The sequence below is a fragment of the Lytechinus variegatus genome, chromosome 5 (assembly GCF_018143015.1).
Source record: "Lytechinus variegatus isolate NC3 chromosome 5, Lvar_3.0, whole genome shotgun sequence".
NCBI classification, from domain to species: Eukaryota; Metazoa; Echinodermata; class Echinoidea; order Temnopleuroida; family Toxopneustidae; genus Lytechinus; species Lytechinus variegatus.
The window spans coordinates 35080920-35153008 of NC_054744.1; the positions used below are offsets into that span (position 1 = coordinate 35080920).

The 72089-nt window shown below is 35.8% G+C and overlaps 4 protein-coding genes and 1 long non-coding RNA gene across 6 annotated transcripts in view; 2 read left to right on the forward strand and 3 right to left on the reverse strand.

Moving 5' to 3' along the window:
• Positions 1-9140, forward strand: part of LOC121416008 (galactose-1-phosphate uridylyltransferase-like) — a 9982-nt gene extending 842 nt beyond the window's left edge. Inside the window, exons 2-10 of the mRNA XM_041609435.1 lie at positions 192-270; positions 1148-1196; positions 1897-2026; positions 2584-2640; positions 3620-3742; positions 4499-4631; positions 4862-4945; positions 6974-7128; positions 8733-9140. Coding sequence (XP_041465369.1) covers positions 192-270; positions 1148-1196; positions 1897-2026; positions 2584-2640; positions 3620-3742; positions 4499-4631; positions 4862-4945; positions 6974-7128; positions 8733-8810 — 888 coding nt within the window. The 3' untranslated portion in view covers positions 8811-9140. The remainder of the gene's footprint in view (positions 1-191; positions 271-1147; positions 1197-1896; positions 2027-2583; positions 2641-3619; positions 3743-4498; positions 4632-4861; positions 4946-6973; positions 7129-8732) is intronic.
• Positions 9141-16320: 7180 nt separating this feature from the next.
• On the reverse strand, positions 16321-21011 carry LOC121416010. The gene is made up of 2 exons (XR_005970085.1): positions 19675-21011; positions 16321-19616 (listed from the first exon to the last, which is right to left on the reverse strand). It is a non-coding gene; the product is annotated as an uncharacterized LOC121416010 (long non-coding RNA).
• A 553-nt stretch (positions 21012-21564) lies between these two features.
• LOC121416009 (ubiquitin-conjugating enzyme E2 R2-like) lies at positions 21565-39376 on the reverse strand. The gene is made up of 5 exons (XM_041609436.1): positions 38938-39376; positions 37249-37335; positions 31461-31561; positions 25244-25378; positions 21565-23211 (listed from the first exon to the last, which is right to left on the reverse strand). Exons 1-5 carry the CDS (start codon positions 39118-39120, stop codon positions 22980-22982), a joined length of 738 nt encoding a protein of 245 aa, XP_041465370.1. The 5' UTR covers positions 39121-39376; the 3' UTR covers positions 21565-22979.
• Positions 39377-50956: 11580 nt separating this feature from the next.
• LOC121416011 lies at positions 50957-61202 on the forward strand. 2 transcript variants are annotated; one of them, XM_041609439.1, is made up of 3 exons: positions 50957-51113; positions 58856-59038; positions 60744-61202. In XM_041609439.1, exons 1-3 carry the CDS (start codon positions 51110-51112, stop codon positions 61031-61033), a joined length of 477 nt encoding a protein of 158 aa, XP_041465373.1. In that variant the 5' UTR covers positions 50957-51109; the 3' UTR covers positions 61034-61202. The 2 variants fall into 2 exon arrangements, with proteins under 2 accessions (XP_041465373.1, XP_041465372.1); XM_041609438.1 differs by lacking the exon at positions 50957-51113 and adding an exon at positions 53326-53352.
• Positions 61203-67024: 5822 nt separating this feature from the next.
• The window catches only part of LOC121416012 (calcium-activated chloride channel regulator 1-like), a 19943-nt gene continuing 14878 nt past the window's right edge, over positions 67025-72089 (reverse strand). The window contains exons 11-13 of the mRNA XM_041609440.1: positions 71970-72089; positions 69499-69720; positions 67025-69331 (exon numbers count right to left, since the gene is read on the reverse strand). The exon at positions 71970-72089 is cut by the window's right edge and continues 12 nt beyond it. Of these exons, the coding sequence (XP_041465374.1) occupies positions 67539-69331; positions 69499-69720; positions 71970-72089 (2135 nt within the window). The 3' untranslated portion in view covers positions 67025-67538. The remainder of the gene's footprint in view (positions 69332-69498; positions 69721-71969) is intronic.

Consider the following 72089-nt stretch of genomic DNA (forward strand, 5'->3'; position numbering starts at 1 on the left):
ATCATATAGATCAATGAGTTTTGAATTAATAAAACACTAATATAAACTAAAGAAATGAAAAAAAATGTATCAAGTTGAACTTCTATTATTTCATACTTGTATGTAATATACTGTTGTAGATCTGGCAAATTGTATATGATATTTCTCTGCATACCTCAATCTGAACTCTCTTTTCTACGTGTTTTTTACAGGTTAATCCAGACTATCAGAGCACCTTTTTGTTTGAGAATGACTTTCCTGCTCTTCTACAAGAAGGAGCCCCAACACCTGGTAGGTAGAGATCAGGTCCTAGATTCCATTCAACACTTTGACTAAGTAAAACTGTTTTGCTCAGATTACTTAAATCAGAATAATTTCAGGAGGCTACTTATCATAAACCAAGTTCAAGCCAGAATTCTCAAATTTTGACTTCACATTTTTGATGAAAAATGATGTGCATGTGTCTCATCAAATATTCTATGACAGTTCTAAAGATCCGCGGGTAAAAAAAGCCATACCTTCTAATCCAAACTCCAATATGAATTTTGGGTGAGCGGTGTCATAAATTTTAGGCAAAATACACAGTCAAATTCTTGAATTAAAGACCAAGCAATTGACATAAAATCTTGGTGTAATATTATAATTCTTACATCATTTTTTAAATTGCATACTTGCCCAAGTCTTGAAATATCATTTCATTGAGCACACTTTAAATCCTGAACACTATAGTTATGATCTAGATGCATATGGCTCGTTCCATAGGGTGAAATTCATGTACCAGAACTATTAAAAAAACTTTCTCATTTAAATCAGGCAGATATTTGCCAATGATCTCTCTATCAAACAATTTGTGTCTGACCAAGATTTATTACTATTTATCAGAAATCATGATGTATTGCGATTCGAGACATGAGAGTCTATTGCCAATGTTATAAAATGTTATGTCAATGAACTGTTACATACCAGGTGAGGTGAATGGGTACCTGGCATGAATTCCTTGAAATGTCCCAGCGCTGTAAAAGGCTGCGGGCTAAAGCCAGGGTAATAATATCCAAGTCCTTTGGAAGCGCATAGAGACGTTATTTATTATGTGTTATGCGCTATACAGGAACTGTCTATCATTATTTTAAAAAAAATGTTCTTTGGTCTTTTACATTTTTCATACCAGGTACAAATGAGCATCATCTCTTGAAATGTGCTCCTGCAGTTGGAACATGGTAAGCATAATTCTTAGAAAAATCAAATATTTAAAAACAAGTAGTTTATCTTAATTTTCACCATCCTGAGGTGTTGTGGCTCAATGGGTAAGTCGCTCTTCTTTGAACCACAAGGTCAGGGGTCCATATCCAAGGTGTTATAAATGACTACCATTTGTTAAATGCTTGTGCACCTGATCAGTAGCCATCATGCTTAATGATATTTTTATAAAAGCGCTTTACAAATAAAGTATTAAGTAACATACATTGATATAACTGAACATTTCAAAAACAAGAATGAAAATGTACTGTGTGTAGTATTGTCATATGACAAATATGGTAACCAACCTACCAAAGTTGGAAACTAAAAAATAACAATAATAATAAAAGCAATTAAGTTTACTGATTTAACAGCTGGAATACTTACGGGAAATATATAATAAATTTACAATAAATACAATGACATACATTAAATATTTGAACAACAGCAGTACAATTGCTATACATACACACACACACAAAAAAGGAATATTCATTTGACTAGATTTAACTTTATGACAGAGTATGGTAGAGCTACTATGGCTAAAGCCAGGGTAAAGCCGAATAATATCATTCAACACTTAAAAAGACTGTATTAAACGGTATACAGATGTTCCTGTAGATTATTAACCATTTGTTAAGATTCCTCTTCAGCCTCTGTTTATTTTTTTTCTCATTGTAGTCAGGTGATGTGTTTTCATCCTTGGTCAGACATCACTCTCCCTCTCATGTCATTGGACCAAATCAGGACGGTGATTGACAAGTGGGCGGAGCTTATCACAGATTTTGGTGCTAAATACAAATGGGTTCAGGTAAGTGTCCTTTTCATTTCTTGGTATTGCACGCTCCAAAATATATTCAAATTTCACCAACCAAGAAATAAGGTAATTGATAACTTTCACTGGTTTCCAGGTTCCAAATGAAAAAGAAAAAAAAAATTGATTTTTTTCTTTGGCATCACAGCGTAACAGGCTTCCTCGGGTAAAGGGCTGCTGATGGTATTAACACAATTGTGTGTCTGTGAAATGTAAAAATTGATGTTTTTTAGAAAATGTACTTAAAATGCAAAAAAAGTATTGTTTTGGGTTAATTTGTACCTTCTTCCATATAAAAAGAGGAAAAAACAAAGTACTTCAAACCCCACAAAAACCCATATTTTTCACTTGAGGAGTGATCATGCATTACGCCTATGAATAGGAAGTGACACCACAATTTTTTGTTTTTGTCTCTTTTTCTTTGACTCTTCTCTGTTCATCCATCTCCCATTTTCTCTCTTTTTTTGGTTCTTTGCTGCATTTATCCCCCCTTCTTCCACCCTCTCTGTCTCCATCACTGTCTATCTGTTTTACTTTAATCTGTCTATCTACAGATCTTTGAAAACAAAGGAGCTGTGATGGGATGCTCTAATCCTCACCCTCATTGTCAGGTATGTTGTGTTACTGTAAGACGGCTTCATAGAAATATAGTTTTCATTTCATCTAAACATTTTTTTTCTTCCATCTCAGGCTTAATTTTTGTAAACAGTACAAATAGATATGAAATAAAAACAATTTCATTTGACATTATGATGCATAAGCTGGCAGTAGTCCATCCATGTCCACCAAATTGAGGAGAGTACAGAATGCAGACCAATCACATTGACGGCAGTTTTCATAAGAATCTGAAGTAAATTCTAATGTTCAAATGTGTTTGCTCACTTGGTGTTCCAAAATTAAGACACCTGAACTTTTATATTTCATAAAAACAGTGTTTTTTAGTTATTTTGTTTTTCATTTGCTTCATTTTTTTTAAATTCATTTTTTAATTTTTTATTTATTTCATGTTTTAATATTTTTTTGGAGGGGTGGGTGCTCTTATTTTCATTTTTTGGTTTTATTGTTGTTTGCAGGGGGAGAGGGTGGGGTAGTGCAGGAACATATAAAGGGGTAAGGGTGTTCCACATTTTAATAGCTAGGATAGCATTAGGATAGTTCTGTCCAATATAGCTGTTTTAACAAGTGCAATGGTGATAGTATTTTCAGGAAGTTTTTCTACAGATTTCGCTCATACTTCTTTGCACATAGCAGAGATGGTCTCATAGCAGACCATTCAATCAAGGCATAGAGCCGCACATTGTGCCTTTAATAGCATAATGAGAAACGTCATGCAAATAAAAAGCAAAATGAACAAAAACTGTTCATGCAGTAACCATAGATTTAAAGTAAAGAATTTTAAACTGACATCATGACTCCATACCGAGTCGCATCTGTAAATTATGTAGAGTGACTGATGTTTATTAAAATCATGATGCATCATTTATGCAACAAGGAGAATAAAGTGAAGCTAAGTGAAATTTCCATTAGTGACCACAGTATATGCATATCTTTACATCAGTATGATTTTCTGGTGGTGTCTTTTTTATCCAGATGTGGGCGAGTAACTTCATGCCCAATGAGCCGAGGATAAAGGACGTTTATCAGAGGGATTATCTAAAGGAACATGGGACACCACTTCTGCTGGACTATGTCAAATTAGAAGCAGAAAAGAAGGTAGATATAAACATTTGACCTTTGAACTTTTGATTTCAAAATCTAATCAGGGCCCCTTTGCATTTACCATTGTGGTAATTTTACCATCCTATTGTAATTTCTAGTAGATTCCTTGATTTTGACTGGCTGTTCGACATTGCTACCTTGGTAGTTACTAATGGATGGCAAAGATACCGTATTTGTAAGTGTTTAATTATAATTGTTAATTCACCAAAATTCATATTTTTTAATTTCTCTTTCTTGTCATTTCAGGACTCAATTGATTCTTTTCTTGACAACTTTTTGCATCAGGATAAGAATGATTTTATTTGATGAATAAGTTGGCACTTCATGAAAGTATGGACTAAGTTATCCAGGTGGGTGTTTCATAAAGCTGTTTGTAAAGTTACGCACGACTGGAACATATTCTTAGGTCATAAATCAATTATACAAGGATATCATTTAGCACAGGAAAGGATCGCCAGTCTGAATTAAAGTCATTCGTATATTACGAACAGCTTTATGAAACACCTGTTCGTAAAGTTACTCACAACTTTACGCACGATTGAAACCGGTTCTTAGGCGTAAAATCAGTTACATAGGGAGATCATTTCACACAAGAAAGGGTCACTAGTCATTAGTAACTTTATACAAACAGCTTTATGAAACAGGCCCCAGGTTTAGCTAACCAATGGCTATCATAATACCAATGTATGTGTTTATTTCATTATCAAGAAGAAACAAAAAATAATTTCTTTGACTCATTTTCATTCGCAGGAGAGGATAGTAGTTGAAAACCAGACATGGATAGCTGTCGTACCTTACTGGGCCACATGGCCATATGAGACAATGCTGTTACCACGGCGACATGTCCTCCGACTGCCAGACCTGACTAATGAGGAGAGGAATGGTATGTATAAGTCCAACACAAGAAGAAGTTGATTCGACATCAGACAATCATACCACTCAGAATTTCATAAAAGTCGGATATACATATAGAATAAGAAAGTTAAAGTTTTGTCCATTTTCACAAAACAGTTACATACAAATCCTTGTTGGTATGCAAATGAAGGAACTAATGAAAGAGTCACATTTCTTTATGAGTTCTTGTACTTTTTTTTTTTTTTTTTTACATTTCAGATCTGGCGGACATCACAAAGCGTCTGCTCATCAAATATGACAATCTCTTTGAGACCAATTTCCCATACTCCATGGGCTGGCATGGTATGTAGAATGAATGCAGTATGATGATATTTCAGTGTGAGAATAATTACCAGTAGATGATTTTGATTGTCGTCTTCCTAAATTCTCTCCTGTCACTCCATTATTAAGAGAATTACACTGGCTACCTGTCCAGCAAAGAATCACATTTAAGATCTTAATGATAGTCGTAATGGTCAGGCCCCAAGTTACATTTCAGATCTCTTGAAACTGAAATCCCGATCTCATGACCATCACCTACGTAGCTCACAAGATACACTCACACAACAAGTACCCCCACACAAGACTAAAGCATCACTAGGAGATAGGTCATTTCTGATGTCAGCCCCATGACTATGGAACAAACTTGCCCTCAACATAAGGAATTCAACAAATTAACATAATTTCAAGTTAAAATTAAAAACCTATCTATTTCAATAGTATTTACAATACCTAGGAAGCTTTTGCAGTGTAATAGAATATATAGATATAGTTTTTGCGCTATATAAATGCATATTATTAGTTTTATTATTATTCACTTGGTCTGCAAGTACATGAAGTTGGCTTACTTCTCGGATTGTCTAATAATACATGAGCTAAACCCGTCTGGTGTACTATCAGTTTATGTTGCACTCTCTCAAATAAAAATTTGATTCATAAACAGGCCATTTAATCACATAGGCCCGTATTCTGAAGTCAGGTTTAACTTACACTCAGGTTTAAAGTTGTGGTTTAAGTATGGGAACCCAAAAGTATCAAGTTCTATTTTAAGTTGTACGTTTCTTATGTTTACTGTGCTCTTTCCTGATTCATCGATGGTGAAGACAATAATCTATATATACTTCCTAAACAATTATGAATGATTTTGAGAGCAAAATGAGCTTAGATATGATATCTCTATACTGTTAGTGATCTATGTAACAATTAGCTTCCCATACTTAAACCACAACTTTAAATCTGAGTTTAAGTTAAACCCGAATTCAGAATACGGGCCATAGACTATTGTAAAGACCAAGAGGATATTGAACAAAAGTGAAATTCCAATACTGAAAATTAAACAAAGAGGTTAGAACACCATTTGGTTTTAGATGTCTTAGAATTTGACCATGCGGGATGAGACCAAATGGAAATAAGATAAGTCCCTTCACGTAATCTGAGATCTTCACAGAGATATCTGCTTAAGTGTCCAGTTGTTCAGACCAAGTTATATGGGGAGAGATCATTTTGTCATGCGGCCCCTAAACTTTGGAATACAATCCCTTCTTCCATAAAGGAGTCATCTACATGCTCTGCATTCAAAAGTCGCCTTAAAACTTATTTGTTTAAGCGGTTTTATGATTGATACAGTCTACATAAATAATCCTCTCTCTTTGTCTATTTTTATATCAAGTGCATAGAGACGCCCATGGGTAGTGATATGTGCTATATAAGCAACGTCATGTTATTATTTTTATTAGGACGAAATGGGTGTGGACCAAGCAACAATTTACGAATTAGACAACGGTTCTTGGGTGGTACATGTATATTGATATTCTGCACTCAAACCATGAAAGAACAATCAATATTATATTATCAAACAACAAAATATCAAAGTTTAGCTGATATTAAAGTTAATCTGATGTCACATGAAGGGGCAACCATGAGTTGCCACTTTTTCATCGACTGCTAACTGCTACATGTCTTTGTTAGTCGATGTGGACAAACGCCGCTGCAAGTGTCTTTTACAGTGTAAGATATAGTTATATCAAAGTATGATCATTTCAGAGTTTTTTTCCCGTTTCTGAATTTCATTTCTTTTTTTCAGCATACACTTTACCCTTTAAAAAGTTACAACTTCCCAAGAAGATGAATTAAGTTACCTTCATGATTTACAATGATAATTAATGTGTTAATTTGAAACTGATAAATGTAATATATTATGTTCAAATTGCACATTGTGCTTGATGTGACATTTATCCTAAATGTCAGTTGGGATCCCCCTTGAAAATTGAATTATTTTAGGATGCAAAATGGCTAATTGTAATACCTCCTTGATTCCTAATTGCAATACAGGTGCTCCAACAGGGGAGGATGTCAGTAAAGACAACAGCCATTGGCAGCTCCATGCTCTGTACTACCCCCCTCTTCTACGTTCAGCTACAGTCAAGAAGTTCATGGTTGGATATGAGATGTTGGCCCAAGCACAGAGAGATCTCACAGCTGAACAGGTATGTTATATCATATTGGAATGTTTGAATCTTCCTTGTAATGTTAAAAAGTTCAAGAAAGGTTTACACAGGTTAATGAGAAACTCCAGCTGTAGTAATGCTCTCAAAGTGAGTTTGAACAGAATCCAATAAAAAAAAATTGTAAATAATAAAATAAAAATATATGTGTCAAATTGCTCTGGAAGAAAATATGTAATTGCTGAGAAATTAGCAAAATAAACACAGAATTCCATAGAATGTTGGGTATTTTTCCAAGCAGTATTAATACAATGTTCCACATGTGCTTCTCTGCATTTACTGGTCATGGGTGCTATGAGTTTTCAGCTAAGATTTCATGACTTCACAAATACAATGTACCAAGTAAAGATCTCTGATAATATGGTGGCAATTACCCTTGATTTCAAAGACTTTCTCATATAATTGTTTGCTGCAATTATATTGATTTACCTTTTATGCCTGCCACAAGCTTTGATAAAAGGTGTTTTATGTGATTTGAATCTAATATTCCAGTGTTTCAGAAGTGTGGGATCCATGGATTTAAAAAAAAATTATTGAAATGCAAACTGAAAATGCTTTGTTTTTACCATCTTTTGGTGCTGTTTTTATATTTCTTTAAAAAATAGGGTTAACAATTAACCTGCTTTAGAAATTTAGTACATGGATGTTATACAGCTACAGATGAACATCTTGGAATTTTCAGTCTATTCCATGCTTGAGAATTGGGGTTTATACTGTATTTACAAAAAAACCCACATATTTTATATAATATTTCAAGTGTAATCACAATGCCTACCCCAACACAACATTTTTATTTGGTATCCTTTGACTGTGTTAGTGGATACACATTAGTTAAATCTTGTAGTGAATTGGAATAGTGTCATGTACTCTTAGGGGATTTCCCAAAAATTATCAAAGATAGGCTGAAAGCTTTTACTCAGCCAAGATCAGGACCCCTATTTTATAAAAAAAAATTAATGAAAGCAACTCTTGCTATAATGTCAACTTTCATTGGAAGAACCAATCAGAAAACAGGAAATTTCTGTTGTCATGGGAGTTGGCAAGAGTTGCTATCTTGTCAATTTTTTATGAAATGGGTGTCTGAATGCCCTGCTTTAGTGCGATATGTGTGATGGTCAGTTTGGTGACTGCCCCCTCTGAAAAATTCTATTAAATTATAACCATCTGTTTTAGACTTCGATGAAAAAATGTATCTATATGCATTTACCTGAGTAAACTGAAATTTGCAGAATGTTGCTGAGGTTTGTCATATCAAGGACCCATTTCTTAAAACTTGTAACAGTTTTGCAATAAAAGTTAAAAGCTACAACTATCATCCTTCAATCTGATTGGCTGAAAGTAAATTTGTTATAGATATTGTGCATATGTTATAACATGTCGTTGTGAAACTGGACCCATATCTGGGGAACATTTCATGAAAAAAATAGTCTGTGATTTTATTATAAGCTACTGAAATCTTTGCATCTGATTGGCTCATAACCAACCAATTAGTGAAAGTTTGCTTCATGAAAACACTCCCCATGTCAGTGTTTATACCACTCAACCCTGACATCTCTTTTTTTTTCTTCTTATTTCTGCTATTCCAGGCTGCTCAGAAGTTAAGGGCACTTCCCGATGTCCATTATAAGTTAAAGGACCAATCGGTCAACAACTCAGACCAATGATAGCCATCCGAGGGACTTCTTGTGCAACTCTTCATTATCCACTTAAGCATTTTTTCAAAGCAATATGGTATTACTAACAAGTGCAATACTTATTGCAGAAAGATTATTGGCATGGCTTGAAAGGGTTCTGTAGTGTTTGGTGACATAGTGTTGAACTTAGGAAGTTGCGACCTTGCGACTATGTCTGCCTAGGTCAGTGTGCTGTATCTGCATGGGTGTTGATATGTTGCTCATCAAATAGGACATGCAGTGATAAAAGAGACAGATAATTCAATTGGAAGCTGAGTCAAACTATCAGAAAATATTAAGGCTTCAAATTGTAGTTGTCTGCATCAAAACCCCCAATGTCGGTTAAATGAAGGCTCCATTGCAATATTGCAAATTTTTTTGGTTACATGTATTTGTATTCCAAGTCAGATGAGGTTTTAGAATGAGATAAATGACACCATGTAAGACCTTTCTAAATATTGAATCAACTGTGATGTTTTATTTGAAGTCATTCTGTTAAGTGTGCGGACATAGGGCTTCCTTACATATGAATGAAATCCCGAACAATGAAAATCACTTTATTGTACAATTCCATTATGTCAGTTGATAAAAGGAGTTACGAAGCAATATTAGGGAGTTTTTACTTCAGTGACACATTACAGATTCAACAACTTGGTAAAATGCCTGTCCAATACTAATGAACAGCTGGGAGGTCTTTGTCGAAAATTGGGCAACCAGAACAGCAGTTTCGTCTTTAAATTTCTGGGATGATGAAAAATTGCAAGTATGTCGTTTTTCCAAGAATCCAGAACTTAACTGCTTTCTGATTCACCAATTTTTGACAAACAACTTCTTGGTTGTTCATGGTCATGAAGGGTAATTGACAATAGATTTTGTAAGTTTTTTTATTTATCATGCTTTCGTGGAAGTGAAAACTCCCAAGTACCTTTAATAGCATCAGGGGCCCGTTGCAGAAAGAGTTGCAATCTATCGCAACTCTAAAAATCATGCGCAACTTGATTTTCAACCAATCAACAGCGCGCATTTGGGACTTGTGGTTGATTTTTTGACTTGCGTTTAAACGCAACTCTTTCTACAACGGACCCCAGGAATGATGTTATGAGTTTCTACATGTAGGGGAAGGCGGGGTAAGTTGAGCATAGGGGCAAGTTGAGCCACCAGCCCCAGGCCAATAATGAATGAGTCAGACATTGTGGTGGTGTCATGTATTGATGACCCATAGCGTAACCCCTAACCCCACCACATTGTTTCCAACTTTGAAACAAAAAGTAGTTTTTTAGAGGGAAAAATGTGAATTTCAGCCAAAAAAGTAAAAAAGAGTGTGAAATAGATAAGTCCTTTATAAACACACACGTCTTTAAATATAATAAAGACATGATAACAACATTATTAGTCCAGGTATGGATCTTCATTCTTGTCATAGTCTTTTATATGATGGATGCATAATAAATGTGTGGATACAAAATCATCGCACTAAGTTCGGACTGGGGTAAGTTGAGCCAAACAGCATGGGGCAAGTTGAGCCATGGTAATTCCTATGGTAATGTATCTTAAAAAACAAACAAACCATAAAAGTCGATTTAAATGCAGGCTCAAAGGAGCAAATTGACATGACTGCTCTTCCTTTTACAGGATGTTATTATTTATAGACAATTAGCAAGTGAAAAGACTTTAAACAAAAAATTGACATGCTGGTTCTCCCCCATACATTTTGTACATAGTTTTTGTGGCTCAACTTACCCCAGAAGGTGGCTCAAACTTACCCCATATATGGGGCAAGTTGAGCCATTTGACATCGGTTTTTTCAAAGGTCACGATGACTTTCAGTGTTGGGGTAGAAAGTTATATATAGGTGAAAAATATTTCAGAAGAATGAAATTTCAAGGCAAGGTACTTATTTCAACAAGATTATTAATCATATCAATTCTAACATGCAAAAAGCAAAAACTGTCACAACTTACCCCGCCTTCCCCTACATGACTTTGACGGCCTATATCTGTGTATGAACTCATGTATTGCTGCAAAAGTCAAGTTTAGTTTTGATCTCAAATGACGTACTCTCATTCCAAATCTGAAAGTTTTAGAGCATATGATAATATATCCTAAAGGTGTGTTATTTGCAATGTTTTTTTAAAATATTTTTGTTAAGTTATTGTATTCACATATTAAGCTCCATATAGAACAGGTGTCCTAGTAAATAACAGTGTCAATACTGCCAAAGCTGTGCAGATATGAAACTGCTGAAACAAGTTATATTTTTGCCTTCTTTATAAGGAATATTTTCATCAGAAACCTTTTTCAAATGAATTACTCATTGTACATTCATTGACTTAGTTACATGCTATATTTTAAACATCTCTGCTCAAATGGACTTGATTTCAAGTCAACCGTTTATCCTTTAAAGTCAATCATACGTCTTACAATCAATTGGAAATTTGATTCTGGTCTATAAAAATAGACTGACGATTTTGCTGTGTTGTACATGTCCCAACCTATAACCCCTTCTAAAAAAAAAAATTAATTTAGGTATACTTTCAGAAGTTGATCTTACATTTATAGTACGTCAAATGTTTGCCAAAGTTGTCACAAGTTTTAGACAAGATTTTATGCAAAATTTGGCATATACCTCTTCAAGTTTGATTTTTCCAATAAAGTTGAATACATGTAGGTCTCTGTGATCCCAATATATTTGAATAATGCAAAGTTACCTATACACATAATATTAACCATTTACAAGAAAATGCTGCAATTATATTTTTTTCTATGAATTGTGATTTTGTACCAAATTGTATGTTTGTATCACTGAAGTGGAATTATTGGGAAATTAATCTGATGTGAATTCAATGGAATTACTTTTTGTATGTCAAGAATTACTTATCCTAGTTGAAACTCTGAAATTTGAAATCGTGGAAGCATCATGGTGCACCGGTTCCGTCTTTCTCCTTGTTATCAGAGAATCCTTTGGCGAGGCGTCAATCTTATGTAGTATGCCTAGCAATTGAATCTTGAAACCACTATCGGAATGCTCCTCAGGGAGTGGAGAAACTGCATACATTGTGTGCAGGCATGCCAAGATCCAATAATATGAAAATGATATATTTGTAAGGCGCTAAGAGACATCATTCTTATGTAAAGCACTGTATAGAAGCAAAATATTATTTACACTCAAAGAAGCATGCCGAGTGCTTATTTTTAATCACTTGATTGTGATTTTATTTTTGTTTTATATTTTTGAATGCCATTGTGTCTAGCTTTGCTATAAATTTATTGCATGTAAAAACCCTTGTAATCTGAGCAAAATGTTCTAAATTCCACAATAAAAATACCAAAAAACAAATCAAATGAACGATTCTATTTTGCCAAAGAAGAACATGCACTGCATTTGAGGGATTTTCTTCTGCTTTTAATGTTTTCTGCAGGGTTTTTAAAATTTGATATTAAATTTGATGACACTGATGTGGCTGAAGTGAATTTTTAAGGGTTTTCTCCACTAAAATCATCAAAAACCTATCTTCATCAGTTTTCCCATTGAAATGTTTCATGTGCATGTATAAACCTTATACCTAGTATTACCAGTGTATTAGCTGCATGTATGCCTTACCTTTTGTTTTTGCTTCATATTCAGAGTTAAAATATATGTATTTTTTTTGTTTTGCTGTGTTCTAGTTTTATACTTTTAGACTATCATTTCCATATAACAGTGGTGCTCAAAAGTTTGTGAAAGTATTCAAGTTCTGCCATGTTTTAGATATTTAAAATTTGAAGTCGGGTGATAATATATAACATTCAATAATGTTTGTTTCTCTTGGCTCGCTTAACATTGTAATGTTTACATTTAACACTCAGCATGAAGGAGTGTATTTTGTGATGTTCACTACTTTTGAGCACAACTGTATATAGGGTATATTACATGTTATATTCATTTACAGAGGGTGTAACAATCTAAAGATGTACTTGTATGATTCAGTACAATTTTCTATGTTTTCTATAATGTTCTTTTTCCCCAATTTTCACATGCATGCACCTTCATCATTTTAGAAGCATTTTGAAATGGAATTGGCACCTTATTAATCACATGTATTATCATATCCTTGCTTACATTATCATGACAAACATATCAAATCAACCTTGAACCCTTGCCTTGAGCCCAATCATACATTTTAAAAAACAAATTGAGTTTACTAGAGTGAGTATTCATCTCGGCTAATATATGTTTGATTTGGAGTTTGCAAGCCCTTGAATGAATGTGATCAGCTTATTTGTTTAGCATGTTGATTTGTGGAGTAACCTTGTGTTTTGTTAAGCCTTCCATATGTTTGGAAAGACTGAAAGGTGAATACCTGAAGACATTAAGGTTCTGTAGATACATGTACCTTAATGGATTGACTTGATACAAGTTTATTGGTCATGGTTTAATTCTTAAGTAAAAAAAGTCATTTTACCCCCCCCCCCCCCTTTAACATACGTTTCAATCTGTAGCAATGACCTCAAAATGAACTTGAAAAAAAGAGTAAGGTGTTAAAAAAAATAATACAAAAATATTGGTGAAGGTTTGAGGAAAATCCATCCAAGTTTAATAAAGTTATTAGAATTAGAATTTTTTAAATGCGACATCAAATACCAGCAGCTGCCCATGTTATGTCATACAAAATGCAGAAATTACAATTTGTATTGGTTCATGATTAAAAAAAAGTTTAAGTGGATGTGAAAGAATTTGCCTGTTGATAAGTATAATAAAAAGCATTTTCACTTTAAAAAAAAATGGAATTTATTGATATTTTTATGATGCAATGAGGAAGCTGCTTGCATATATGACACAAATATTCTTATAACTTTTCTAATCCTTGATTGATTTTCCTGAAACCACCAATATTTTTCGTTTTTCTGCTTTTATTGCAAAAAAAACTTTCTGTCCGGTTTAAGGGGCTTTCACATTTGGTTGTGCGATTGTTGAGATAATTTGGTCACAATATATGTCGCACAGAATCGCAACGGCTGTAAGCAGTCACACCACACTTGTGAAAGGGGCCATGTCTGAATTTTAGGAGCAATTCATCTTATTAGCTGAATATTAAGTGCACATGCCTATGACAATGGATGTGTAATAATTTGGCAGGAAAATATGGGAAGGTTTGATAATAAAGAGACTGGTTGTGCCAGTTCAGGTGCTTATGGAATAACTGGATGTAATAAATTGGTTCCATTTACTCTGAATGAGTGACTGTGTTTATTATAATGCCAATATGGTTGTGTACAATGTGGATGAGTGGGTGTTTGCATGTTTGGGGGGGGGGGGTGGGGTTGGGAGGCTGAAGGCGGTATCTCTCTTAAGCTTGAAACTGGATTGCAACTACAGATTGTGCTTGTTGCAAAGACTCTCCTGATAGTTTTTGAGTTGCCAAGTAGTTGCAAGAATTGTTTGTTTGGAGAATGGTTCCACAGACATCTCACTAGTTGCTGAGATTGTCATGCTGCAACTATTGGCAATGTCTCGGAGACGTCTCCAAGTAAATTGACTGACACCTGGCTTGGAGACATCTGAGATCGCCAGTAGTGTCCCAGAAGCTTTGCCTTGATCAGAGCATAGACCTTTTTTTGCAGAGATGTCTTGATGACTTATTTGCAAAAAAAAATAATAAGTTAGACATCACAGCAGTGTCTTTGTAGGTGAGATACTGCCTTAACCCTAAATAGACTGGGCTATTTCGACGCCTAAAAAGACTGGGGGGGGGGCTGATTCAGCCCCCCCTTATGATCTCGGCCGTTGATTGCGCGATCGCGACGAAAATTGGCACACGCGTTACCCATGGCATTATCTACAAATCTATAACATCAAATTCGGCAAAAAATCTCATGTCTCATTAATTATGCTAATTTATGCGTAAAATCGTAAGTTTGCTCTAATTAATAAAATAATGCCCCTGAAATGCTAATTTTTGTTTCACATACTCTAGATAGGCATCTGATCAAATTGATTTTTAAAAAAATTCAAAATCAAATTTATTTTCTTATGTATTCTATTGTTTTCTAAATTTCTTATGTATTTCTTTGTTTTTCGACTTTTTGTTTTTTATTGTTTTTCAATGGAAATTGTCGGGGACTTTATTTTGACCATAAACAAGATAAAATTCATTGATTTTAAGCAGTAAAAGGAAAAATAATGAAACATTTATGAATTTTGGCTAAGAACACTATTTGCATTGGATTTGTACACAAATTCACGTTTTTGAGTAATTTTGGGTCTGCATGCACTTACGAAATGTTGCGTAATTTTGGAACCGTGTACCCGGGGGTCACAATTTTGGTCTCAAAAGTTGCGCGAGACTTGAAAGTAAAAAGTCAGCGAGCGACGCGGTCAAAAAATTTCGCGCAGCGGATTTATCGCGAAAAATGTCGAGGGGGGGGCTGAATCAGCCCCCCCCCAGTCTTTGTAGGCTTAAGCCTGCTACAGTAAGCAAAAATATCCCTATTGTCGGCTGTGACATTTGAGCAGAAGATAATGCTACAAGAATAATGCTTAAAATTGGGAATCTCTTCTCTATCATTGCAATGGTATTAATAACAAGTGGAGCGCCTCTGGCTGTCTCACCTGCATCATGTGATTCAATATAGCAGCAGTGCTGAAAACTACTATATAAAATTATTCACAAAAAACACCATTCATATGATAAAATACTATGTTCATTGATAATTAATGACATCTGACCTTGATCATGCAACCTAAGACCTGTCAGTGATACTTGATTACCCTTATGTTCACATTTTATAACCTCTATCTATAAACTTTGAAAGTTATGACAGCGATCTAATAATTACCTCCAAAATGGCCAAAGTTCAATGACCTTTGACTTTCATCATGTGACCTGAAACTGTTCAGTGATACTTGATTACTCTTGTGTCCAAGATTTATGAACTAGATCCATACACTTTCAGAGTAATTATGGTTATTCAACCAATACCCCCAACATGGCCAGTCCATTGACCTTTGACCTTGGTCATGTGACCTGAAACTCGCAAATAATGTTCAGTGATACTTGATAACTCTTATGTCCAAGTTTCATGAATCGGATCCATACACTTTCAAAGTTATGATGGTAATTCAACGGATATCCCCAACATGGCCAAAGTTCATTGACCTTACATGACCTTGATCATGTGACCTGAAACTTGCACAGGATGTTCAGTAATACTTGATCAACATTATGTCCAAGTTTCATGAATTACATCCACATACTTTTTAAGTTACCGGTATGATGTCATTTCAAAATCTTAACCTGTTAAGATTTGGTGTTGACGCCGTCGGAGTCGGAAAAGCGGTACCTGTTATCTCACTCTGCTATGCAGGTGAGACAAAAATGAAATTAATACAGTATTCAGCAACAGAGTGATAAAAAAGGGATGCTATGCCTATGGATAAACTGAATCAAAACCATCCATTCTCTCATATAAAGACAAATAAAAATCTCCATAAATCAATTTCTGTTATATATTTTTGACAACAATTTACAGATTTATTATTAAATACTTGAAAAGTCCTGCATTACAAAGTGATTCTGATCCTCATCTTGTTTACATTCATTGTATTATAGACATAATGAAATATGTCACACTGCTGATATTCTATTTCTCATCTTCAATTGCAAATGAACACTTTGGTATGAGTAAAGGGACAGAGATACATAGAGATCAAGCGGGGGGTGTATTTCACAAACATAAGAACCCATAGAGGTATGTACAGTGTTTCCTTTATGGTACATATATGTACTTTTTCTTCACATTGACTCATGTGGTTAGGAGATGATGAATATAATACCAAAAATTAACACCATTTCCTGTGCAGTAAGTTGTGTTGCTTGAACATGGAGACCTTTAACTTGTGCTAATCATTACACATTTCAAATTGGCAACGAAAAAAAGTTTACTGAATCACTGACCATAAAAAATGCGAAGTGGTTATTCAATAAATTCTGGTTACTAACATTAATTTCTATCAATTTTCCATCCACATTTATTTTCGAGTTATATAATAGTGGATGACTTTTTTCTTCTTCAATTTTAACCATTTTGCGGAGCGGAAGGAGATTGAGCTTGACCTTTGCAGAGCTGTATACCTAAATGAAGTAAAATCATACGTCTGCAAATCAGGGGGAAAAATACATGGGGGCTAGATGGGAATTCACCCCCAAAATGCCCTACAGAGCCCTAGAAAATAAATAAAGGGTCCATGGAATTCCAAAAGGGTCCAATAAAACTGTAATACAATGAGGCAAAATTGGGCTAATCTATGAGCTCTAAAAGTAGCCTCAGAAAAAAAAAGATTATCCCTGATTCCAATTTGCGTGCACTACAAATGTCAATGCTGGTGTGTAAGATACTATTCTTCAAAGTACATGTAACACTTGAAAGTCAAAATTAACTCTACAAAAAATCCCTTTAATATGAAAGAAAAATATAAGATGTTTCATAAATGCTTTTTGAAGAAGTAAACATACATGTACTCATTATATGACCTATATGAAAATTAGAATTAATCAACCTTAAAGCCATACATGTAAGCAAAATAAAAATACAGATATAGAAAAATGCAATGCCATATTAAGGTCAGACTATAAGCATCACTTTTTGTGGATATAGTCCGAGACTTGATGCGGATTACGAAGACATCAATGGCTTCTTTGTTAAACGTGAAGCAACACAAAATTACTGTCTGATTTTGCAGTCACACCAACCAGTCTGACTCAAAACTGATCAAAACCATCGTATCTCATTTAAAAAAAATTTACCCTTGTCCCTTAGTATAGATTTGGAATAGGTTTCCTGCAACATTAGTGTCTTTTCAAACAGAAATGATATCTCAGTTCACCAATCTTTGTGATACATGCAGGATTAAAAACTCTATGAAAGACAGACATTGTATAGACCTGGGGATGTTTTAGAAAGATGTAAAGTCATGCCTGAAATGTCGATGCGCACATTATATAAGTGCTCACTCTCCTGGATTAATGCAGAGTAGCATGCATCCTTTGAGCATGGTCTGACAAATGCAGCGATACGTTAAACACCACACACAAATTGAATTCAAGTGTCTATGGTCCGTATTCTGAACTCAGTTTAACTAAGACTGTGTTCTAACTCTGTGCTAAAATTAACAGAAGCAAAACATGTCAAAATTACTTCACATGGTATGTTTGTTATGTTTAACTGTGCACTTTCCTAATTCATTTATGGTGAAGACAATTATCTTATCTATCCTTCCCAGACACTTGTGAATGATTTGAGAGTCAAATGAGTTGATACTATGAAAGTCTGCTGTTAGAGATTTATGTCACAATTGGCTTTCCATAGTTAAACCACAATTTTAGACCAGAGTTTAAATAAAACCCAACTTCAAAATATGGGCCTCTTTTGCGAAACCCACCCCGGGATGGGGTTGTATTGCTGTTCATATATTACAAATGACATGACGCTCTACTGGTGACCATTTCTTGTGCTACATGATATCCCAATGAAGCTGAATTGGCACCTAAGAACAAGTTCCAGTTGTGCATAAGACTGCATGTAACAGCTGTAACACCCACCAAGATCAAGGCCCCGTCTTAACAAGAGTTACTATTGATCCGATCAACTATATGGAAATCCACCAATGTCATAATTTTTTCTAAAGGAAATTTGCACAATGTTCTTTGTGAACAAAGAGGAGCATATTGAATTTTCAAGAAAATGATGAATGCATGAATATACATCGTATCTAGAAATTAATTTGAACAAACATGCATTTGAAATGCTGACGCTGCTGGCTTTCCATAGTTGTGGTTGATTGGATCACTTATCACAAATCTTTGTACAACAAGGCCCAGGTATGCATCAATAGCCACTTTGCAAAGCATACATGTACATGTTGGGTGCTTAGTATTGGTGTCAAAAGCACAATTCAGATTGCTTCGCTATCTAACCCCCAACACTTATTACCTAATAACAAAGATGTAGTTGAGGCCACACCCTGCCGACCCTGGCTATGGGCAAAGACACATGTACAAAGTCTATGGGAGGAGTTTTTTTTTCTCCAGAGGCCTTGTGACTTGGACATACATGTAGTCATGTACTGACATTGACTACATCCCTGCCTAAAAAGAGTTTACAAGAAATGATCCAAATCACATACTGATATCTCAATCTAGTAATAAAGACCAGTTTCATTTTGTGCTACGGTGGTGACTGTTATTAGGCCCACTTCCAAATACCAACCATTTAAGTGAAAGGTGTGTTGCTTTACAGAGGATTTCATCAAAAGCAAATGAACAAAATTGTAAAATGGATATTATTGTACAATAATGCCAATCTTGGGGAAGTAGAAAACCACCATGTAAATGATTCTTTTCAGCCGATGGGCAGAATGAAACTCTAAACTGGCTCATTCTAACTCAAGGGATAAAAAAAGGACATTACACTATCAAAGCAGTTAAGAATTGCATACTGTACATATAAAAGTAAACTTTGAACAGTTCCATTAGAGTACCATTAGAGTGACATCAGTTTGCTTTATGTGCATTTCAGCATTTTCAAGACCATATTTCAATAACCAAACAGCAATGACCTAGCCCAGTTTACTTTACACTCACTTCAGAAGTGCTTTAGTAGGTATTCATATGGCCATATCTTGGGTCCCTATGGACCGATTCCAACGATATTTGGGTTGTGGATGTTTCTTATCATGCTCTGCTTAGATGTGGTATAAAAATTCTAAAATGGATAAAACAAAAAATGTTTTGTGATATCAACACTTCGTACAGGAACTACCTGGGCAAATCAGCATTAAAAGCGACAAGTATACCCTTCAAACATTACAGGCACCTACTAGGGCAAAAGACAATTGCAAACCTTTCAAAATCTATGAATTCATAAAGCTTGTGATAAAACACATATATCAGTCAATAGACATCCACGCTTGGAAAGACAAAACACTCGTCATCTCCTAGAAATATACTTCAGGGGAGAGTTCATAAGTTTCTTGTCAGTGACTTCTACTGAGTAATTTGTTTTGAGTCAATTGGATACAAGGATTGATAAAGGTAGTCATGCTAAAGCCGGGCTACTAATAATATCATCTTGTCAAGCAGGGTCCTCTGGTACATGTAAGAACCATTTCGGAACTGGCTACCCTGGGTATAATAGGAGGTTATCATTGTTATTATTAGTTTTTTAATCGCATATATCAATAGCCCCTAATAATAATATTTCATGAACTACTCCCTGATCAGGCAGTTTTACCATTACAAACCTTAAGGCCCGAATTCACAGAAGTGGTTTTTAAAACCATCGGTCGAACCCATAGTTTTACAAATTTCCTGTAAAAATTATGCTTATTTACTGTGTATATTAAAAGATGTCCTATGCTGATGCGCACTTTCGTCACAGTGCGCCAAATTGGTGCCTGTTGCCATGGTTATCCGCGCTTTTTTATTAACGAGTCCATTGTTTTGAATTATGAGTACAACACACTTCAAACAGTGGACTCATGAATAAAATAGCGTACTTAGCCATGGCAACAGGCGTCAATTTGGCACACTGTGACAAAAGCCTGCATCAGCATTGGACATTTTTATGCAGTAAATCAAGCATTATTTATACACTATAATTCAAACCATGAATTCAACCGATGGTTTTAAAAACCACATTTTAAATGCAGGCCTAAGAAACCAAACATTCATTCTTGTCAGACGTCTCGTAAACTTTTAAGAAATCTTTGTTCCCTATATCTTACATTTTCCTTTCTAAAACTCAATCTGCACCGACCTTAAAAAAAATACAGGGTTTCTTTGGATTAATAAAATTTTCTCTTTTCTGTAATAACAAGAAAACATTCAACATCAGAAAAGGGAAAATGAAGTTAGAGAATTAAATGAGCAATACCCATCTACTTTGTGTACACGTATCATTAGCATGAACATAAATTTTCATAAGTCGTAACTGATTTGTGGACACAAGATTCTGAGAAGGTCAAATATCAAATAACCTGAATCACAGCCATGTTCAGTAGGCAAGTGTTTTAAATCCCAATGAATGTTTTTTTTTTTATAATAAAAGGGTGATTCTTAAAATAAAGAATTTGAATACTCAATATTTTGTGCCGTTTTTTCACAAAAAGATATAGTAGGGACCCATTACACAAAGCTTAGCAATCATCGTAGACCACTATCATAACGATTGATTCCATTGACTAAAATGTACAATCAATCAGAAAATCTGGCATATGATTAATCGCTAACCTTTGTGTTACCAAACCCTGGGGCCCGCAACACAAAGCTTAGTAATAATAGAACATTTTTTACGATTGATTGCATTGACAACAGTGTGCAATTGATTAGGGAAAAACCCTATGATTGATCGTAAACCTTTGTATTACCAAATCCTGGTGTCGTGTACAGTACGTTGGCATATTTCCATGCCTGACAGCCGCTCAATGACACTCCCTTTAATATGCACACAGCTATTATGTATACGGTACACATACACTACTTGATGAGCAGTTGAAAGAAAGCTTTATAGAAATAGAAGAAAATAGAGCAATTTTTTTGTGTTTTCGTAAAATCACCTGGTATATGTCAGGAAACCAAGGAAAAGTCTTTTGCATTATGCATTAATTTTTTTTTTTTGGGGGGGGAGGATCGAGCATCACTGTCCCTTTTCAAAGGAACAGAAACTGATTTTTTAATAACTTAAAATTGGCATCACTTTTTTTTGCAAATGTCAGCTGTTCCTGAATCACAAACATTGCTCCAAGTAATCAAGAGTAAACATTTCAAAAATATCCGTCATTAATCCTAAATGTCTAAAATTTAAGGACAAACAAGGCTATTACAAAATTGTATGCTCATTGTTCACCTAAGTGTTCACCCTCCCGGTTCTTACTAGAGTGAAAACATTAATACAAAGTCTAGACATTAAAAAGTATTAATAAAACATTAAAAAAGTTGTTCCATACATTGACACATAATTAATGTAAAAAAACAAGAGAAATAAAATAAGATATATAAAGGTTACACACACTCACATAGAGATACATTTGAATTATAACCATGATCACATATATATCTAAACCATATTCTATATCAACTTGCCAACCTTTGTACAATCTCAATCTTGCATCAATAAATAACAAACAAACAATCTCGTCTCCATGACATTGCTTTTCCCTTTCCTCCTGTCCTTATGACCAACCCTTTGAAGAAAAGAAGAGAAGTTCAGAGCAAGGGAAGGTGTGTCTTGGAAGACACCGGTAATAGATGGCTAAGGGATGAATGTGGGTGCTGTCTAGGAACATTCTAGGACAACTCTCAAGGTAACGTAGAATTCGTCTTTGAAGCAGTTGCCTCCGGGGTAACATTTATCTGTAGCCGGGAGAAGCGCAATAGAGGGACATGTCCACCACATGGCATGCTGCGTTCCGTTCCAAGAACATATTCGTAGAGGAATCGTCTCCAGGGGACAAGTCCTTCTAAATCCAGAGGTCGTGTATAACTTCTTGCATTTAATTGATGATATAAAAGGCTGCAATAATAGTGTTGTGGGAGTCATTCAAGTGTACCATGAGGCAGAGACGAAAACTCCACGGACAAATACATGTACAGGCAAACTCGTACACAATAAGACACCATAACCATGTGATTAGATAAGATGAATGAAGTGCTGAAAATATGCTTTCAAAATGAAATGCTATAGAGCTGAACAGAACACATTTCAAGTCCTTCTACCTCAATGCAAACCCCCTTCCCCCCCAAAAAAAATCAACTTGTGTATCAACAATAAATGTGCATTTGATTCTTTTATTTCTAAAGAAGGATTAATAGGGAGCAGTCATGTGGATTCCGTGGAATTACACATTTAATACACAACCGAAAAGGAGGTTCAATATTCTCACATGTTGATCAAAAGCATACTAATTTTTCTCTTTTTTTCTATCTACAGATGGTTATATCCACAAATGGCTTCTTTGTAAAATGGCAGTAAAAAGATAAACACTTCGAAGAGTACTTGCAAGATGATCATCTTTTGAGAGTTAAAATTTTTCTCTTTTTTTTGTAAATGCAGGATAATATATTTTTTTTCTTGAGAAAATGACATCATGTACAGTTGTATAAGAGTTCAGGTGCAGAGTTCTTGTCACGACTCCCCATTTCCAGAATCGTCCTCATCGTCATAGTAACAGTCGTCATCATCGTCAATATCATCGTCCTCCACGCCATAGTCGTCATCGTCATCGTAGAAGTCGGCCAGATCTACAGAGCTTTGAGATTGTGGTGTTTCTTTCGTCTTGATGCAGTATTCTTCAAGTGTGGTTGGCACGACAACTGAATCCTTTTGTGCATCCAACTCCGTTCTTTTCACTTGTTTCCTACAGAGAAGGTAAAGAAATGGAAAATACAGAATAAAATACAGCTGCAATTTAATTTCAATTCAATTGATTAATTGAAAATTGGTATTGAAAACTGGTTCATATGAACATATTGTATTTTATATGCAAATACATTGTAAACTCCTATTTAATAAACACACACTGCCCAAGTGTAACAGCTAATAACTGGATCAAATTTAATGTTAGTCTCACTGTCAGCACACCTTTTTGTAAAACTATTACACTAAACTTCAATTTGGGCCATTAATATTTTTTCGATAATATCAGAAAATCTGCAACAAAATGATTCTACATTGCAAGTTATGACAGTTGTAATTACATCCTATAATCAAGTTCTAAAGACCATTCTAGACAAACATAACTTGTATGTTTGATAAACTACATTCATGTACATGTACACAGTATGACTCCTATTCTTCCAAAAATAAAAGATAATCTCCACTGTGCAAACTTGTATGTGAATCTGTTTTATCTCCTACATGTACATGTACATGTAATTTCTTGGCAAGGAGTTTCATTCCATAATTCCCACAACTCAAAGCACAAGAATTATGGGCCGTAAGTGCTGAATAATGCCAATTGGGATCAAAGTACATGTACATGCATTTCAAATCAACAATAAAAATGCAGGGTTGTTGATAGTCATTAGTGCTACGTCCTTGAAAGAACTTACAGTGAATAAATGATGTTTACTCATAACAAGGACACTGGACAATAAAGGCCATACCCTTATTGTTCGCAATAATGTACATTAGTCACAGTGAATAAATAACTTCAGTTGAAAATACATATCTGAATGATATCGAGAAACAAAGTACAACAATGCAAATGTAGCCATAGCATGAAATCCATAAACTTTAACATAATTATTGTTACAAAAATAATGTGAAAGTGTTTCCTTCTCTCCTTTTCCTGTAAAGCACATAAACATGTGATGTTATCACTGTGATTTGTGCTAGCAAAGTTTATTATTACTACATGTACATGCATTAAAGGACAAGTCCACCCCAACAATGACTTGATTTGAATAAAAAGAGAAAACTCCAACAAGCATACATGTACATGTAGCACTGAAAATTTCATCAAAATCGGATGTAAAATAAGAAAGTTATGACATTTTAAAGTTTAATTTCTCAAAACTGTTATATGCACATCCTGGCTGGTATGCAAATGAGGAGACTCTGACGTCCTTCACTCACTATTTCTTTTGTATTTTATTAAATGAAATATTCTAATTTATCCTCATTGTCAAGTTATACAATTGATTCCTCCCTGAACATGTGGAATTAGCATTGTTTATACATGTAAGTTTTGTACATGGTTCAGTTAAGTGGGTCCTTATTGTCAAATCTATAAAAAATGAAATATTTCATAATTCGAACAATAAAAAACAAAATAAATAGTGAGTGATGGACATCATCGACTGATCCACCTACATGTACATGTTGTTGTGCATATCACCGTTTTGTGAAAAATAAGCGAAACTCTATGTCATAACCTTATTTTACATCCGATTTTGATGAAATTTTCAGCACTATGCTAGTTTGATTTTTGTCTAATTATTCAAGTCAGCATTTTCCTGGGGTGGACTTGACCTTTAAATACTATTAGTGCCTGATACCATGCCCTGAAAAACTTTGAGCACTGAATATGTTACAAATTTAGTGATAGGATGTCAGAAATTTCAAGATTATCTCATGAAATTTTAAGCCAATTCAATGCATTTGTTTTCTTTCAAAAAGAAAATATTCAGATAATTTCATTTTCATCAAGCACCTGATCAAAATGAATTTCCTTGTAAAGTCGCAAATTTATCTTGTAATATTCATTCCATATCGTAATAGGGAATACACCTAGAATTCCCTATTATTGTTTATGAAATGGAATACAGATACATGTAGACATATTTTGGGGATTCCCCAAAGCTGCAATGTCGGCCTCATTCCACACATGTACATTGTACAGTTCTGTGTATGTACGTGTGTCTCTTCTGTGTGTGTGTTAGACTCACTTGATAAGGTCCTCGTACTCTTTGTTTTTTCCTTTCGAGTCTTTCCACCGTCTGTACATTACTGAGGCATCCACATTGGCAGGGGAGTAGGTATTGGGCTCGTTGAGTAGTGAGATTACGCTCAATAAGATTGTTCTGAAAGAAAAAGATGCACATTTGATTACTACGCAATTTGCTTTTTTACATACATGTACACATACATGTATGTTCCAAGCAGTGAAGCAGAGCTACCAAGTCTCACGCATTATGCGTGAGACTCAAGCATTTTGGACTCTTGTTCATCCCCTCAAATCTCTGTCTCACGCAACTATCACAGCCTATCCCCATATACATTGTACATAATGTCTGTGATCTCACTCAGATTCACAAAAAATCTCACGCATACATGTAGCTGGTCTTTGAACTTGGCATCTCTGTCCAAGTCATGTTGTGCTTTTTTTTAATGATCACATGTACTGTATATTCACTACATGTATGATCTTTGTATTTTGAAATTGAAATTCATCTCAGTTACTTCTGATAATAAATAACATGATATTCTTTTAGAGTCCATTTCACATACTACAGTATGTAAATTGCATCATGTACAAGAGATTCTATTTTTTTTAAACAGGTAGAAAATCTTCAGAGCATTGCACCATACTGTCTATGATTTTATTTTAACCACAATTCACATGGAGGAATTACAAAAATTCACATGTAGTGAGAACTGATATAAAGTTGTAAGTTAAAATGAAGAGGAAAAGGCAAACACTGGACATACATGTAGTGGGTACATGGATTTTTTTTTACATGGAAATGAATGGAATGCAGATCTATATAAAAAGAAAAAAAAAGCCATGAGACAATATTGAATTCAACTTGCCCTCAAGGAAGTACAGATTTTTACATGCACAACAATACACAGGAATGAATACAAACATTGAGTCCCTGAATTCAATAGGAAATGTTACATGTAGGTCTAGTAAAACCATGACATGAGCAAAAATACTCTGCACAGACTTCCACAAACTACAAAATGTACCAATGTAAAAATGGTCAGGCCTTTCGTATCATACATGTGTATGTAGCCTATTCATTTGTTGTTGTTTACATGTAGCTTTAAAAAATATTGTTTTACAAAAGTAGGCCAACATCCTGTACACTGTATGTACATGTAGTTCAACAGATACTATGTACATGTACATGTACATCATGTACATGTAAATAAAATAAGATATCAAATCAAACATCATGTAATTTTAGTCATTTTTGAAATATTACATAAAAAGATGTGGACTGAACACGGAGGAGGTTGGGGGCACAGTTGAAGGGTTCAAAGGTTTCCAAAGTGCTGTATTTGATCAAGTTGTCTTTCACAGGCCCACTATGTATGTACATGTAAATGTACATGTATCATTTTAGGACTTTCTTTTCTTTGGTTTGTCATACATGTAGCGTACAGAAATGTGTGTCTGTATGTGATGTTCCACTAATGTGCACTTTCTGTACCAATTATATTTCAGAACTGCTTTAGTCTGAGGATTGTACATACATGTATATTTGTATGCCTGTAACATGAACTTCATCCGATATTAATACACTGTAAATATTTCATGTTCTTTTTAAAGAATTTTTAAAGAAATGATTCAGGACAAACACAATTTTGGTATGATTCAAACCGCCTTCCTTGTTTTCTCTCTGTTGGTACTTTTATACCGCAATCCTGTATTCATGATAAGGTCATTCAAGCCACTTGTAATTCTGACATCCTACAGAGCAGAGGTGACACACGGCTTGAGAAGGACTCGTAATGATTTGTAATGCCTAGCAGGCAGCACTCAATGAAATTGTACAGTACACTGCACTTGTTATGACTAAGCAATTACTTTTACGATACCTACATGTACATGTACATGTATGTCAGATATTGTTGGATTACATTTGGTGACTGATTTCAAGTTCAGTGTTGACCTTTTGGTGTTGGTGTTTACTTTTGTACATGTACATGTGTAGGTCATTTCTAACACGAGTACATGTACATGTAGGCCTATACATTAACACCAACCATAAAATGAAGATGGTCCTGAAAAGTCACTCACTAGTTGTTGAGATGTCAATAGTGTGATCCGGATCAGTTTTACAAACTCAGATTAGGTTTTGGAGCTACATGTACAGTAGGGGAAGCAATCAAATTTCAACAACAACACCAACGCCAACACCAAACTTGAAATCACCCATTATACTGTACTAGCCTCCATTGGATCTGGAAATACTAATGTTTGATTTTGATGTTTTCAATGAAATTCACTTGATTCAATACAGGTCTGTCGCCTCAATACACTCTATGAATGCAATGCTAAGGGAGCGCACCGTCAGGTTACCATACATGTACCTATTGGATTGGTCCAAACTCCACAGTACTGTTCACATGCAGTAAAGCTTTGAGCAGTCAGCTTGGACCAGTCTCCAGCAAAGTATGTGAAAAGGGTGATGAAATGTGTACATTTGCAAGCCTACAGTACATGTAGGCAAGGAGCTTCAAATCTTCTTGATGTAGGTCTACATGTACCTACAATGTACTTACATGTACGGTATACAACCCCAAGTCTTATCACACTTGCAACTGTGCATGAGCAGTAAAATGTCATTTGAGAAACCATAAACGTGTAATTTTATTGGCGAGTGGCTACGTGTACATTGTACATGTACCATGCGTGAACTCAAAAACATGTAAAAAGGATCTCTTTTTCAAGATAGGGCATGTTACGTATGGGAACCGTAATAAGGGTGTAAAAAACACTAAAACATGTGTTGATAGTCCAATTTGCGAGGGTATAAAAAGACTAAAATACAAATGGATGTACTTTTTGCCCAACACTACGTGTTTAGGGTCCGATTTGAGTGAGGTGCCCGTGGTACTAAACCCAATGGAAGTAAAGATAAAGCTGATGCCCGTGATCACGTCTGTGACATAAAGATATCGTTGCACTTGTTTTTATAGGGGGAGAATTGTCAAGGATACCGTTTTGTTTCCAATACTTGATAAGGGTATGGTTTCACACGCAAATACAATGTACTAAGGGGTGCATTTTCAGAACATACTAAAAAAATACTATTTTTAGGGTGCTTTTCGAAACCCATGGTCACGCATGGACCGTGTCCACTTTGTCAATGGAAGTGCCCCCCCCAAACACTGTACTACCGGTATTCTAATCACCTGATCTTTCTTTAGAATTTGAGTACCACATGGTGCTACATGTACATGTATGTATGTCTGGAAATCTTATGTAACATATCTTCATTTGAAAATGTTATCACTGTTCATTGTACTGAAAGAGCTAAATTGCCAATTCGTCTACTGCCAACTTGTCTACTCACCACATGGTCTGATATACATGTAGTCTTACATGTACAATGTATATCATTCCATCCATCAACATTTTGTCTAACAACCATTTGGTCCAATAACTATTCGGTCCAATGACTCAAATCATCATTTCGTCTATGACAATTTCGTCTCATAACCAGTTGGTCTAATCTTCACTTCATTAGGTGGTCTGTCTACGACAGATCACCTATTGTTTTCGTCAGAATTTTCTTTCTTTATTTCTTTCTTTATTCTTGGCACCTATGTTTGTCGCCAACTTTTCTCGAAATTGGCTGAATCAATTTCGCTGATTTTTTCGTCATATATAGAATTTATCATAGAGACGGCAAAATAAGCTTTTCAAGGTCATATGGTCATGATGACGTCATCTACGCGCCATTTTGTAAAATTCTTCATTTGATCATATCTTCATTATCAATTCTCAAAAATCAACAATATTTACATGACACTAACTTCATGTCAAGGGTCAACTGTCAATGTCATCAAAGGTCATGTAGAGGTCATGACGCGCGCGTACGCGCGCGTCAAAGGTACAAAAATCGTCCAAATGACCTATAAATTTTTTTGGGTACGTTTCAGGTCATTTTAAGCATTTCAAAAATTTGCGCGCGCGCACATATGCGCGCGCGTTTCCGCGCGTTACACCTTAACGCAACACAGAAAAACCGTTTCTTTCATATCATTGCATTGCTAATAAAATTCTGAGCAATTTGATACCTTGATCAACCTTCTACAACCATTAATAACGAAATTAACACCCGTTAAACTTTGCAGCACGTGTGCGCGCGAGCTCTCACTATAGGCCATATATGGGCAAAAACATGCCTATTGTAAATTCACTGTAGCTCTTTAAAAAGTCCGTTGACCCCCAATTTTTTTTTCATATATCGATAGAGTATTAGTTGTAGATTTGATTTCACGTCACCATTGTCCCTAAATTATATCGTGACGTCATCAAATAGGCGCCCAAACTAAAAATTTCATTTTTTTCAAAAATGACGTCATCAAATTTATGCAAATTTGGCTGTAACTTCTCGAATATAGATCATTTTTCGCCCAGATTTCAATATGTTGTAGTTTATAATGTACTCTTTCTCCTTAGTTAAGATGAATATTCGTTTTGAGAAACGCATCATTGCGTAAAACAGCGATGAAAAGAGGCATGTCATTTGTCCTCATTTTGCGTGTAATCTCTATGGGACATGACTTTTTCCCAAAACTAGATTCGACATTCCTCTATTTCGTGAGCCATATCTCCATTTTTTCTTGTCAGCTTTCCTTGAGCTTTTAACATGTTGTAGCTGAGATTCTGGGCTATCGGAAGTGTGCCCTCCATTTTTTGATCAGATGCCGGGATCATGCCCGTATTTCACTTGCAAAATTGGTATTGTAATTCTCAAAATTGCTTACGTGTAATCCCTATGGGGAATATCGTAGCTCAATGGATAACGCATTTGACTTGCTTTCTCGAGGGCGGAGGTTCGATTCCTGGGGTGAACAAGATGATTTTTTTTTTCATTTTTTTTTTCTTTTTGCCACCTCTTACATGATCCTTTATGATAATTAAAAGGCATAAAAATTTAAATTTAGCAAGATAAAACAGATTATAATTGCTTTTTTCATATCACATGTATTTGTCATACATCAAAGAGACCCTTTTCACAGTGCTTTATCATCTCCCATCTTTCCCAAGTATTCCATCCATAATGAGCATTCCGTTGTCATCATGAAAATCATATTGATCTGCATGAACATGGTAATAGTGATCATGATGGCAATAATAAAGACAGACCACCTAATTCGTCCGCATGACGAATTAAATTCTAGTATTTTAATTGTCATTTTGCACAATTAACACTTAATTAGACCAAATGGTATACATGTACACTGTATGGACTAAATGGCTATTGGACCAACTGGGAATTAGACGAAATGGCGAGTGGACTAGTTGGCAATTAGGCCTAGACCATGTGGAATGTGGATAGTGGACAAACTGATGGTAGATCAAATGAAAGTAGACAATTGGGCGAATTCACATTCTGGAAATAAACCCAGAAAAATGGGAAAGGTCATTTCAAGGAAAGTTGATCGTGACTTGTGTGCTGGCTTACATCATGTATTGAGATACATGTACTTTCATAATACTTACAACTGACCTTCATTCACCCTTTATAAAATTGAGAACATTTTTACAAACTTCCTCTTATGAAATCAAACTGAATTGAGCACATGTAAATTGACTGCAGCTCTGTTCTAGCATAGAGCTATTACTGAACAAACATGTACATGTATGTAGTCACAGAACAGTGCTGGCAAAACACTCTAGCCAGGGAAATTCAATAATTGACCTGTCGTGAATTGGGACTTCATGTGCATGTACATGTATGACATACGGTATTATAGGCCAATTAACATACATGTAGGCTACAATGATGACTTTGTACAAGAACAATGTACATGTACAGTGTGAAAAAGGAGTTCTCCATGATTTGTAATTGTAGGCCTTCATAAAATGTACAGATGGGGAGGAAATACATGTACCCCAGTAACCCCACCCCCAACCCCCACCAATAATTAAAAGTTTCATGAAAAATTGTATGGACCTTTACTGTACATAGCAACATGGATAGGGCCTACAGTGGTCGGTACATGTATGTGTGAATTCACAGAATATTAATTGACATTTTTTTTCTATAAAAAAAACACAGCCGTTATTGTTATTAAGGGTGAAAGTACATGTATGAAGCTGGAATGATGAAGGAGAAGGGGTACACTGTGCAACAAAAAACAGATAACTGAAGAAAATCGATGTAAAACACTATTGTTTTTCCTCATGATTGACAATACCTGACATTCTGTGTTGGATTCCACCTTTCCGACGGCAGCTCTCCACTCTGTTCATCTGCCACAGGGGGGTGTAGGATGGATATACACACATCACCACTATTCTGTGATTCCATTAGACGAAAAAAAAGAATGACATCGTCTCATGAGTACCGACAAGTGACATGTAAATCACAACTGAGCTGCCCCTCATTTACTGTACCTTTCCAGTCTAAATGTCAGCAATCTCTATCAAAATGTCAATTGTACTGCCTTTAACATGAAACTTTAGTTTCTTTTAACTCGTACAGCCTGTCCCTAGTTGAAAGTCCCTATAAAAAAAGACCTCGGAACAGAAAAAAATGTTTATACCCAGTTCAGGAAATCACACTGTACTGTAGTTCCTGTGGAATTTTTTTATGGTAAAGTTTCATGGGTTTAAAATACACTTCGGTACAAAAGGCCTGTACTTTATAGACTCCACAAAGCAGACCTACATGTACATGAATTAAATTCTCACAGCCTGAGTTGTATTTGTTTAAAAAATCATATTTCTGTATTTAAAAAGTATTAAACGAATTACATACAATGTGTAGGCCTACTGTATTAGCCTGTTCAGTGAGTATGGTACTGTAATTTCTTTGTTTGCACAATTTCCATGATAACATCAAAACAAACCTCTCGATATTGAGGTCTTGTCTTTGGCTCATGATCAAATTTAGTCCGATTAATTATTTGTACTGGATATGTACATGTACTGGATAGATACATGTATGTAAAAAAGTAATCTAGCAGAGACATTTTACATTAGTACATTAGTACATTACTGTAGTGTACATGTACATGTCTTGTGCATGTAGGGCTATGGGCAAGGACACGTAACTTGCAAATTAATATTGTTAATACTTGTACATGTACATGTATGTTGCATGATCAAATGCAAAAGTTCAGCCCTGAAGTGAAGAACAGGTTTCAAGCTTCAAGTAAACATACACCAATTGTACTTTATGATTTCAAATATGTGTACGACATTTTTAAACAACTGAAGTGAACATTTTAAGTGCTGTTCAGAGTGGTTAATGGCAGCTATAAAGAATAATTGAGTTTGCATGTTACAGAGTATAATGTTTCGTGAAAAATTTATAAGCAAATCCTTAATAATAATATAGGGTCTTGCGCACATGTTTGGTGCTCAAGCCGCTCCTATATTACCCGGCTAAGCTAGGCGTTCAGAGCGCACACAGCTTCTTAAAGAATGACATGTACATGTACTTCCTACCGGTACCCACATCACCTGGGTTGAGTGCAGCACATTGTGGATCAGTTTCTTGCTGAAGGAAATTACGCCATGGCTTAAAATGCCACACATCTTACATCCGCTTTTTATAGAAATTTTCAGCTCTAAGCAAGTTTTATTTTTCTCTAAAGATTGATTCACATCAACATTTTTTTTCTAGGTTGGACTTGACGTTACTGTCACAATATCATTTATTTTTCTTGGGTGGACTTGAGCTTAATACTGTCACAAATCACAATATCATTTTTGTAGGAAATCAGCAAGTTGTCCATGTTCATTTAACGGCCCCTAAAAATAATCCCTTAAAAAATGGCATTTTCAGGATCATTGGCATGTTTTCATTTCAGAGATCTATGCAAATCAAGTCAACGATCAGAACACAACTCGTACTGTATATGTATTAGCAACATCACATGATGTGGATGCTTTCATAGTTTTGCAGTTTGGCCATAATAGGCCATTCACAAAAAACTCTAGTGATCATCTTCATCTGCCCTGAATAGTAAGTTTGAAGAGTACATGTCAGTAAAAGAAATATTTTTTTTAGGGGCTATTTTGCTTTTCCACACTTTCCAGGGCTACATGTATGAGCCCTGTTACATCTCCTTTCTCTTCTTCTTTTTCCTCTTCCTCCCCTTCCCCCTCTTCTTATTCTCCTTTACTCCTCTTCTTTCTTCTTCCGCTTTTTCTCCTTTCTCCTCTTTTTTCCCCTCTTCTTCTTCTCCTTCCTTTTGCGCATCTCCTCCTTCTCCTCCTCCTTCCCTTTTTCTCCTCCTCCTCCTTCTCCTCCTCCTTCCTTTTTTCTCCTCCGTCTTCTTATTCCTCTTCTTCTTTTTCTTCTCCTCTTTCTCCTACTCCTTCTCCTGCTTCTCCTTTCTCTTTAATTTCCTTTTTTATGCCCACGCAGACAAAGTCCGGTGGGGGCATTAAGCATTAAGCCCCTGTCAGTCCGTCCTCCCACTTGGTTTCCGCGCAATAACTAAAAAAACATTAAATGGATTTTAAAAGTTTTTGGTACCGGTATGTACATGTACATGTAGGTAGATGACAACAAAATACAGGCTAAGTTCGAATTTAAAGTACGCAGGTCAAAGTTCACAGCTTATATGCGAGTTGGTCCAAAGGTCGAAATTTGTTCATTATATATGCCTATTGGTTTCTGCATGATATTACATTTAAGTTCAATCATACTGAATGAATTTCTGATCGTGTTAAGCGGGGGCATCTGTGCCTTTGGATACGTCAAATTTCTAGTTTTTATTCTTCTTTTCCTCCTTTATCTGGAAATTTGTGCACTATGACGTACATGTACATACTATGTATAATTTGCGACAGCTGGCGAATGGACCAAGACGGGTTCGAGGTAGGTTTGCGTTTACATCTACGACAAGTAGGTTCGCTAAAAAAGGTGGCCCGAGGTTGGTTTGGGATGTTTGAATCTGATTTCTTTCATAGCTGAGGCAGGCGCTGGGCCGGCCCAGGGCCACCAAATTTCTAGATGTAACAGGGGTGTACTTCTTCACTTGAAGGGCTACTTTTTAGGGGTAAAAGATATGTACATGCAATTGTGCAGTAAATATTATTATTAGTAGAATTTTTTTTTCTAAATTATATTGAGTATTGTTTGGAACAGATCTTGGGGCAACTCTAGAAAGAATAGTTTCCCAAAGCATGCATTTCATACTTTGAAAATTTCCCATAATGGTAACGGGGCTCAGTAGCCAATCAGAAACAAGTTTTCAATGGTATTTACATACCATAATGACAATGTTACCATAATTTATTATTGTAAAGTTCTTTAAAATGATGGGCGTTTTTCTGATCTCCCACTCACAGCTCAAAGCTCACAATCTCCATAAAATGCAAATATTATGTTTGCATAATTAGTATATTAACATGACTACTGGCCAGGAAGGCCATGTATTTATATTGATGCTGGTATTTGTCTGAGAATTATTACATGTACATGTGACCACTGGAACTAAAGATCTATGTACACTGAAATGTCATGATCTGATCATTTCCTTATAAAATCTGTTCTAACACACTGTAATGGAAGTATGAAACAATTGTCATTTATAGTGCATTCTTGCACCAAAATCAATCGATATCTATTATGCACAAAATTGCAATGCTACATGTACATTCAATTTGAACATTTCAACCTGAGAACAAGGTTTTCAAAATAGTTCAAACCAAGCAACCAAGAGATTTTTATTTGGTTGACCAATTTCATTTTTTATATTATTACATGGACACCGTTCCCACTACCTTCCTAACAAGACAAAAGCAATTTTGTGTCTCGCCCACTTATGAAAAATAACCAGAAATATTGTGAGTTGCGAGGGCACGCAAAAGAATTATATTGAAACTTCATTGTGAAATGTCTGGGATGGAATAACACTTTTCATACATGTAACAGTCTTGAATGCAAACTTTAACGTTGACCTGAAAATGACCTTTGACCTAACCATATGACCTCAGACTGCAGCATAACATGCAGGTTCCCCAAGTCCATCTACCATCCAAGTTTGGTTGAAAAGCGACTTGCAGTTGTGGAGTTAGGTGTCATAAGAGAGTCTTGCATGTAAACTTTAACGTTGACCTGAAAATGACCTTTGACCTTACCATGTGACCTCCGACTGCAGCATAACATGCAGGTCCCCCAAGTCCATCTGCCATCCAAGTTTGGTTGAAAAGTGACTTCGGTTGTGGAGTTACATGTATGTGTCATTACAGGTTTGTGACGGATGGACGGACAACGGAAGACATTTGGATCCCTAAGTCTCGCCTTCACCTACATGTATGATGGGCGAATAGTTTACTGGAAACTTGTTAAGTGGAAACTAATAACGCGTAATGAGAACGGTCGAACCGGTCTTGGAAGCGATCTTCAAAACCAGTTTGGAATACCACCTGGCGTCCATGATGTAGATTTCAAGAATGCTTTGCCTTGTTAAACTGATTTTAGCGTGAGGACACAACCATTCTTCAGGAAGCGATCTTCGCACATTTTGAGCGCGAAACGTGTCACCCCACTGAGAGCGTTCCCATAGCAACAAGATCGCTTTTACGTGAAGTGATTTTGAAAACCACTTTCAGGTGATCAAATGGGAACGCTAGCAAGGCGATCTTCCAAACTGGTTTCCTGAACTGGTTTCCAGTAAAAACCAGTGTCAGAAAATATGAGAACAGTGTCATGTACTGTACATTACATGTACCTACTTCTAACCAAAAGTCAAAATGTGCACAACAACAGACATTGCATTTCAGGTGAATGTTCAGATTTCAATCACAATTATACATTTGTATGACAGGCATTCTTCCAGTATGGGGCTCTTTTCATAAAAAGTACAAATTGTAAATACCATGTAAACCTTGATTGTGATTGGCTCCTGAGTCATGTTAACATGGTAGGCACTACATGTAGTCACCATAATTGCGAAATTTAAACAATTTTTTTTTAAGGAAACAAGCCACAGACAGGCAACAAATGTATAACACTACAAGGACAATCCAATTTTACAAGTGAAGCTGTATTGTAGAACTGAAATACATGTACAGTAAGTCGGATATAGTTTTCATTAAAAAAATGTTTTATGCTGGCCCATAGTGACCAAACTAGTATTAACTTGCATGATATTGAGATTCCTGTTTGGGGGTGCAAGTATGATGTTGCCATACTAGTTTGCCTGTACCAGTACTTTTAATTGTTATTCTTCCCCATAGCTTTTCGCATGTGGGTGGTTAGGGAGTGTTGATTTATAAGTAATGCTTCTTTGATCATTTCAATAATGATTCATATCACTGCTTTGAAATTCAATGTTAAGTACCCGACCAAGCACTTACAAAGTCCACTTGCTAGGTGACTCAGCCTATCCGGGCCAAACCTTTGAATATTTTATTTTTAGTACATGACTGGTGAGGATGATCAAGGGCAAATTTTGCCTTCTGGTACCTTGAAATCAAGACCTCAAGGTGCATCAAGACCTACATGTACATGTATTAAAGACCAAGGCCGTTTTGTACAAGTACCTTTAAGAACATGGCCTTCATCGTGACCACAGCAATATCTCTGGACACCAAAAACTTCAAGAGCTCGCACGAGACTATTAAAGGCCTAATACACTTAAATACAGTGTCGATTATGAAAATCAGAGGCCTCAAGACCAAGGCTACATGTATGTACAAATGTAGGTCATGCTCTCATCTCTGTTCATACAGAGTTCATGTTTTATTGTACAGGTTCGCTCTACTATACACATGGCCACTGAAACAAACCCTCATTCCTTTTCAAAATTGGTCTAAATCTATGAAGTCTCAAAACAGTTCATCCAGATGGGATGCTTTGAAAATGTTTGGACTGGTAATTTAACACTACATGTACATGTATAAAGCTTGTGTTTCACCCATTTCTAAGATTCCAAAATGATTTTTTTTTATCAGAAAAAAGTGCAACAATCAATTTACTCCGCCCCAATCAATCAGGAATATACAGCATTTTGTCTTGCTTACCTCATATATGTTGGGATGCCACATCTTCGTGAGAAATCTGAATGTTGGAGGCGAATACGGGTAGTCATGTGGAAACTTCATAATTGCCTACTCAAACGAGAAAGAGATAGAAAAGAGAGAACAAAAAATGAAACATTACAGTAAAATAAAAAAGTAAACGTCCACTTATTAAACAAGGTCACAAAAAACTACTGGAAATTGTTTCTGACTTACATTTGTATAGGCCCAGGCCCCTAATAAAATTTATCTTTTATTGATTTCATGATCAGTAGAGGCGCACGGCCAATAAGGCAATATGGGAGACTGTCTCCCATGGGAGAGATTACATGTATCTCCAATATCAGAGACTTTAGTAAAGAATTTGGGTATCCAATTTCAGAGACAGTCTCCAGTTTGGGAGACCAATTTCCTTTGTTTACATTTGCTTCAAAAGGCGGCAAATAAAAATGAGATAAGCATATTCCTCATGAAAAATTACCCCTTTTCACTGTCTACCGGTACTTCAAGTTCAAGTTTTGTCTACTTTTGTTTTGATAAGGATTTTTGTTGTCATCCACACACAAAACAAATGGGCTTCTGACCTCAGTGAGACAAATTTGCGGTGGAAATAATTATGCTTTTTTTGGTGTTTTCTTTTGTTCTTTTGCAAAGCAAGTCTCCAAGTCTAATGGGAGATAGGAGAGTCTCCCACATTGGCCGTGCGCCTCAACTGATGATCAAAATAATAACAAATAGGCCTAAAAGGCTAAATCAAATAGGCCCTAAATCTTTAAAATTAACTGCAAGACAATAAATACCAAAGCTCCGCTTGATTGCCATGTTCAAAGAGGTTCATAATATCACTCCGTCGAATATTAAGCTTCGTGAGTGGCCTGGTCCAACACGACGGCAAATTGGACCTAATATATTAGAAACCCCTTCGTTTAATAAGAACTGTTACCAGCATTCATTCTACCCAAGAACAACCAGGGAGTGGAACCTATTGCCACCAGATCTGCGCAGCATTTCAAATATAAATACCTTCACGAATAAGCTGGATGAAATCAATGTAGAGGAGCTAGTTAAAAAGGCCCATTTTAAAATATAATTGAGGAAACAGACCCGTTCACACCGACTGCGCGGTATAACAGCCATCAGGCAGTGTTTGCGCAGTATCCACCAGAACCAGAACCAATAAATTATAGTAACCCAGTACGACAATACACCAGACGGTGGACTGTACTGTTTCCAGAAGAAGAACACAAATATAGATCTAGTGGAGAGTCTAAGTTATAACATAAAATGTTACACAAATTACATAGCCTACATGTAGGCTAGGCCTAGGGCCTAGACCGAGTCAATAAACAATTCAAATTAACATTAAATCAGATCTCGTTTTATTTCATGGATTTGCTTTATTTCAATCACATTAAATCACTGACTCAGCATGCTCAGATATCCAAAAGCCTTTGTGACTTGTCTATGCATTGCAAGAGAGGTATCCTCGATCCTCCTCGACCTTGCTTAGTTGGAGTTGCCAGTGAAATGCTTGGATGCGTAGACACCCCAAAGTAAAACAGCTGATCGAGCTCGGACAAAAGTGACACACGTCGTCAAACAAAGGCAATCGGCATTAGCAATCAGAAATACATTCCCTCCATCACCAACAAAATATACTTTATTTCCAAATGATTCATAATGGTATGCTACCTTAAAATATCCTCCTTCATATAATGTTCCCGGTGGACCAAAAATTGCAACTTCCCAATCAAAGAGATTCTCATCATTTGCCTTGACAATAAAACCTTCCACTGGTTCTTTACTGAGTTTGATCAGTTCTGCACGCAAGGCCCGTAGAGCACTGGTCGTCGCTACGCTGGTTGTTGTGGCCATTTCCCCCAAACTTTTTTCTCTTTTTTATCCTTTTTTGCTATTTTTTCTTCAGGTTTTTAGTTGAACAGAAACTTGAATAATCAAAGTGTCTTTCTACTGCCGCTAATAAAAGGAAGACGACACTGCTCGTCTGATATGCCTTATTCTTCGATACGTTTCACGAAGGCTTTGTTGTTGTTCGACGTAAGCAATGCAATCTCCTTGTATGTGTACTGTATGTGTGTTGTGCACGAAGCATTGCACTGCGCTGCTGCATGCACTAAAGATATTAGTCATGTTACAGTCAGTTTAGGTATGACGTCATACGTTAGAAAACGGAGATCGCCCTTTCTTATGTCTTTGTCAAAAGTTTGGGGAAACGGAAGGGGAAATAAACATGCCACCATTTTCGTGTTTTCCTTGTTAATAGTTAAGCGGAATATTAAAATGGCCCCTGAACCCGCATGCACAAAGAAATAAAGATCACTGATGTGATAGACATACAAATACTAGTGTAGAGACAGAAACCATAACTTATTTCCAATTTTCATGGAAATGCACATCGGTGTCGTAGAATTCAGACTCAATAGGATTCCAGTTTAAAATAGGATTATTATTTTTCTCCTTTTCTTAAAATATTCCCTTATGTTTTTCTTTTGAATTGCAACTATTATTCATCTATATAGACATACTCTTGCTCTGATCAATCCGAGATACCGTAAACTTTAAAAAAATGCTGATGCATAGGCCTGCATCATGCCGCGAACTTTGAGGAATAAAATTATGTTGTATATTCCTTAAACTTGTTTATAATGTGATTTCGTTTACAATCTAGTTAAACGCCAAGTCCATCCAAGGAAAAGTTTATTTGAATCTACAGAGAAAAATCAAACAGGCATAACGCTGAACTTTCATCAAAATCTGAATGATGTAGAATAAGAAAGTTATAACATTTTAAGGTTTCGCTTATTTGATTTTTTTTATTTTGATTTTTTCTTCTGCATTCATAACATTCGTATACCATACAATTTTCATTACGTAACAAACATAATATATCGGTAATTCATTTTGGTATAAATAGAAACGAAAGAAAAAAAGTCATTCTAAATAAATACGATCTACTATCAACAAAGAAAATTTAACATTTACAGTTTGCAGGAGAATTAGGATTGTCATTATTAGCAGATTGCTTTTAAAAAAATGACACCCCGGAATAAAACAAATTAATACATACATTTATAAATTGAAATGTTGTTTTGTTCATAATTATATAATGATGAAGATGGAGATGAATGAGGATGATGGTGATAATGATGAAAATGAAGGCCATGATGGAGATGGAGATGATGATGGTGATGATGGTCATAAGAGAGTATTTGGTTAAATCACAGATTAAATTAAATTTGATTAAATCACAGGAAAAGAGATTTGATGATCTATATATGTATAAATCAGTATTATTCAAATGAGAGAGTTGATAATGTCCCTCACCTTTTTTTTTTATCATTATCACTGTTTAAAATATACAACATTTATATTTTTACAGATTCGACAAGAAGGACGTCCAACTTGACTTGAGCACAAAATGTTAGAAACAACGCCAGTTCCATTATGTTCGGCATAATGAATAAAGCTTTGTTTCACATGACATTGATGAGGAAATAGTAAAAGCATTATACAGTATGTTTCTATTGAATAAAATACAAAATAAATAGTGAGTTTGTGATACCATCGGTCCCCCCATTTGCATACCGACCAGAATGTGAATAGAATTATAATTGTTCATAATTTGTTTACACCCAGTAAAAAATAAAAAAATCACGCTGTTTAAACCTGTCATTCTAACAACAAGTTGTTTAAACATTTACACAATTGTTTTTTTTGTAATTCTTTAAATGTTTTCAACATCGTGTTACAAAAGTAAACAACTTGTGTCAAGTTTGAACAATGATGTATACGCTTGTTTGATAGTCCCCTTTTATTATTCTAATCAACATTTTGTTGGGGCGGACTTTTACTTTTAAAAAGCGATGTGGGCCAAGCAGTCTGCTACAGGAGCGGCGATCCTGGGGGGGGGGCACAGTGCCCCCTTTTTCGAAGCACTGAAAAAGTGCCCTTTACATAATAAAAATGCCCCCTCACGAACTGTGCCCCTTTCACCTGAGGAAGACTCGTTGTAGGTGTTACCAAGTGCAGTGGCGTAACTATGGGGGGGGTGGCATGGGGGCACGTCCCCCCCCCATCGGCTGGCAAAAAAAAAAACGGGGAAAAGGAGAAAAAGAGGGAGAAAGGAAGAGAAACGTACAGTGGGAAAGAAGAAATTATTGTTCATTATAATGTTATATTATACTTATGTTATGTTACATTACATTTATAAAAAAAAGCAATTTCATAATTTTATGAAACATAAATTGCTCAGGGCCTACGTCTTCATTGTTTCTGGTGCTCGCATTGTCTGTTTAACGAGATATAAAATCCTGTTGTATTAAACCCCCCCCCCCCCCGTTTTCAAGTCAATATACACCAAATATTTTTTCTTGCACTTCGCATCGTCATTGTTTTATGTAGTGACATTGTGCTTCTTTTTCATGACTGCCCCATTTTAAGGTCTTAATATAAACATTTCCTGTCCGTGCTGACGTTCGCATTAGTGGATTGGTGAGATATTCCCGTTTTCTTTCCTTCTCTTCCCGTTTTCTTTCCTTCTTTTCTTCTCTTTTCCTAGCCCTTCTTATCATTGTTTTGTATTTTGTGTATTGTATATATTTGTATGTCCACAGGCGTATCCCGCCAAAAGCATTTGCTTCTAGGGACCTACGCCTTCCTCTGTACACATTTATATTCTTTATGGAAATTGATTTCATGTGAATTCTTGTTAATAAAAATGAAGAAATTTGTAAAATGGAGGAAAATGAATTTTTATTTGAAAAGAAATGAAAATATGTTTGCTCTTCATGAATTCCTAAAATCAGTCCTTAAAATGTCTGATCTGAATGATAAAAAAAAAATTCAGCTTGCGCTTCGCGCTCGCATTATTTGGTTAGTGAAATACGCATTTTCTTCGTGAATTCCTATAAACAAGCCTTAGAATGCCCCTCTTTAGGTCTGAATTTCCTATATTTTCAGTTCGCACTTCGCGCTCGCAATATATGATTAGTGAAATGCGTACGATAATCATGATTACAATGACTACAAAAATTGCTTCATGTGTTAAGATGTAATTGTAACAAAATCAGCATGCGCTTGGCACTCGCATTAGATGACTATATGGTGAGGTAGGTATACTCTTAATGGATTCGTTAATAAAATAGTCCTTAAAATATCCGTTTGGGGGTTAATATATGCAAAAATTTCAGCTCGCGATTCGCGCTCGCATTGTTTGTTTAGCGAGAGAGGTACGTATCATGATTATACAAATTTGTTTGTAATGTCCCTTTTTAGGTCTGAATACAAAAAAAATTTAAGCTCGCGCTTCGTGGTCCCATTATGTGATTAGTGAAATACATATCCGTTAAATGGCACTATCCTTAAAATGCCTCTATTTGGTCAGTATATCTGGTAACTGAGCGCGCTTCGCGCGCGCACTAAGTGACTCAATTTATCTTGCTGGTGTCCCCAATGCCGTGACCCACGGTATGCCACTGACCAAGCGCCCTTCAATTGTCGTATAAGAAGCGAGAATGCCCGCTCTCGAACGTGGTCTGTGCCCCTTTCACCTGATAAGGATCCGTTTTATGTGTAAGCAAGTGCCCCTTGCCTTCTTGTCATTGCCCATTCTCGAATCAGTGCCCCTTTACGCCACTGTGGATATTTTTCTTTGTTTTAAGATAGTGCCCTTTTTTCCCTGTGCCCCTACCCCCCTACTTTCAACTTCGCTCCGCTGCCCCTAGTCCGCTATAAATTATAACGATATAATGATACCAATTATTAGTGCTTCATATCTGTCAGTATTGATGTCATCTTTTCGAATTGGCACTATACTATGGCCCGTACGATTTTCATAATCATCAGAGATGAACCCAGTATCCCGCTAATCGGACTAAGTGAGAGAAAGTCACAAAGTCGTAATGTAAAAAAAAGATGAGGGTCACTCTCTGATGAGTTAATTTGTTCATTGATTACTGTTATTTTATTAACTACAGACCAGCAAAGTTCCTGTGAATAGTGGCCCCAATATTAATAGCAAAGCTTCTTCGATTTATGCATAAAATTTAAGAATAACTACACTTTATAGACAATAACAATTTAGACATCGAAGAAAGCTTTAACTATTATTATTATGTTGCAATACGCTTACAATCAATTTCAAATAGAATTTCTCCCAATACCCCATTTTCCCCCGAGTAATTCGATAAAAAGACCCAACCTTATTTGTGTTCAGGCTCTAAATGATTTTTTTTCCCGATTTTTTACAACGCATCATTTTGGTGCACTGCGCGGGCGGGAAGTCACATTGTATTTAATAACATATGCTTTTTTTTTTTTTTTTTTCAGGAATTCGCATTTAAACTATAATCTAACAATACATTCGGGAATTGAAAGCGAAAGAAAAATTATATGACGCAGAATATACAGAAACACATTAATGGACCGGGGCAACGATTTGCAGGTGATTATTATTAATAATAATAATAATTAAAGATTTGTATAGCGCACATATCCGTCGATGACACTCAAGGCGCACAATTAACAACTTATATAAAACAGAAATAAAATTAATAAATACACAAAAATTAAACAAACTGACAAGAAAAATACACAATCACTTAAAGTTGGTAGTCAAAATAACAATTCGGCCTTATTACACAACAGTTAAGGAAATGCTTCCCTCATGAGGAAAGTCTATAATTTTTTGTGGAATAGCTCTCTTGACTGGCACAACTTAATGTCCAATGGGATTGAATTCCACAAATGGGGACCAGCAACGGAAAAAGATGTGTCATCCCAAGACCTCTTCACTTGTTGGAGCTGGTGAACATTCCCTGAACGAAGACCGAGTCTACATGATCTCTTCACCTCCAGAAGATCTGATAGGTACACTGGTGTATGGTTGGTTTTAAGTTTTTTAAAGACCAAGGAAAGAACTTTATATGAAAGTCTTTGCCTAACAGGCAGCCAGTATTATGTGAAGATAAAAAAAGAGTGAGAAAGTAAATGCCCTATAATTTGTGTTATAAATCTAAAATAAAAAATACGACGATTCTGGATCAGTAAATTTTAAATTGAATGGACAGTGTTTTTTGTACTTGCAGTTCGAGTTTTAGTTTGTTGACAACAGAATAAGCCCATCCGAGAACTACCCTTATAAACATGATAAAGCACCACTAAAGTGTACTGTAAAGTGTGCCCGTCGAACGGTTAGGTTTGAGATTAACACCAAACAACTGTAAATCAGCTGGTACAAAGTCATTGTTTTGTGTCAAGTTCACGCAAAAGAAAGGGAAGTATGAGGAAAGAGATAGGCCCTATTGATTGGGTGGAACTGTGGATTCGTCCCGCGCTACCGGGCCCGCTGTATAGCAAAGTTATAAACAAGCAATTATTGTAAATATCCGGCCGGACATCAGCGGCGTAACAGAGGTCGGTGGCCGGGTGGGGGGGGGGGGGGGGGGGGGGGGGGGTTGGGACAAGAGCCAAAAATTTCCCGGTCATATGTTATGACCATTTCCATTTTCCCTCATTTCCATTTATGCTCTCTATATATATTATACTGTTTTTTATGTTTGTTTTACGAAGTAAGAATGCCCTTCTGTAAAATTGTAATTGATTTGTATTACTTTATATTTCTTTGTATTATGTTTTGAATGGAAATTGAATAAAGAATTGCAATTGAATTGAACAGGCGTAATGGTGTAATGAGTCGACGATTTTGAGATGGCCAGATATTGCGTATCAGGCAAAATTTATCTTTAAAAAAAAGTTGCGAGCGTAGCGAGCGAGCAAAAATTTTGACGTTTTAATACAAAAATCCAATTTTGTGATAGCTTTTGACAAGAAATCCAAGGAATAATATATCTCACTCTTTCTCTTTCCATTCCTTTTTTTGTGTGGTCTGTACGCCACTATGAACAGGATTCTTTGCAGTAGTAGCGTGGAGACTAAAAAAAAAAAAAAAAAAACCGACAGGCGCAGTATGGCGCATGTGCTAAAAAGCTGTTTAATATAAGTCCCGAGCGAGCGAGAATAAAAATCACATTTTCATGACATGACATGACATTAGGCCTATATCCAGTATAAAATCATATCCTACACTTTTCCTTTAGTTTTCTTTCCTCCTTTTTTTTCTTGGTTAATTGTAGAACTTTTGGGGCCATGGCCCAACCCTTCCAATCTCATATACGACAGTGCTATGCGGTTGGGGTCTGTTTGGAGCCCCCAGAACATCTTGATACCAAGGCCATTTAAACATCGGAGATTGCCGCTATTTTTAATCAAATCGCGGGTATATACAGAATATAGCTTTTACACAACACATTTATTCAACCCAGTTCAGCCAAATTTTGAGGGGGCAAAACATAGCAATGTGGGAAAATTTTTTAAAAAGTCGCCAGAGAGCAAAGCGAGCTGGAAATATTATGCCTATTGAAATTAAATTTTAATTATGTGATAGATATCCATTATATTCAGCAAATAACACATTTCATTGTTTCCATTCATTTCATTATTCGTTGTCTCCTATAATTTCTTTTATTTCCTCTTGGGTGTGGAACCAAGACACCCCCCCTCCTCCGCGCCTGTACGCCAGTGATCGAACGTAAAGCTCAATGTAGGAAGGGTCCCTACAGGGGGGGCGTTATATAGAGCCATTTGAAGGTTATAAATAAAGAGCCCCTACTGTGTGGGGTCTTGGGCAAAGCCCCGGTAGCTTATTGCTTAAAATTTAGTAAGCTTATAGCACAATATTATATGCAGTCCACCTTTCTTCCCGCTCTTTATTTTCTATCCTCGGCAGCTCAGTCATTAAGGTTATTTTTTTCTTGTCCCTTTTCTTTGTTTTCCAATCTAGCTTTTGACAAATCCTTTCTACCTTCATTTCCCGCTATTGTTTGCCATTTTGTCATCTTTTAATTTATTTCCCATGCATCATGCTATTGTATTACATAGGCCTATTTCGGAATGATTTGTTCTTTCTCAAATGTTCTTTCGTTCCTTTTCCCGCTTTCCTTCCTTTTCAATTATTTTTTTTTATTCTTCGTTTTCTTTTCGCTTTTACATTTTCTTTTCCCTTTCCTTTTCCTCCTTTCCTTTTCCTCCTTTCCTTTTCCCCTTTCCTTTCCCCCTTTCCCTTCCTTTCTCCCCATTTTCTTTCACTGCATAAGCATGTTTTGCATCGAAATTCATGAATTTCATTTGAAAAAACCCCCATCTTTTAGGGTCATATAAACAAAATAATGAATGTTTTTCATTCGTGCAATGGACAGAATACTTCATTTGGTGAAAGGTGACATAGATCGGCTACGCCTCGTTGAATGGATCATTTCATCTTTCACCTCATGAAGTACAGATGTATTCTGTCCATTGCACTCATAAACATTCATAATGTGTATACTGACTTGACATGGTCACACAACTAATTTACTTTAATATATAAATATTCAAGATTTCCTCTTTTATTTTTGAAAAATGAGGATGCATGTAGTCGTACACTTTTATTTCAGTCAAATAATTTTCGGGAAAAAAAATTAAGAATAGGCACATTTAGGCAGTTCTCTTCCCCTAAAGCTTAATCATGCAATGCCTTGTACGCTGTAAGAAAAAAAAAGGTTATAACTAGAAGCTGTATTACGTATTTGGAACCTTTTAGATTAATCAACAAAGCAAAAAAGAGTGGGATAAACAGCCGATTGAATTGGACAATAATCAAAATGCAGCATTCAAATAATCTCAAAGACTTTTTAATCAATATAAATAATACGGAAATTAAGATAACTACATGTATGTCATGTATGTGATGGATGGAATTCCCAAAATTACTTCCAGGCTAAATCTGAAACACTGCATGATGAACTGCATTGCTGGAATATATTAGGTTTGATTTTTCGAAATCATATTTTTATCATCCAGTGGTTAATAAGGTGTCGGGATCAAGTTACACATTCACGTAAAAAAAGCAATTAGGGTTTTCATTTCAATATTGTAATTGTGATGAAGACTCATTTTCATTTCCCCATACAGTGGCATGAAAAACTATTCCAGTTTTATTCTCAAAAGTTATACCACAGTTTGTTTTTCAGCTATCCAGTCTAACTGAAATAGTTGAAATATAGAATAATGGTGATGATGATAGTAATAATAGTGCTCTATACTTTGCGTTTCGAATTTCCTTTACATGAACATATTTTACTCCGGTTATCGGATCCTGCATTGATGCTCGCTGCTATACGCACTTTCTCCACTCCCTGGGAGCATTCCAACAAGAGTTCCAAGACTCAATCGGTTTGTCTACTATGATATACCGGGTAGGCATACCCATTTACCAGCTGGGTAGAGATTGGCAAAGTTTGGATTGTTGCAATATAGGCCGCGTTGGGATTCGAACACATGACCCTCTGCTTCCGAGGCGAGAGCCATGAACCACGACGCCACGACGCTTCCATTATCTTGTCTTTATCATTTATTGGGAAAACCTTTGAAAAGGGAGTTTGTATATCGTGGAATCATCGAAGCCCAGATTCTTGATTATAATGATTTACTGATTACTCTGAAGGCTATACACGCTTTTAGTTCCGGTCATAAGGGTATTCCCCGACCTGTACAGCGCGTCCCAAAAAAATGTCCCTCTGACATAGGACAGAATTAATTCTAAAATGTGGTAGGATTCTCAAATAAATGTTCACGAGTAGAAAGCTCATTTCATGTTCTAACTTCTCTGAAAATTTCATTGGTCATGCTTCAGCGGTTTTGAATACACACTATGTTACGTAACAATGGTGCATTTTAGCTCATTCCAAGTTTGCAGCATTGATGCATTTCTTCATTGTCTATGGCATGTTAACCCCCATTCTTACATCCAGGATCTGAGCAGGGATAATTCCCTAATCATATCTAGGCTCATCAAATCATAAACTTGACCATGTTCAGAAGGACAAGAAACATAAAAAAAATTAATTTTGTTTGATGATTGATAAGGGGAATCAGTGCACCAACTTGAAAGAAAATGTGAATGATGGATGAGTAAAATGAGCTGAAAAAGGGGGAATCCACAAGTTAATCACCCTTTGCGAATAGGAAAATTTTGACTTTTTCTTTTAAAAAGTTACACTAAATTATTGAACTTGACCTCAGTAGCTAATTAACACAAAAAAAGTAATGAAAACAAAAATGCAGTATTGTTGGAATTATGCATGAAACAGACATGACCCGTTGTCTCAATCATTGTGCATCTCCCGTTTATCAAACATGAAATGAACTGTCAAATACTGTTTTTGCCCTTCTGAACATGCTCAAGGTTGTGATTTGATGAGCCTGGTTAGATCATGGAGATTTCCCTGGTCAGATCAGGGAATTCCTTGGTCAGAACAAGGAGATAGAGGTGATATCTCTTTGGTCAGAATGGTCAAAGGGGGTTGATATGCAAGAAAGTGCAGAACACAAAGCAGTGTTGCATGCATACAAACTTGGAATGGGCTGAAAAGCACCATTGTTACATAATAGGCTGTGTATTCGAAACCACTGAAGTGAGACCAGTGAAATTTTTATAGAAGTTAGAACATGAGATGGGCTTCCTATATCCATACATTTCATTGAGAATAATTTTTATTTTTGGAATTTATTAAGCCGCATATCAGAGGGACATTTTTTTTGGGACGCGCTGTACACTGCAAAAACTCCGGTTTTGATTTAACACCAGTCCGGAGTCTATATAATATGTCCACACCAGAGAAGTGTTAAACAACACCGGTTTTGGTATAAGACTAAACACCAGATAGGTGTTTATACAACACCAATTAGTATTAAAACAGCATCTGTATGATTCCACCGGTGTTGTTTCAATACTTCTCTGGTGTGGACATATGAATTATATAGATTCAGGGCTGGTGTTAAATCGTCGGTGGAATATTTGAATGAATAGAGAAAATGCTAACAAGCATACCGCGGAGAGTTCATTAAAATTGGATATGATGATTATTATGGCACTTCTACGTTTCGCTTATTTTCACGAAACAGCTTCATATATACATGAAACTTATCACAGTGGTATGAAATATGAATGAGAGATTCGATGGTGTCACTCACTCCTCTTTCTTTTGTATTTTATTATGAAATATATATATTTTCATACCCTCCAGGATGTGCATAAAGATATTTTATGAAATCAAGCCAAACTTTAGATTGCCATATCCTCGATTAAATTATCATTATTATGTTTGTTTGATTTTTCTCTTTTCATTCAAATCAACTTTTTGTTGGGGTGATAGACGTGCCCTTTAATCGTAATACAAAACGAATTCATGATAAATTAATGATGTACATCTGTTTTATTTTTTTTAATCGCATGCCTTAGTGTAATTCATTTTGGGGTTGTATGTTGACTTTATCAATTGCCCATGACCTTTCCTGCAGCTAGGTTGGTCACAAACCCTCTACCGAGAACAAAAAGCAGAAAGACCCCCCCCCCCCCCCCCACTCACCACCAAAACCACTGAAAATAGTTATTCATATTATAGTAACAAATGATATTTGATGAGAAACAAAATGAGTAGAATCTGCATTGTGTCATATCATCAACCCCAAGTTTTGGTGACTTAAAAAAAAATTTACAGTGTGTGGAAAATGATTCAGGAGATGTGTTCCAGAAATTGACAAAATGATGTCTATGTGGCGAAAGAGGGCGCTCTTTGAATATCGAATTAATGGCCAAATGCAGTTTAAACATGTTAAATAAACAGTCTATAATATACTTTCAACCCCACCTCTCGAGCCCACTCTTACCCTATCTCTCTCCATCTCTTATTCTCTTTATCTCCGTCTCTCTTCGCTTTTTTCTTCTATTTTTTGCTGATTAAACGATGTGATTATATTTTAGTATAAATATTTACATTGCAGGATGTTAAACGCAAGTCCTATATTAGCTATAATTAAAATTGAATTTATTCTCATAATTCACAAAGTAAATAACAAACAACACAATATAATACAATGCATTTGCAGTGTAGCAAATTCATTCCGTTTAGCAAAAAAAAATAATGAGAGTAGTTATAACAATAACAATAAATGAATGTGAAATATGAATGAACTTGCATATAAATATAGGGCATTGAATGATGTCACGTTGACATTCCTTTTTTTTAAAGAAATGTACATATTATAAGAGGTGTCATTGTTTCTTGTTTGATTTGTATCACGTATACTGATATGGATGTATCGATATTTATTTTGAAATTAAATCTACTAAGAAAATGATCGAAAAGCAGGAATCAGTTAGGCCTATTGACAGTCAGTATTTGAAAGACGTGACCTGGCTCGAACCTCTGAATCAATCTTGAACATTCCCTTGTAGATTGGATTACACGTGCACACTTCATGGCCCTAGGTAGCAGAAGCATCCCCCAAGATTTGCCGGGGGGGGGGGGGTGCTACGTGAGTAATGTAATTCACCATAATTATGTAGCACTCCTGGAAATCTGGTAGGTATGCTAAATAGCAAAAAAAAAATTGCAGAAATTTAGTCAAAATCACCTTCATTTTGTAGTGAAAACCATTTTTTTTCTAAAATCGCTGCAAGGGGCTTTTCATGTGTGTCTCAGATTTTGTGGGTCCTTCACGAGAATGAAGAAGAGAAGTGTACCAACTATGGAAAGCGCCCCCTTGCGTAAAAGCCGTACAAGATTTCACCTTTCAATAAATGCAAGTCTAAGAAAGTACATGAACATTGATAGGGCAAGTTCACCGTGACTTTGAAGGGCGTTTCATCACGTCATAAAAGGAGAAGCTTACTTGGAATGTCGATCATCGTGTACTGATAAATTTGAAATTTAGCTTGATTTCTTTAATCTATACTAGTCTCAACATGGGTAAGTTTTTTGTATTAGTGAATTTATTCTTTAAAAAACCCCGGCATGCTTGGGACAATTCTATTTATGTTATTCTGTATTACGCTGATAAACAGGCCTACACGTTGAGCAGACGTTTGAATTTCCCTTTCGCTTCTTTTGTTTAATTTTCACATCGTCTGTATAAACTAGACCAATCACTAATTCAGTTTTCATGCTTCTAGTTTCATTAGGCTTAAACGAAACTCTTGTGGGCCATTTTTGTATACGGCTCTTTGGTGAATGTTTTGTGGCTCTTGATCTTTATAAGGTTTATTTCCTCTTTTCCAACGAAATTGAATTATCTGGTTAGGAAAGTACAAACATATTGTATAGTTTAATTAACTCCATACAAGTTTATTTGAATTTTTACGATATTTCTCCCTGTTTTGAGAATAAGACTATTGCAGGAACTTCTCAATCGATGTTGAAACATTTAATATTGGTACGCACTCTAAAAACAGATTAGTCAAATTGGGTCCAACTGATATGTCTAGTCACATTTCTGACATATATTCTAGTCAGAAATAACCCTGTTCTCGTAAAATACGACTGGAAAAATAGTCGATTAATATTAAAAAAAAAATTGCACACAGCTGACCCTATATAACTAGTCATTTTTGACTGATTTGTTTCTAGAGTGTGGTTCATGGGTATGAAGTGTATTTGATTTGATTTATTTATTTCCACATTCCAATAAAATCATATACAAGTGAAATCATTTTTTTTCTTAGCATAACATAAGTAAATGATATAATTAATAACATATACATTATATACAATCTGATAATCTAATTGAAATATATTTATACCTGATATTTTTTATTTAATTGTTACAAAAATAGCAGAAAAAACAACAACTGTCATTCAAACTTGTCACAATTCACGAATCTTCCCTGAAGAAGGTAGAGGTCTACCGAAAATTTGGAGAGTTAATAAAAGAACTTAATTGTTGGCATTACAAAAACTGCATTACTCGTGAATTTGTTTCGCATTCCTGATGTCTTTTTATTGCCAATACGTGGAAAACCAAGATGCTTGTCAATATATATATATATTAATATATACATATATCAACATAGTACATTTTGAAATGTGGGAGACCTTCATCTTACGCTTAGAGCTTGAAATTGATGAAGGCCTCAATGAAAGTCATCTTCGACAAAGTATATTTTTAAATGCAAGCAAATATTTCGGGGAGCATCCCTTTACTGTACTAACTTCTTGACTTGAGTTATTTCATTGGCATGTGTCAATGTGTCATATGAGGCATGAATGAGCCCCTTAAATAGCCCCTTCCTTGTTCGAATGCGATTGATCAACGGATGTACCGTTTGATACCTACGGAATGGGAAGGGGCAGATGTGTTTCTCCTAATAAAGCCTTCAACCACAGCTTCATCGGGGGTGGGGGGGGCATTATTATACAGGAAATTTCTGTTAGGTCTCCATTCCAAACGATCGACTGACTGATTTTGTTAATAGCAACATACGAAATTAGATTTGAATACAAGATGTTGGGTGTCTATACAGTTTGTTGCTGAACATTGCTAATTCGATTTGCAACGGTAATTATGAAGTATTAAGTATTGCACAGCACTGGAAGTCATGAAATAAATTTGAAATGGCTAATCATAATTAGATAGTCCCTGGTGAAAGAAAGTGATCATATCCCTAACTATATCATAAAATGTGTGACTCATTCTGTGTATGAAATCATTATGTCCTTACGTGAGGAGTGAATAATATTTGTTAATGAATTATGACAGTTTAAACGCATTTTATATACCGATAATTTATGAACAGCGACCACCTTTCAGTTTTTATAAATAGTGATATTATTCCTTTCTGACACTGTCGACCGACTCGAATAAAAAAGTCAACGAGGGCCTTCTTTCTTACTGCATGGTTCTGGCTGACGAGTTGGAACTGTTTTAAAATAAAACTAAACCCCGTTTAACTTTACATTCTTCAAAGTTGAATTTCAATGATATGATTTGCTTTTTTTATTTCTCAAAAAAGAGTAATCCTAGTTGCTAGTTAGCCTATATACGTGTGAATTGATAATACAACCTTTACTCGCATGACATGGGCGTTGCAAGTTTAGCTTCTTATTATTTCCTTTCTCCCTAATATATTCACAGGGGCATTTATGACTGCAAGTCATCTTGATAGCACACTAGCTAGATTCTTTGTGATGCTGGTCTTCGTCATTTGTTCGGGTGAGTAAAGGGTAAACACAAGTTTATGCTCACTTGCTTCAGGTGCATGATGGCAAGTGTAAGGGTATTATAACCAAGGGTGATATATTTTATACCCTTTACATTTGCGGCATGGTTTCAGTTTGCCACATAATTTTTCAGTCGACTTAATCAGATCTACATTGATTTGTCAAAAGTAATATTGAAAAAAATAAAGAAAATTAATTACCTTTATCTCTTTCGTTTTCATTTTGGGTCTTCACTTTCGCCTCCTCTCCCTCCTCACTCCCCCTTCTCTCTCATCTCCTTTTCTCTTTCATTCTCACTCATAATTATCTAACACCCCATCCCTCACATTCTCTTTCTATCTTATTTCATCTCTCTCTTTTTCTTATTCCTACTTGCTTCGCTATACCGGTGTAGATGCGAAAAGCGAAAATGGTGTGTGTGTGTGTGGGGGGGGGGGTGTCACCCATAGCTTTGGCAGCCAACAGCATATTCCCTCTGCAACCACGATAGAGCTGTTGCCTAGTCAACTAACAGGTCGGTTGTCGAAACTCTTTTCCTTTGACACGTCAATAACATCCGTCTCATGAGTCATTTCTGATTGCACCTCTCCCTATACATGTCCCATGCTTCCTGTATCCCCCCTCCTTGCCTACTATATACATTCAGGGGGGTTTAAGACGCACCTGTTTTGGAAGATATATACTTTATAGAACCCGTTATTCATCCCAAGTTCACTTTGCATTAATGTATTGTACCCGCTTTAAGAAATAGGTTACATTTCCTAGCCGTATGAAGCTACGTGTTCAATGAAGAAAAGACCAGTTAAAACAGAACTTCAGTAATTTTTTTTATTTAAAATAAATTCAAACGAGCATATAATGCTGGAATGAGCTACCAACCAAAATCAGAAAGAAACCATCAAAATCAAGTTTTCGTAAAGCTGTTGTTGAACATCTGTTGGAGTGTAAAACGAAAATATTTCACAAATCAATTAATTCGTTTCAAACACGACATCAATAAAACATGGAAAACAATAAACACTGCCATAAATAAACAAAGCACAAAAGAACGCATAAAAACAATAAAGCACAATAATGTTGAAATACACGATTCTTTTCGTATAGCTGATATATTCAATCAATACTTCACACAAATTGGAAAAAGTCTTGCAGATAATATACCTTTAACCCAAAAGAAATATACGGATTTCATTCACCAACCAAATCCAAATTCTTTATTTTTAGTACCTGTACATAGAAATGAAATAATAGATATGGTGAACAACTTAAAAAACAAAAAAAGCTGTGGTCACGATGGTATTGACAATATTTTATTAAAAAATGTTATAGAATACATTGTTGACCCATTAGCATGATTAGTATACATATTCAACCTTTCTTTAAGTAATGGCGTAGTGCCTGACAGTATGAAAATATCAAAAATAATACCAGTGCACAAAAAAGGAGAAAAGATTAATGTATGTAACTATAGGCCAATAGCCTTATTACCTACTTTGTCTAAAGTTATGGAAAAGGTAATCTACACAAGATTATTAAAATTTTTGAATAAATATGATATAATTTCCGATTTTCAATTTGGATTTCGCCAAAAACATAGTACATCTCATGCCACTCTCTCATTTATTGACAAAATCACAAAAGCTATTGACAACTTTGAACATACAATAGGTGTTTTTCTGGACCTCTCCAAGGCCTTCGACACCATAAATCATGAGATACTGCTCTACAAACTTGAAAATTATGGAGTTCGTGGGAAGGCCTTGGAGTGGTTCAGAAACTACCTTGTAAATCGCAAACAATTCGTAAGCATAAATGAACAAAATTCTTCTCTACAAAATGTTAACTGGGGTGTTCCCCAAGGTAGCCTCCTGGGCCCTCTTTTATTTATTATCTATATAAATGACATCCAGAACTCCTCTGAAATATTATCTTATGTCCTTTTTGCAGATGATTCAAATGTACTCTACTCTCATCCTAACCCCAATATTTTAATTAATGTACTGAACACTGAACTGGATAAATTGGTACAATGGATTAAGGCTAACAAATTGTCAATAAATGTTCAAAAAACGAAATGCATGCTTTTTAGCAATTCTTTAGAACAATTGCCATTTAATATCAAATTAGACAATGTAGACATTGTAGTTGTTACTACAACTAAATTTTTAGGCCTTATAATAGACAACAAATTATCTTGGAAATCGCATATTGACTCTATATGTCGCACAATTTCACGCAATATTGGTGTTATCAACAAAGTTAAGTTTTTTCTTCCAACTTCCTCCCTAAAAATGCTTTATTCAACATTAATTTTACCATATCTAAATTATGGAGCAATTGTTTGGGGAAACACACACTCAACCTACCTAGATAGAATATTGCTTTTACAAAAGAAGGCATTGCGTATTATTTTCAACTTGTCCTGGAGATCTCACACAGATGAGTTGTTTTTAAACAATAACATTCTAAAAATAAAAACACTGTACCAATATAATTTAGGTCAATTCATGTATCAGTTAAACAATAATATGTTACCACCCATATTTAATTTTTCATTTAACAAAAACAAAACCCTTCACAAATATCCCACACGTCAATCCGATGAATTTCATTTACCACTACCCCGGACCATCCTTGCAAAATCAATTTTTACTTTTGAAGGCCCTAGACTCTGGGGAACTATCAATAGTAACATCAAAGAATCTCCAAGCCTTAATTCTTTCAAATATAAAAAATTTCTTCAAGAGAACCATTGAATTTAACTCTTCATCACTCAAGCTCTTGTATTTTTTTAATCAAACATGTTTATCATGTCACGTACACTTATATATCTCTTTCGTTTTCCTGTTGATCGGCGAGGTCCGTCTGTGAGTGCTGGGGCTGGATTCTGGAGACCTTTAATCTCTCTTTTTCTTATTTCCTTTTCTATTTTTATTTCCAATTTTTCTTTTTAATTCAACTGGTCATGCTCAAGTTGGTACCTTATTTTTTTTATATGCTAAACAACTGCAAGAATATTTATTAGGAGGCTGCACTCTACAAGCTCCGCTTTTTAGCAGCCTCCTCCATTCTCAACCTGATTTGTAATAATCTTGAATATAATTTTCTGTACAGGAATAATTGAAATATGTTTTGTTATTTATATATGTCAACATGTACAGAAGAAACTGTAATTGTTGAAAATGGAAATAAACGAATGGAATGGAATGGAATGAGAAAATCGTTATCAACTATACGATATCTTTGTTATCATCTAGATATCTTTCATATGTAAATACTATTAACTTTTGTTAAATTATTATGTCGTCATTGTTTATATACATTCCAGAGTATATATTTAGTAGACCCACGATTGTTAATTCTTAACTAACAAGTTGAGAAACATGTTTCTATCTACCTAGACTAGAAGGGACCAGACTTGATTAGCATTCATGCTATTTTTTGGTTCCTATTATCCTTGCTTTTCTATGTATTCATAACTGATTGTCTGTAAACTTGTAAATTGGTGTTATCATTGCATTGGATAATAAATTCATTCATTCATTCAAATGTTATGACTGGTGAATGAAAATCGTTATCAACTATACGATATCTTTGTTATCATCTAGATATCTTTCATATGTAAATACTATTAACTTTTGTTAAATTATTATGTCGTCATTGTTTATATACATTCCAGAGTATATATTTAGTAGACCCACGATTGTTAATTCTTAACTAACAAGTTGAGAAACATGTTTCTATCTACCTAGACTAGAAGGGACCAGACTTGACTAGCATTCATGCTATTTTTTGGTTCCTATTATCCTTGCTTTTCTATTTATTCATAACTGATTGTCTGTAAACTTGTAAATTGGTGTTATCATTGCATTGGATAATAAATTCATTCATTCATTCAAATGTTATGACTGGTCTGACACAAAGTAAGTAAAATATTGCATTTGAGAGCTTCGTCCAATTTCACGGAACAGTAATTATATATCCACGAATATCATTTGCCGGTGTGCGAGTGAGCAAACAAATTAATGACGTCACATTTTTTTTTTCATTTTTTGATTCTTAATTGAACATGAGGGATTGTATCTTTCTAACTTACAAATCGACCCAGAGTGTCTTTTTTTATCATTTTGAATACGAAAATCGAAAGTCCTATTTGTTTAAATTTCATTCCATTGATAAAAAAAATAATGAAAAGTAGTCGAGTTAATCGAGGTAATTACACTAGAATAAAACTAAATATCGATTGCTGAAAATTAGATTAGATAAGATTAGATTTATTTATTTCCGTTCAACAATTTTTTTTTCAAAATATAATCAAAGTAACAATACATATTCAATATAATCGATAAAACAGACAAATCAATGAAATTTCGTAACAAATGTTGAATATAAATCAAACAAAACTACAATTAAACAAAACAAAACTACAAAAATAGACTATAACATGTTTTTTAATGAATTAAGGACAATATCACTTAATACTAGAGTCTGTAGAATCAATATTGTTTCTAGGTATATGTATGAACAAAAATCTGACGTGGAAAAAAAACTTGTTGTCATTTGAATGTGGAATTACATAATTATGAGAGCTATAATTATTTATACCCCATTTATTTTACCACACAAATCATTATGTCCAAGAAGTTTGGGGTGAGACATGCAAAACAACTGAACCTTACATTATTACTACAAAACGTTATTGCTCGAGTAGTGACAATTTACTGTTTAGTATCAGTCTGCTTATTTATTTATGATGTAACTCCATGATATTTTCTATATATATATTATATATATATTTAATACTGATATTTGATCTTGACTATGTCTGTGGAGAGTATTACAGTTGTATTTGCGATTTATAATTGTTATGATTTTAACGGTTATTCTACCGATGTCATTCAAATAATGCTTCAGCAAGAATTACAAAATAAGAGAGAGTTGGATGAATTTAGCTCTGAGGGAAAGTAGATCACGTTTGAGACTTCAAATTTCCGCTTTTTGTCATCAGCATTTGGGGATGGAAGTCAGTCGTTTCTGCCCATCTTCCTTTACGCCATATCCTTTCATAACATAAACATGTACACTTGAATTCATACACAGTAAAATATCTTAAGCAACTATTAAAAGTGACGCTTCGCTTTAATAACTATTTCTAAAACTGTTAAACAACCAACTTTTTTAAAGTGCTATTTACGTAGTATTGTTTAAGACGTGTCGTGCAAAAGAGGACAGTGATTACGTATTGTGAAGTAATTTTTATCTATTGGAGATGCTTAAAACTTTAAACAGCGTTTTCAGTGTGTAGATTTATCAGTTCATTAATTTTGTACATTTATTTTCCCCATTATTTGTTTATCAGTTAACAATAGTATCTACAATGCCTATGTACATGAACCTATATGCATTATTAATGAACACATGAGATCGACGCCAAATTTAATAAAAATATTTCAGGATTGCAGCTATATATTTTTTTCATCTCTCCCTATCTTTAGTGAATGGGCAGAATAAATGCTACAACTGTTTCGGGCTTGGTTCAACGAATTCACTCCTAGCGCAGACAGCAAGCCAGTACCCCATATCGAGCTGTGCGGATATCGGACAACAAACGGAAACAAGTGATTGTACTGGAAAATGCTTCGTACAAAACTTCACCGTTAATTACAACTTTCAACAAGGTAGGAAAACAATTATAATGGAAACAGTAACACACTAGTATTCATATCAGTAAACTGGAATAGGCTTGATTATTATAAAGATGCGTCGGCCGGGGGAGGGGGGCCCGGGGGTGGGTATATTCTTATTCCTATGGGGGGGGGAGATCTATACTAAGTTTTTTTTTATTAATTATCTTGGGATTTGTATCTGAATATAGCAATACACTATCATCAGCCTATGAAATTAAGCTAGACTCGTTAATACAAGTACACATACCATTGATGTAAGACATAAAAAAGATGGGGTCTAAAATGCTTCCTTGAGGGACCCCGCATTTTAATAGGCAATAAATCAGAAAAAAACGTCTGCATGGTAACAACTTGATAACGATTATATATGATCTAAACCATGTCACACATGCAGAGTCTAAAGCCAGGCTGACACTTCCACGACTTTTGGCCACGATTTTGTCGTGGCAAGTCGTGCCATTTTGGGGCACGAACTGGGAGGCTCCCGCACTGTTTACGACTTGTTCACGACGAGTTCACGAATGCGTGCCCGTCAGTGTCCACATTGACACGAACTGGCACGAGTTTGCGCAATTGTCGTGCTGAACTATTCGTGAACACGACGTGAGCTGTTCGTGAACTATTGGTGACAGTCGTGGCATGGCGCGCACTGGCACGCATCCTCCCGCATCGTCCCGACGAGTTCACGAACAGTTTGCGCATAGTTCACGAACCGGTCGCTAAATTTTGTCGTGACCAAAATTTTGAACATTTCAAAATTCTCGTCCCGACATGGCACGCAGTCACGACGTGTTTACGCACACTTCACGCCAGTTCACGACTAGTTTGCGACTTGAGTCGTGCCAATGCGTGACACAAAATCGTGCAAGTGTCAGGCTGGCTTAAACCCATCACTTCAAACTATTTCTATAAAAATATATTATGACTTAAGCCAGCCTGACACTTGCACGATTTTGTGTCACGCATTGGCACGGCTCAAGTCGTGCCAGTGCGCAAACTAGTCGTGAACTGGCGTGAAGTGTGCGTAAACACGTCTTGACTGCGTGCCATGTCAGGACGAAAATTTTGAAATGTTCAAAATTTTGGTCACGACAAAATTTAGCGACCGGGTCGTGAACTATGCGCAAACTGTTCGTGAACTCGTCGGGACGATGCGTGCCAGTGCGTGGCAGTGCGCGCCATGCCACGACTGTCACGAATAGTTCACGAACAGCTCACGTCGAGATCGATCACGAATAGTTCAGCACGACACCGTCCGAATTGCACAAACTCGTCGTGCCAATGCAGGAAGTGCGTAAACTATGCGTGAACTCGTCGTGCCAGTTCGTGTCAATGTGGACACTGACGGGCACGCATTCGTGAACTATTCGTGAACTCGTCGTGAACTTGTCGTGAACAAGTCGTAAACAGTGCGGGAGCCTCCCAGTTCGTGCCCCAAAATGGCACGACTTGCCACGACAAAATCGTGGCCAAAAGTCGTGCAAGTGTCAGCCTGGCTTTACAGTATCAAAGGCTTTTTGTAAGTCAAGGAAAACCATTGGCCTTGTCGCCATGTGAAATTACATTCCTGATAAAATCTGTTAAATGTATTCAACAAGTTTCACTGGAATATCCGTTACGAAAATAAAAGGGCAGCGCCTTTGCCAAATTTCAAAATCCATGATTGTGTTCCTTTTTAAACCAACTTTTCTTATAGCAAGTATATCAAGCATGGACGTCGAGTACCTGATTCTTGGCTGCGGTGGAAAGAAATCAGCTGATGGCTGTCAGGACTTTTCTCAGTTACCCAACTTTGATGAAGTCAAAAGGCAGACAGAGAACGTAGTCGCAAAGCACGGAGGTCGGGTCACCAGCATGCAGGGAGAAGCGTGTTTCTGCTCCGGGAATCTCTGTAACTCGGCCACGTCCAACGCCAGAACGAGTGTCAGCTTGATAACTCTCTGTTTGGCGACCTACTCGATAGCGAAGATGACGCTTTGGAACTAGAAACACAAGATATTCAAAGGCCGTTGCTGAAGTCGAAAAACACATAGAACTTTTTGGCCATTTTCTACATTTTAATTTTTTTTTATTTGATGGGGTGGGTAAGTGGCATGGGATTTTGAGGAAATCAATTTTTCCACATTTGGCTCAAAAGGAATGCTGTAATAACCTCGTTACACTCTAAAAATCAGAGCGGAAATTCAAAATTTGATAGAACCGGGGAGTTTGTTAATAGCGTATTCATGAAATCACTCCGTAGACGCTTTCTACAACGCATTAATTCCTTTGAAATGAAAGTCAAATCACAATGGACATCTGAGAGGTTTTTGTCGAACACAGCAAAAACTATGGTGTTAACCGGTGTACATAGAGGACCACACCAGTTATTTTACACCGGTGTTAAATTGGTGGTGTTAGTTTTACACCTATAGGTGTTATTACAACACCTTTGTTTATTACATTTACACTCTTTGGTATTATGTTCAATCTTTAGGGTGTAGTTTTAACACCTCAGGGTGTGGTCCTCTATTAACACCACAGTTTTTACAGTGAAAGTTGGTGGACCTGAACAGCAGATCGTCCGAAGATTCGAACCCGACGGAACATTGCAAATATGTGGTTTGTCCTGATTCCAGGACGGCACTGTTGTTTTGATTCACCGATTTTCGACAAATGCTGTTTTCTCATTGAAGGGATTTTGACAAAGATTTCCGGCGCTATACAGTGCGTATCAAAAAAAAGTTTGCACTTTGAAAAAGCTCTGGAAATTAAAAATATATACAACTGTGAGATATTTTTTTCACATATGATTTTGGGTTTGAGTCTCATCAATCCAATGACAGTAAAAAGTTTGGCCGAATGTTACACTTGAGTGAGCACTGTCCATTTTTGTAAGTCTCGCAGAAATGCTCGTTTGCACGCTGTGTCGGTTACACTTCGTAATTCCGAAGGTTCTTTATTCTGAAGGTTCGTAATTCCGAAACACGTAAATTGCCTATACCTCGATGTTCGTTAATCCGAAAACGTAAAAGGGTTCTTTAATCCGAACATTTGTGGCGTTATTCCGAAGGTTCGTTATTCCGACGGTTCGATAATCCGAAAACGAAATAAGGTTCGATGCTCCGAAGGTTCGTTGATCCAAAAACGAAATAAGGTTCGCTGTTCCGAAGGTTTGTTAATCCGAAAACGAAATAAGGTTCGTTAATCATTTCGTTTTCGGACTAACGAACCTTCGGAATTACGAACCTCATTTCGTTTTCGGATTAACGAACCTTCGGAATTACGAACCTCACTTCGTTTTCGGACTAACGAACCTTCGGAATTACGAGCCTCATTTCGTTTTCGGACTAACGAACCGTCGGAATTACGAACCTTCGAAATAACGAACCTAAGGAATATCCGAACCTTCGGAATAACGAAGCTTCGGAATTACGAATGTATGCGCGCTGGGTCAAGGGGAAAGGGCGAAATCAAAATTACCCTGCGAAACATTTGTTATGTGTTTCCCTTGCACTTTTAGTCAATTGAAATGAAACGGATACTTTCAAGCATTTTGTAACAAATTTGCCACCCAAATTCAAATTTCAACACTTAGTAAGCACAACCTTTACACTTTTGTACCAGCTGGATCTGAGGACATACACAGCAAAAAACTGTGGTGTTAACCGGTGTACATAGAGGACCATGCACACCAGTAATTTTACACCGGTGTTAATTGGTGGTGTTAGTTTTACACCTATAGGTGTTATTACAACACCTTTTGTTGTTAGATTTACACTGTTTGGTGTTACATTTTATCTCTAGGGTGTAATTTTAACACCTCAGGGTGTGGTCCTCTATTAACACCAATTGGTGTCAGTTTTAACACCGCATTTTTTACAGTGTAACTGAATCTGAACAAATGTTTATATCAGACATCTCCAGCATTTGTTTACTTAGTTTTATCATTTAAACTAGGATTACATTTCATTTTTCTTTTAATAAGTCTTGTTTCTCCACACTTTTCCCTAGCAATGAAAATCAAGCCTAATCGATTTCATGTAAATCACAGCTCAGGGTTAAGCAAACATCGTCACGATGGCCTCGGTGTATGGGGCAGTGGGGTGGGGCGTAATGCACTCTTCGAAGTGTTTTCGACAAGGAAACAAGTTTAAAAAAAGGTAAAAGATATCTTCAAATCAATTTTACTAGCTAAATTCCAAGTGTTCTTCACGATTAAGGTCTATTTCAAAGTTCTGCGCAAATCATTTTTCACTAACTTTTCAAATGTAAGTGGTGCTCACTCAAGCGGAAATATTTTTAGACAATTATCGTCATTTGCTGAAATGAATCTGTAGCAATGTTAAAATGTGAACAAATCCTCAGGATATTACAAATGTATAATTTTAAAGGACTTTTTCTAAGTGTAACCTTTTTTTTATACGCACTGTAGAATTCGTCTGTGTAGTGATTGCGAAAATGCCCTAATGACAGGGGCGCGACCATCGCTTATGGTCATGATGATATTTGAAATGATGAAGAAATCAAAATAATAATAATCAACAGGTGAAAACGAGGAGAAAGAAGGAGGTAAAGAAGAAAACAAGTATTGCAGGTTGTATATTCTGGGTCTGGTAACTATACGACTTCCCAATTTTTGTCTCTGATAGATGTTGTCACTTCTTGCGTCACCTTGCAAGGCTACATAAAACACTCAGGGATGGTATCAGACCTGAGAATCGACCATTGGTGTGCTCAACTCAACATCTAACATTTTCATTTAATTTCGTATAAAAATATTCGATTTCACAATTTTCCTTCCATTGAACACATCATGAATTCATGGTCCTTGAGTGATGAGTTAACATAATTTTTAGAGTGTACAAATAAAAAAATTCTTTACAAAACTTAATTGCCAGCCGCTCTCAAAGTTGAAAGCCCGAGCCCCGTATCAACCAGCCCGATCAAAATTAAAAATAGTACGGCGAAACCTCATGTTTTCGAAAATCGATGATGATAAAGTGCAATAGAGCATGCAATAGTCGGTAATATTTCATCATTTTCAATTGTTGTTGTCATGATTATTGATATAAGTTGTAGCAACTCTTACTTTTGATATCTTATGAAAGTAATATTTAGGGCGTATATAATAGACTACAAGCCTAGCGAGTCTGTTTAAAATACTTTCATTTTGGGAATGTGCAATTTGAATTTTTTTTGGGTGGATTAGTGTGACAAATATCTCATCTGATCGGAAAGTATGCCGTGAAGTTGACTTATAACATCCCTGTAACTGAACGGGCAATAGTTAAATTCATTTCCCTGAATATTGCTTTTATAAGGCAAAATGCAGGGATTATACCAATGTAGTTATCGACCAGTCGATTATGAATGTTGTTATATCTATTTGCTTTTTTTCAAATATATATGATACTTCGGTATGAAAGTAAAGATATGTTGATTTGATTTCGAAGATAATTTATCTATTCAACCATTATCTTCGTGGATAACCAAGGATTGAACACATCTCGTTCAGTAATCTGAAAAATATCTTACATTTAGCAGTGAAAATTTATATATATTTGAATCGTAGTAGTTAATGAAATTAAGATTTTCTTATATTCTACCTTCATGGACGACATATTTTTTTTCAATCTAAACAGAAATGTTCAATCGGTGTAAAGATCCGAAAGGTAGCCATTATGATAAATGGTCGAATTGGCACCTTATGTTAAGTAAAATGCTAATAATATAACTTTATAGCGTTGGGTTCAAACATCAGGTAATTCCATGTGCTTGGCTAAAATTATGAAATTGTATTTTGAAATTTCCTATGTTTGCAGTGTAACCATAAATTTATACTGAAATTCAAATCCTTCGTTACTTCAAACATGTATGTTATTTCCGTCTTGCAACATTTCTAAAAGTAATGCATATACTGACAGACTATATAAGGCCTAGTAGTCATTTATTCAATCAATTTTATAAGCTTTTGCATGAATGGTACGAATGCAGGACAGAAGAATTTTAATTCTTGCAACAATTATACATGTTATCAACACAGATATGGGTTTCGTCCAATAAAAACTTATCTATTCTCTATACAATTCCATCCCTCCTTTCGTCTCGGAACAATGTATTGTATCGTTGATTATGATAAGCATTTATTATCAATATACTTTCATTTCTACTATCGAGAATGAAATACCATCATGGTTAATCAATTCAATTCATTCAATTAAAAATGGTTTATTAAGATAAAAACTTCCATCGCACCACAGAGCCGAATTACAAAAAACTTTTACAATACAAAAGATCGAAATCGTAAGATTAGGAATAAGCATAGTTTGGAATATAACAACAAAAACATAATACAGTAAAGCAACAAATATGGTGCATAACATAAGATAAACAAAAATTATGACAAGACAAATGTGTTCAATATGCCATTAACGTCAAGTACAAGAATCAGGTGGATGTTTCATAAGACTGTTCATAAGATACGAATGACTTTACGCACGACTGGTATCCTTTCTTGTACTGTGTGATATCCCTACGTAATCGATTTATGACCTAAGAACATGTACCAGTCGTGCGTAAAGTTGTGCGTAACTTTACGGACAGCTTTATGAAACACCCACCAGGACTAAAACAAAAAATGCAAAGTCAGAGAATAAATGTGGGAAGAAGAATGAGACATACAAATTATGCCCCCAAAATACCAGATCTTGTACAATTAGGGATTGAATTTAAATATATGAACACACAAGAGATGAAGGATAAGGAGAAAAATACAGGCAGAATAACAAGAGCGAGGAGAAAAGGGACATAAAGATAAAGAAACGAAGCAGCAATTAGAATTAAAGGCGAAAGAAAACAAAACAAAAAATGAATAGCACAATAAAAGAGATAGAGTAACTGATCAATAGTGAAAACAACTTAATTGGGGGATACAACGTAAATATATAACGAAACAAAATGAGGATAAAACAGAACGGTATCGAGGCCACTAAAAAAAAATTTAAATCTACCACTGCTCATACGTTATAAAGGTTGTAATTATAATTGTTTAGTTATAAAGGTTGTATACCATATGTTGGTTATTTCGAATGGCCAAACCTTAATTCCTCTGAATACTTATATGTTATCAATTCTTTAGGTTGCATTTTGGAATGTAGAGAAAATTGATATAAAAATCTTAACCTACAATCTTATATGTTTGAGGAGAATTGGTCAAAATAACCAGAACGTTGGTGAATGTGATTGTGTGTGCTCAAATATCATTAGTCAATATCAACTTATAATCATTGGACATATAATCTAAGGGAATTTTCGGTCAGACAATCATTCGTACCCACAAACAAAAAGGATATTTTACCAATCCTCGTTAAGATTGTTATTAAACCGCTAAGCAAAAATTCTCATTAAAATAAATTATTCAAAATATCATTTTCTAACTAAAAAATCCCCGCTTACAATTGTTTTTCAATTGTTGCCTCAAAAGTGTTTTTCTCGGGTTCTTTCATTATACTTTCAGATGGAAGCCGGGACTCTAATTAACTGTTATAATGTTTTTCTTCTTGTTAATCGTATCGTTTGATTAATAATACCTTTCTTTTTATCGTTTACATCGATTTGATGAATAATGATAATTTGAATCATTCCATAAGTGAATAAAATCTATCAACAAACTCTTAAATAACAGGCACAAAATTTACTTTATCACGTTCTGATAAGTAATATATATGAAAAACTACTAGTATTTGTTTTATTTCGTATTTCTAAAATACAAGTACATGTACGAAAATGTACATTTCCATCGTGCTGCATTGACTCACCTAAACTAATACAACACATACTAATCATGTATCACATATATTAATTCGATCAGTTATAAGCTATATACGATTCTAATTTATGTAAATATAATTGCTAAGAATTTATAACCACATATTTGTCTTCCCTTAAATTAAATAGTAACAAATGTAATCACAGCATGTGATACGTTTGGTGCATTTCCAATGCATTATTCACGTATCCCGAGATCAAGAAAGAAAACATTTAGACCTATAAAGGAATAATTCAAGCCTATAAGAACGCAGAGATTTAAGAATATTCAACAATAAAAGTTTCGGATATCATTTAAATTCTAAACACACAATGGGAGAAACACCTATACCACATAAACCTATATACATAATGAGCAAACTTATTCTATTCTTACGCTTAGTTTGTCTTTTTGAATATGATATAAGACTAACATCTAAAATTCATTTTCATTTCTTTGTTCATTTTTTATCTCAATGCACGAAACAGCTTGTCTTTTAACTACTGATAATTATGCAGCTCTATGAAGGATACAGTTCCTTTTACTCTACATTTAATCTAATTGATGAAAAAGAGAAATGCATCAAGCGTATAAAAAACTAAAGTCAGAGCTGTGCATTGAATGGCATAAAGGCGATTCATTATACAGGTCAATTAATAGTGGGACCTCACATATCATATGGCCTTATGGTCTTCGTGCGAATCAAGCCGTTTTGAAAGTAGGATGATTGTAGCTAGGTTCCTTTTGTGCCATCTCTACATCCGCAATTCCTTGGTGTGCCCAGGCCGATTGAGGCGGGGTAATCGGCTTTACCTGATTGAGACTCTGCTTAACATTGTAGATGTACACCAAACTGACTGCTGCTATGATGGTAACTGCACTTAGTGCGCAAGACAGGCCAATGATTACAGCCTGTGCTTCTGATCCGGTTGGTTCCGTGGCTTTCGTTGATTCAGGAACCTCTTGATGTGTTGTTCGCTCCCAAGGCTCAATTTGTTTGGATACTGTGGTCTCAGGAATATCTTGATGTGTTGTTCGCTCCCAAGGCTCAGGTTCCTTGGATACTGTGGTCTCAGGAATCTCTTGATGTGTTGTTCGCTCCAAAGGCTCAGGTTGCTTGGATACTGTGGTCTCAGGAATCTCTTGATGTGTTGTTCGCTCCAAAGGCTCAGGTTGCTTGGATACTGTGGTCTCAGGAATCTCTTGATGTGTTGTTCGCTCCAAAGGCTCAGGTTGCTTGGATACTGTGGTCTCAGGATTCTCTTGATGTGTTGTTACATATATCCCTGATGGCGAAGTACTGGTTGTAAGTTTTGGTGGTCTAGATTCAGTCGTGAATGGAGTAGATGTGTAAGGCTTGTGTGTTGAAAACAGATCAGTCGTGTCAGTAGTACTTGAAGTCTTTGGCTCTATGGACTGGTTCGAAGATGTAGAAACTCTTGGATAAATTGTCTTCTCTAAGCTCTTTGTCGTGAACTGTGTAGATTGGTCAGTAGTGCTTGACATCGAGAACCCTGGTATGCTTGATGTTTGACTAAAAAGCTCGTTCGTTGTCGTGGTCGATGTACCAGTAGTAATATCAAAAGTCGTTTCTTTACCGGGTGTACTTTGTGATCCAGGAATTGTATGGATAAGTTCTGTTGTTAGACCTGAGGTTGTTGTTTCAATATCTGACGTGGTATTCAATGTATCCGACGATGTTGGTATGTCTTCTGACGAAGTTTCGATGGTTCCTGGAGCAATCGATTCTGTCTTGTCAAGAGTAGTAATTATCTCTGTTATTACGTCAGTCGTTTCTGCTCTGGGTGTACTTGGTGATCCAGGAAATGTATGAATAAATTCTGTTGTTAGACCTGAGGTTGGTGTTTCAATTGCTGGCGTGGTATTCTCAATAGTCAATGTTTCCGACGATGTTGGTATGTCTTCTGACGAAGTTTCGATGGTTCCTGGAGCAATCGATTCTGTCTTGTCAAGAGTAGTAATTATCTCTGTCATTACATCAGTTGTTTCTGCTCTGGGTGTACTTTGTGATCCAGGAAATGTATGAATAAATTCTGTTGTTAGACCTGAGGTTGGTGTTTCATTATCTGACGTGGTAATCAAAGTATCCGACGATGTTAGTATGTTTTCTGACGAGGTTTCGCTGGTTCCTGGAGCAATCGATTCTGTCTTGTCTACAGAAGTGATTATCTCTGTCATATCAGTAGTCATCACTGCGGTAGGTAATGCCATTGGTATGAAACGGATAGACAGTGAAGCAATGTTCGACAAGTCTCCTCCATTCCCGGCCTCATCCCAAGCTCGAATACCAAAATAATAAACGATGTCCTCTCCCTTCTGTGGAAGGGTAATAGTGACACTCTCCGTTGTTCCTGAAGCATTGACGTGGGATAGATTGCCGTACAGCACTTGTTCTTGAGAGACCAAATGGCTCTTGTTGAAGTCGTCTCGCACCTCGGAGAAGTTGGTGGAATAGCGAAGTTCGTAACTGTATGCTTTGAAAATTGAAAAAAATATAAAGATAAAGAGCAATACTTTTAGCTATGCTTGTGTAGTCTTTGTAACATAGAAGAAAAAACACGATGACAGTACAAATCTTGACAATAACACATTGATCCTTTTATTCAATTTTACATCTTACTACATACAGAAATGTTTTTACCAGTTCCGTGGTCCATGTCATCTCCTACAGCTGTCCAGTCCAGAGTTACTGTGCTATTGTCATATGAGAAGGACTCGTAGATCAAGTCTTGAATACGAGAAGGCGCGATGGTATCTAAAAGGTTGGCTGTATAGCTCTGGACTTTAAAGACTCCTCCAGATGCTGTCCGCATAAAAGATGGCTCCTCTATGGTCCCGACTTCAACTGTAGTTGATCGTCTTCCTGATATAAGTAGTACATTTTTTAAGGAATAACATTACTTCTTTTCAATAATTCCTTTCCAGTCAGAAAATTAAAGAACACCGCAAACTAGCTCTCCTGAAAAGGCAGATGCACATGTGTTAGATAAAGTGTGCTTAATTGCTATAAAATAAGCAAGTATCAAAACTGAATTTGGAAAGAAATTGGGCATCTCTTTATCACAGTTGAAAAAAGCAAGTTGTTTAAGCCTGTAATTCAAACAACAAGTTGTTTAAACTTTATTGTAACTGTTTAAACTTTTTAAACAACTTGTTTAAAACGTTTTTAAAAAATACAAAAAAGTTTAACATTTTAGTTAAACTTTTAAAAAAGTTTAAACTGTAGTTGTTAGAGTGACTGGTCCCACAGAGAACAAGACCGCTGAAAGACATTTGAAAGACCATGAATTCCGGTTGATCTTTCAGAGGTCTCTCAATGAGCCTACAATGGTTTCTGAGGTCTTACACGAGTCCTGACCAATTTTTCAGTGGTCTTCGTGGTCTTCATGGGCTCCAAAACTTTTGAAACGGTTCAAAACAGTCTTACAACGGTCTTACAGGAAAATGGTCTTTCAGTGGTCTTTCGATGAACTTTCAAAGGTCTTAATAGTCTTTCAATGATCTTTCGGCAGGCTCTCAAGATTTCACTATAAGTCTCATGAGAGATCACTGAAAGATCATTAAAAGACCAGGCAAAGTCCATGGAAAGAATTCTGAAAGATCACGATCCCCCAAAAAAGGGAAAGAGAAAAGGGTGAAATATATTTTCCTGAATATTATGCCATACATAATTGGATTTTTTTAAAGATAGAAATGTTTAAATTTTTGCTCGCTCACAACTTGTTTTTAAATTTTGCCCGATACGCCATATCTAGCCCCTTCAAAATCTTTGGCTCAGTACTCCACTGATATGTTTCATTACAATTATCAGCAAATGCTTATTTATTGCTATTTATCCTAATAATTCAATTGTTTTATATGGCTTTGTGGAACTGTTGGGGGTCTCGAATTACTTCATTATGCAATTTTATTCAAAATCACAAAAGAACTGCAAGCTCTCTTCTTTTTTTTACCTAATTATCAGTGGCGTAATTAGTCCAAAAAATTGAGGGGGTCAGATATGTCGTATCGAGCAAAATGTACTAAAAGTTATGGCCGAGCAAGAAAAAGTTTCGACATTTTTATTCTCCAAATTTTTTTTTTCTATCAGATTATGTAATAAAAACATCCAGAAAAGGATATCATATTTCACCTTTCTCTCTTTTTTCCCATTTTTTGGAGTCGTCATTTTTTTTTGGAGGGGGGGGGGAGGCCCATCCTCATCTGTGTACCTCTATCAATAGAGTAGGGTTAATATTAAATTGCTGTTCGCTGTTCTTATTTGATTAATAATTTTCATAAAAACGATTGGTTCAGAAAACTATCAAACACAGCCTTTTATGAAAAGCTCCCCCGGTCGTCCCGAAAAGGTGCGTTTATTTGACTCCCCTTCTCAACGCATCCTTTCAAGAAAAGCTCCCCCGGTTTTCTCGAAAGGGTGCGGCCATCCCCGCTCCGCGAACGCAGAAGATCGTAACAAGCCTTCGTATAAAATGTTTAGTTTTGATTCTGTTCATGATTATAGAAAGTGCTTAGAATGTCTATATTTTAGGTCAGAATATCAAAAATGTTCACATCAATTGTTTAAATCGATTCCCATCCTGCTTGATGACCCAAATAGCTTAGAATGTCAAAATTTTTGGTCAGGTTATCAAAAGAAATTCAGCTCGCGCTTCGCGCTCGCATAAAAGTTTTTTTTAGATACGATCCTGTTCATCATTCATGTTCATGGGGCACCATTTTTCCAAAAGAACACAATGGCACCAAAATCAGGTAGGGAGCAAAATCCTGTAAATGCGCCTGCCTTGTTAGATATCTCATCATGTTTGTAAGAAAAACTAAGATGTACTTAAAACTACAGACTTTAGTGTATACTACCCCGTAAACAATATAAATATAAACAACAACTTTAAGCAGCCGACTGGGAAAATTCGGATGAAAATATCCCCCCCCCCCGCTATATTTTCATGCTTCCGCCACCAATGTGCGTGATCGAGCAAGAGAAAAACAGAGAGAGAAAGGGAGAGGTTAGAATAGAGAGGGGGAAGAGTGCGTGTGAGAGAGTTAAATAGGGGGGGGGGGGTAAACGAAAGGGTCATATAAATAAAAATGAGGTTTGAGTACTGAACTCACTTCTTCGATTTTTTGAGACTTTAATTACGTCTTCATAGCCGATGACATTGACCTTGACGTTATATCTACCGTTGGAAGCGAAACCAAGGAAAAATCCCGAATATGTTCCATCGTCCTTGA

What these genes read in the sequence shown, in the direction of transcription:
- LOC121416011 (XM_041609438.1), top strand. Translation starts at nt 53,328, where the DNA reads ATGCTGGTCTTCGTCATTTGTTCGG. An exon ending in GGTCTTCGTCATTTGTTCGG is followed by an intron (nt 53,353 to 58,855) that starts GTGAGTAAAGGG and finishes CCCTATCTTTAG; the next exon opens with TGAATGGGCAGAATAAATGC. An exon ending in TAATTACAACTTTCAACAAG is followed by an intron (nt 59,039 to 60,743) that starts GTAGGAAAACAA and finishes CTTTTCTTATAG; the next exon opens with CAAGTATATCAAGCATGGAC.
- LOC121416009 (XM_041609436.1), bottom strand. Translation starts at nt 39,120, where the DNA reads ATGGCCACAACAACCAGCGTAGCGACGACCAGTGCTCTACGGGCCTTG. An exon ending in ATGAAGGAGGATATTTTAAG is followed by an intron (nt 37,336 to 38,937) that starts GTAGCATACCAT and finishes TCGTTTGAGTAG; the next exon opens with GCAATTATGAAGTTTCCACA. An exon ending in AATCCAACACAGAATGTCAG is followed by an intron (nt 25,379 to 31,460) that starts GTATTGTCAATC and finishes TTTTTCTTTCAG; the next exon opens with AACAATCTTATTGAGCGTAA.